This window comes from Heptranchias perlo, chromosome 13 (assembly GCF_035084215.1).
Source record: "Heptranchias perlo isolate sHepPer1 chromosome 13, sHepPer1.hap1, whole genome shotgun sequence".
NCBI classification, from domain to species: Eukaryota; Metazoa; Chordata; class Chondrichthyes; order Hexanchiformes; family Hexanchidae; genus Heptranchias; species Heptranchias perlo.
Genome location: NC_090337.1, coordinates 48,652,964 through 48,725,052, shown reverse-complemented (window position 1 = coordinate 48,725,052; position 72,089 = coordinate 48,652,964).

Here is a 72,089-nt window from a genome sequence, read left to right as displayed (position 1 = left end):
TAGGTCGTTTAGCCCCATGAGCCTGTTCCGCCATTCAGTGAGATCATGGCTGATCTGTGACCTGACTCCATAGACCCGCCATAGCCCTATATCCCTTAATACCTTTGGTTAACAAAAATCTATCAATCTCAGATTTAAAATTAACAATTGAGCTAGCATCAACTTCCGTTTGCGGAAGAAAGTTCCAAACTTTTACTACACTTTGCGTGTAGAGGTTTTTCCTAACTTCACAACTGAACGTCCTGGCTCTAATTTTTAGGCTATGTCCCCTAGTCCTAGACTCCCAACCAGCAAAAATAGTTTCTCTCTATCTATCCCATCAGTTCCCCTTAATATCTTGAAAACTTCGATCAAATCACCCCTTATCTTCTAAATTCCAGGGAATACAACACTAGTTTGTATAATCTCTTCTCATAATTTAACCCTTGGAGTCCAGGTGTCATTCTAGTAAATCTACGCTGCACTCCCTCCAAGGCCAATATATCCTTCCTAAGATGCAGTGCCCAGAACTGAACACAGTACTCCAGGTGTAGTCTAACCAAGGCTTTGTATAACTGTAGCATAACTTCTACCCCCTTGTATTCTGATTCTCTAGATATAAAGGCCAGCATTCCATTAACCTTTTTGATTATGTTCAATACCTGTCCATGACATTTTAATGATCTATGTTCATGGACCTCTAAGTCTCTTTGGACCTCCACGGTTTCGAGCTTTTCACCATTTAGGAAGTACTCTGATTTATCCTTTTTAGGGCCAAAGTGGATGACCTCACACTTGCCTACATTGAAATCAATTTGCCACAGTTTTGCCCATTCATTTAATCTATTAATATGCTTCCATCTACACGGCTCACAATGCTGCCTATATTTGTGTCATCGGCAGACTTGGATATGTGGCTTTCTATCCCATCATCTAAGTCATTAATAAATACTGTGAATAGTTGAGGCTCCATCACAGATCCCTGTGGGACACTACTAGTCACTTCCTGCCAATTTGAGTACCTGCCCATTATCCCTGCTCTCTGTCTCCTGCCGCTCAGTCACTTTCCTAACTAGGTCAATAAATTGCCCTCAATTCCAGGGGCTTCAACTTTAGCTAACAGTCTCTTATGAGGGACTTTATTAAATACCTTCTGGAAGTCCATATAGACAACATCCATGGACATTCCCCTGTTCACTACGTTAGTCATCTTTTCAAAGAGTTCAATCAGGTTTGTCAGGCAAGACCTACCCTTTACAAATCCATGCTGGCCATCTCTGATCAGCTGAAAATTTTCAAGGTGTTCGGTCACTCTATCCTTAATTATAGACTCAAGTAATTTCCCAACAATGGATGTAAGGCTAACCGGTCTATAATTCCCTAGTTTCCCTCTCTCACTTTTCTTAAATAGTGGAGTGATATGTGCAATTTTCCAATCTATAGGAATGGTTCCTGATTCGAGCTTTGGAAGGAGTGCTCCGCTGGGCTTCACAAAGAAAGTTTGGGCCACTGCCGCCCCACGCTACCCCCACCCTCCCCTCCTCCCGCAATGTCAACTTACCTCGCTAGGAGGCAGGGTGGCTTCTAGGCTGCCTGATATTGCTCCAGCCCAAATCCGGTGAACTGCCTCTCGATGCTTCTTTGAAGTGGGCAGCTGGTAGGCTCCATTCAAATGAGGCCCGGCCGTCAAAATGGACCGGGCCTCCTGCTGCACTTTCCAGAGGGTGTGCCCATGCTTCCCGACTGCCTGGGAGTTAAAATTCCCCCTATAGTTTCTAACTTCATCAGAATCACATGATTAAATTATTATTGACTTGCATTTTCCCGCCTACCACTTATTATAGTATTATGATTGTCCTAAATTTACTTTCTCAAGTAGAACGCCTATTAAGGCATGACATTTTTTATAGATACACATATTAAATGACATCCTCTGACATTGCACACAGCTAGTCAGAGGTTACACTGTTATGGGGGTTGCTGGAGTATGCACATTTTCTCGGAAAGAATTTGAAAAGAGGTTTGTGCGTATTCTAGTGAGAATCAAAGCAGTAAGCATATTTTAATTAGTTCACAGAAAATAAGTCGTATTTTCTATACTCACGACAAGGAATACACTAAATAAATTTGTTCCCCTCACACAACACAGTTATCTAAGTAAATAAATCTATACATGTGTCATGGTGTAGAGAAGGCAGTTCCATTTTACACTATGAAACTGAGCATTTGCTGTCCCACGTGGCTAGTCTGAATTGTGTTTCTTTAGGTTTTTTTAGTATACACCCATGTCTCACTCAGTAAAGTATGATTCAAACAACTCTTTTATTGGTCCAACTATAGTATCAAATCAGCAAACTGTTTAGAAAACAAACATATGAAAATCTACATTTGTATGACCTTTGTCACATAAACTAGAGCATACAAACCAGGCCATGGCTCCCCTCTTTAGCCAAAAGGTGCACACCTCCAAAAGAAGGTATTGTTTGAGACGTTTCAGAACACAAAATTGAACTGTGTAGGCCAGTTTAATCACTATTAAATTTTTAATGTCTATTGCGTTATAAATCCTGGCAGTGCAGGAGAAGTATATAGATTTTTATACCTTTCCTCTGCCAACTGTTTGGCAGAACTGATGTGAGTAAGAATGGGAAATGGATTGAGAACTTGTTTCTGGTCTCTGCTCATTTTTTCAGATGAATGATTTCTTCTGAAAATGTGGGAATGTACAATATATCCGCCCATATGAGTGGGCATATTGTAATAATGTGCGAACAATGGAAATACATCACCTGATGTAATTTGTGCTATAACAACACTGGGAACAAGCGACACCTGTTTGCACCTGCCATCCAGCATTGCCATGAGTGGCAAGGGACCATTTAAAATCTTAAGGGCCAAAATGCCTAGGCACAACTTAAAAAGAAAAATTCAATATTTCAACTCGCAGCACAGTTGGCAGTGGCCATGCTATTCTGTGGCACGTCTCCAAGACCTTTCGCATCCAATCTCCGTTACCCCCCACCCCATTCCAGTCAAACTCCTCAACAGAGGCTAGGGAGTCTGTCAAAATTGTTCAGATGACCCTGACCTCAAAAAATTGGCCCTGGTCTGCGGCACTTCCTGGCAGCAGGCAGATGTCCATTCCACTTGCATTATAGTTGAGTGGAAGATCTGGGTTCTAATTTCCAGTACCAGATTTTTCAGCTTCTAGGACAGTGGAGATGGAAGCCAAAAGGATTTTCAAAAGGTAGCGGGAACAATTTCATTGGATGCCCTTCTGCTCCTTGATATTGATTGCTGTTTGGTGATGGCCAATTTTTGATTGTAATTTTTATAAGATTGCTGATTGGTAGTTTTCATTCCTGCTTCTTAAGTGTTGATTGGTAAGATCCACACCTGTTCAGTTGTGATTTGTTGCTGTTTTATGAAAAAAGAAATTTCAGCCAATCAAGTGTGACACAGAAATTTACGGGTTACACAGCGTGCTGCTTAAGTGTGACGTAAGAAGTGCGCAGATGAAATGCTTGATGCAAGACTTGTGTACATGATTGTGATCATGCCTGTCCTGCCTGCTTTTATATAATGACAATTGAGCCTATTATATTTGTTGCTATGGAAGCGTTCAGTAGTGAGTGGAGAGGGAAGATTAGCTTTGGTGTCAGCCTTGAACTCATTTTCAATGCTCGATACACAGCGACTGCCTCATTCAATGGGTCTCATGATAGGTTACTACACTGCTGAAATAGGAATTTTTAATAAAGTTTGAAGCAAAAAAAAACAGTTAGAACTTATCATAGTTTATGACTGTGCTTGAGTGGTAATGTCAAGGTGAGGGGAAAAGTACATGCTAAATCTACAGATTCTGTGTGAGAGTTGGATCAGAGTAATTTAATTCAGTTTTTAATTCTACTACTTCTCTAAATGCTGTGAGTGGGTGAGAAGTGATTTATGTACCACTTCCATCTGTTTGTGAACATTAACTTGTTACATCAGTAACTTAAGGATTTTTCATCAGATTTTTTTGGTTAGGTTCTTACTCTTTTCCTCCTTCCACTCCCCAAGCCCTGACTTCACTTCAAATGTGGACACATTTGGTAATGACATAGTACACCAAATTTCAAACCTAAAGTGACTCATTCTAGTTTATTCACTGACCACCCAAACTTGGGTGCTGTCGCAGAAAGTGAAGCAGAAGAGAACTTTTTTTTCGGAACCGATCACCACAAGCCTCTAAGGGGAGCTGCTGATGGTAAGTCTAAGGAGAGGACAGTAAATGCCATCTCAACCACCCCACATATGGCTAGGCAGTGCAGGAGAAGTTTAATGACCTTATCAGGTCAGGCAAGGTAAAAAGAGTTAGCACACTCTCCAAGAATGCACTGTATTAAGCATTTCTGCCACTTACAAATGACCTCCTCCATGCACTGTGTTAAAGTACTTTAATTGCTGACCATCAATGCCTGTGAGGAGGTGTCCTTTACACTTCTAGTCTTCTTCTGGAATTTTTCCTACACTTATATCCTTGCATGCATTCACCCCACAAAAAACCTTGCATGGAATGTTGTTGCTTATTATTTATTGCATGTACTGTCATTTCCTCCCCCACCCTACCTATTATGCACTGCATGCTGACTCCTGGGCTTTACTGCCAAAATGGTAATAGTAGCAAAAGTTATCCTCAACTTTTCAAAGACATAACAGCCCATAACATCCAAGAGAGATTTGAGAAAGGTTGATGGTTCCACACATCTCCTACCTATTATCCCCTATAAGGAAGTAACGCTGCAAATGCTGGGGAGGAAGGCCATAGGGGGCACCAGAGATGGGAAAGTAGGAGGGCATGTGCTAGCTGTGGGTTTGTGATAAACTTCTGCTTTCTTCCTTCTCATCCTTTTGCACTCTACATTAACTGTCATCAAACCATATCATGAAACCTTCATAAGTCACTCCTTCTGCTTTTAAGTTATTTGTAAACTCTGCTCATCAGGAACCCATTGGACGCTCTCTTCCTCTTTTCTCCCTCTGCATGTTCATGAGGAAGTACACACAGGGCCCACCACATCTAACATTGGCAGCATGACAGGCAGTCACTCACAATCTGTCACAGGTACCAACTCAGACACGTGTGAATCAGAGAGTGAGCCAGAACGGATTTCAATGAGCGATACACAAAATACGAGTGAGCTGGAGCAGCCGTTGTTGGCGTTTGAGGAGGAAGAGGTTGCCAACCGGAAAGTCAAGTTGTGTAGCTCCTTGGCTGAAGAGCCTGGTGATGTGGATGTTACAGGTCTTGCTTTTGAAAGAAGGTTGCTTGCAGAGCATCAAGTATTAGTGCAAGCTCTGGGGACAATGTCAAACATTGTGCTGCAGATGGTGGCCTGGAGGGAAAGACTACTAGCCGCATGTGCAGTACATTGGAGGATAGATTTGCAACACTGCAATCTAGTGTATGGCAACTCTAATGACATTTGCCACAACGACCTCATGAAATATGCCTTACAGGCAGTCTTTGCTTCTTCCATGGCTACTCGGATTGTTGCCACAGAGGCCTGGGCTGTCATATTGGAGAAGGCTATCTCTTCTGGCCTTCAAAGAACTGTGTTGTAGACAGCATCACACAGAATTTCACTGGTCTCATTAGGACCACTGGGTCTGCTTTCCCACAGATCAGAGGCCATGCTAAGACAATGCCCATTATTAGTGACATGGCAGGAATGGACACATAATGGTGTTGTTTTTCAGGATGGCATCACATGTAGGTCCTCCTACCAGTTTTCAATGATGCCTGTACATGTGGCAGAGAGGTCGGAGATACATCCTGCAGCAGGTTCATCTCGAGACTTAGCTGCTATAAAATAAGGGCAACTGTAAACCTATAAGGCCCCAAATTCAACATAATAGTCAGCCACCTCTTGCTGCCCATGGAAGTCTTCTTCCTTTAGACTCTCCAAAGCAAACTTGTGTAGCATGTAGTACACTACCGTGATCTGTGTGGTCCTAGCTAGACTATAATGCAAGGGTGCCCCAGATCGATTAAGATGCCTGAAGTGTTGCTTCAACGTGACAGTGTTCTGTTCAGTAATTAGTCTGGTTGATCAATGCAGTTCATTACACTGATATTGAGCTTGTGTACTGGAATATTGCACAAGTGCTATTAGCTGTGGATGCAGAGGATAGCCTTCGTCTCATAAGATACTTGGTTTTTTGGGTCAAAGAGTGGTGACACCATGGACCGATTTGAAATTATGTTGTCATGACAGCTGCCGGGTAACAGAGCATTAATGTAATGCTGCAAGTGTGCTGTGCCCTTATTATGCTGCTGGTTGTCCTTGGAGATTAGCCCTGACTTGCTTGATGCATCTGTGCACTGCAGATCGTTTACTGTTAGTGATGTCTTCAAGGCAGCCTGCAATTACCCTGTTATGTAAAATTTAAGGATGTTTGTGATCTTCGCAACCACTGGCATTGTGATGCCTCTGGTGGAGGTGAGCTGTAGATCAGGTTGCAGCATGTGGCATTCGTGGCTTCCTATGTTTTGAACAAGCTCAAGGGGTTGAATGGCCTACTCCTGTTTCTATGTTCCTATGTGTGTAAAAAGAATTTTCTGCAGGCACAGCTACTCCGACAACTGAAGAAAAGTGTGCCACTCCCTGTATATTCTGGTGTTGAGGTGGATGTCATGTTCCTGACTAGCTTGGCATTTTTCTGTTGATCATCCTCTTCCTCCAAAAAGCTAAGATATTGGGGAATTCTCAATGTGGTGGGGGAAAACTGACACCACAGTAAATGGTACAAAGTTAGATGATAAAATACTTGATGGCAGAAAGAAAACCTCAAAAAATGGATCAGAAATTACTTATAAACTGTATTGTTGTTAAGCTCCGTCAATGTTCTTCCACCCTCCCCAGGAAGCCTGTCATCCCTGGATGTGGGTTTTATCGAGAGGAGAAGAGGAAATGGCGCAAACGAGGTGGAAATGATGGAAAATAGGGTCCATGAGATAATTTTCAACTCATTTGCATGGAACCACCAAAAAATGGGCAGGGGTTTTGTTCGGTTGCTGGAAATGCTGATGTAAAATGGGGTGTGCGTAAAAATTATTAGGTGATCCAGGTTGGAAAATCTAGGCTCGTAAGTCAATAGGTAATATGGTTTCCAGGTTCAAATCTTAGTTCTGACTGACATTCGGGATGCTGGATGGAGCACTGTGTAATACTGGAGTGTGACATCTCAATAGAAAGGAAAACTGGCCCAGACTAGTATACCCCCAGTCAGCTAATTATGGATCAGCATTGATGATGAATACGATGAGTCCTTGGTCCAGAACATCCCGCTGTCAATTAACACAATCTATCAATAGCTGATGGTGACGATGCCTATTTTAGCTGTAGTACAATAAACACTCCTTTCTGCACCCTGCACTCAGTTATTTCATTTCTCGCGTGCCAATTGCAGACAAAATTTGCCAAAAGTGACTATCAAAGGAAATATCCTTCTATCCCTTCTAAATTTACCTGTTCACTGTCAGAGAGCCGTAACGTATTGAGGAACATCACATTTCTTCCCATAGGTTCTGATTGTGTTTATGAGGGTGAAGTCTAAATCAACCAATTCATATTAATTTCATAGCCACAACTGAGAAGAGCAAGTTGACTTTCAGCAATAGAATCTCTTAATGTATTCTGCTCAAAGTATTTTTCCACAAAATCCTTGGCACTAATAATGATTTCTAATCCCACCCTAGTGAAATGAAGCAGACTCATTTGACTGTTACTTTAAAAAGCTCCGGTCATAGACCTCTTGCTCAAAATGTATTTTGCCTTCCTCTTTAGCCTTCCTAGGTTATATATGTATGACCATCTTCCTAGACATGCCAGAGGGTTGGAATCCAGACTAGGTCTTTTAGTTAAAGTGAACTATGTTTGAACTGTATCATCATCAACTGTAGACTTCACATCATTCCTGTCTCCTCCTACAGTTGGTTGATGTGAGCCCAACAAGGTTAAACTTGTTAATGGGGGACAAAGCCAACCCATTCTTGATTTCTATTGTAGCCAAGATATCCTGTATAATTTGATTTTTCTTCATCAAGTGATCTTTAAGGAATTCAAACAGTTTCAATAGTAGAACAGAGACTCCAAAGCAAGGATGGTTCAATGTGGCTAAAATACATTTTGTAGATTGGAGATTAAATTAAAACACTCTTCTGTTTCACTGAATTTATTTTTGTACCAGGATGTACTGCCTTAATAGGAATCTGGATATGCCTATGACATATTGGAATATAAATACCATCAACATGAGTTGGCTGAGAGAGGCCAAGTTGTTACTTAGCTCCTAAGTGGTTTGTCCAAATGGCCTGGTCAGACTGACAAGTTCATTCACTGGTTGCATGTTAAATTGGTCCAAATGTGCATTCAATTGCCTCGGAATGTAGGCTTCTTTTTTTTTCTTTACTTAACTGGGCACTTTATCACAAGAAAGGTAGAGCTCCATCTCATTCTAATTGCCCGTATCAGATGATCTGGCAGTTTGCATTCTCTTGGGAAGTGTTTGAGCTGCTCTGAGATTTTCATGGAGCAATTGAAATACCCACAGATGTTATGAATAATGGCAAGGATGTTGGCCACTGATTTTCTGGTTGCCCAGAGTATTGCACATAGTAAAATATAAAGAAGGTACTTCACTTGTAACAACCTTCTTTCTTTTATTATTTTGAACACGCTTGCATGTTGGTAAAAATGATTCCTAACTATTCACATATATGAGTCAATGTATTCACCCAACAAAGTACTGGATGTTTATATTGCCTGGTGTTTGCGAAGCAGACTGCATTAACATTCCTTATTTTACAGGAACAATATTCATACGGTATGCTTGAAAGCTTAGATTGGTCCACAGTCAACAACTATACAATTATTCAAGGTTTATTTAAATAATGTGAATGGCATAAGAGAAAATGGCTCATAATTTGGAACAAATTGGCACTAATCTCATTTGGAGAGCATATAAGGACGGTTGATATTGGAAATTTAAGTGACAAAATATAGGAACAATTTTTTTCCAGGTAAATATCCATTTATTTTATTCCAGTGATTTAATTTACAATAAGGTTGTTTTTCAAAGTGTCAGATGAACTTCGTCAGAAATGCCCAAAAAGGAAATACGTTTCAGGAAAGCGAGTTGAAGCCTTCGTCAATTGGAGAAATGCCCAACTCCTCATCAGTACAATGGGAGAGATTGGAATAAGGGAAATGACCAAAGACTACATCGGGGTCATGCCATAGGTGCAAGAGAATCCAGAACCACGTGAAACCACTAAGAAATGCAGGCTGCAGCACTTGACTCTTGGTCCGTCGTGGATGCTGTCGATATTGGAGCTCAATATGGACCCCACTACTGGCTCTCCTGATCAAATCCTGCTCCAGGCTCTGGCCCCGCGGTAGCCGGACTCCACTCTGCAACGCTACAACTGAGACTCCTCAACGAGGATGTGGTGTCCATTGTGAGGTTATGCTTAAGGCACGTAATCAGATTAGAGTACTCTGCATCTTTTGTTATTCTATCACCTGACCCAGCTACAGGAATTGGTAAAATGTTCACTTTTCCATTACCATCAGGACATACACAAACCTTTGAAGATGGCAGGACAAGTTGATAAGGCTGCTAAAAAAGCATATGGGTTCCTTGGCATTATAAATGGAGGCATAGAGTACAAAAGCAAAAAAGTTATGTTAAACCTTTAGAAATCCCTAGTTAGGCCTCAGCTGGAGTATTGTATCCAATTCTGGGCACCACACTTCAGGAAGGATGTCAAGGCTGAGTGAAGAGGAGATTTACAAGAGTGGTAACAGGGTTGAAGGACTTCAGTTATGTGGAGAGACTAGAGATGCTGGGAAGGTTAAGGGGAGATTTAATAGAGACGTTCAAAATTATGAGGGATTTTGACGGAGTAGATAGGGATACATTGTTTCCACTGGCAGGAGGGTCAGTAACCAGAGACACAGATTTAAGATAATTGGCAAAAAATCCAAGGGGGAAATGAGGAGAATTTTTTTTACGCTATGAGTTGTTATGATCTACTACTACCTGATAAGATGGTGGAAGTAGATTCAATAGTAACTTTCAAAAGGGAATTAGATATGTACTTGAAAAGGACAAATTTGCAAGGCTATGGTGAAAGAGCAGGATGTGGGTCTAATTGGATAGCTCTTTCAATGAGCCGGCACAGGTACCCCCATTGCAAATATTCAGGCCTCAATATAAACTGGCAAGTTATTAATTTCATCTGCAATACAAGCCACATATTGGGCTGCCAAATATATGAAGATATACACAGTTATGTTTAGCCTTTAAGTTATCCAGTCTAAGTGTAAATAAGACAAGATATATATACATATTTAAATTAATTGCTGAAAGGCTTGTCTCAAAATACATTGAAAATTCCTATGTCAGACCTTGTCAATGGGAAAACCCATTTTAAAAAGGTCAACATTTGCCTGCAATACTTGTTATACCTACGGGTGCTGCTATGGTTGACGTTTATAGTTGACATTAAAAGATATCTCATGTAACGTTAACTCCAAACCTAGCACTGGAACTGTGGCAGAATAAATATGTATAAAGAAAGGAATCTCTTCTTTGCCTCAGGATTGCAGGTTCTCAAAACTAACACCCATCCTAAAATGTAGGAAAGAGTTAGTTGCCAGACTGTAAAGCATTCCACACTCTCCCAGTCCGACACAATTTTTTCAGCACTATTTTCAGGCTGTAATCTTTATTGCATGCCTTAGCTTTTGCACATCCTCCCCTCCATTCCATTTTTTTTCTCGCCTGCGCCCCTCCCCCTCCTCCTCCCCCTCGCCCCTGTTTCCGGTGGGAGTCTCATTATCCAATGCAAATTAGGGTCCTATGATGTCAGTGCTATTTTGGTGCAGGACAACATGGTGTCCACTAAGTACTAGACCTGCTCGCTAGACATGGGCGGTACAGGCCAGAAACAACCATTTCCAGTGTCATTTAAAAGAGCACTCACCTGCCATTAGACAGATCATTGGAATCTTTTGGGAAACATCTTTGTTTGCATTATTCTGTCAATTTTGACTGGAAAATCACTACTTTTGTTTGAAGTTGCTGCAATACCTTCGAGAAACACAGGGAAGTATTGGTTACTGAAGAAGATGTGAATTATCTTGGGCACTCCATTCTAGCTGGAGGAAGAGGATCAGCAACAAGGGGAAGGACCTTATGGAATTGCAGTTGGAGCTACAGGGAGTCCACAGAGCAGGAGGGCAGCCTGGAGATATCCTTATCCTGTCCATAGAGTCTTTAGCCCTAGAGTCACCTACCTCCAGTCTTCTGAGGAGTAGTGCGTAAGGAGGCTGTGCTTATCTAAGGGGACTGTCACAAACCTGTTCAGCTTTTTACAGCAAGACCTGCAACCAACTGCCACAGCTGCCACTGCATTAGCTCTGTCAGTGAAAGTAATAGCCCCCTCAACATTTTGGGTTCGGTAATAGTCAGTCTGCAGTCCATGCCTGCATCAAGCAGGTGACTGACGCTCTGTTTGCAAAAGCCAACGAATATATAACTTTCCCCACTGACATCTGGACCCAGCAGGAAAGGGTTCTGGCCTTTGCGCAAATTGCAGGCTTGCCCTAATTACAGGGTGTCATTGACTGCACCCATTTAGCGATCAGCAGCCTTCATAAACCATAAGGGCTTTCGCTCCTTTAATATTCAGCTGCTGTGTGATTATTACCACCAGCAGATCATGCAAGTCTGTGCCCATTTTCCTGGCAGCTGTTATGATGCCATCACACTGCACTAGTCCTCCATTCCTTCCCTCCCCACCCCCCATGCAGGCTCTGTGCTCCACCATCTCCTCCGTTTTGGTTAGGCTGGTGGACCACGTAGGTAGGGGCTTCACTCACATCATAGATCTCATGCAGTCTGCTCTCCTGCAGATCAGTGGGAGCGCTGAGCCGCAGTCCCATGTTAGGGGCAGTGCAACAATAGAAGTGGCACATGTTGCCCTCTCTCAGGACGACAGCATGTCTGCTCCCATGCCACCCTCTCAACTAATGCCAGAAAACTAGCTGAACCAGACCGCTACAGTCAGACTGCATGTTGCAATGGCTATCAAACTAGTCCCAGTGCCAATTAAGGGGAAAATCAGCCTTTATTTTTGTGTTTCTGTAAAATATGAACTTAGTATATTAATCAGTCAAGTGGAAACATACTTATTAAAAGAAATCACAAAAGATTGCACTTTATCCATTCAGACACAGCAAATTACAGCGACTTTTTGTGATGGTAAATATCAAACAGATGTGTTCCAAAATTATTCCAGCTGGGCTATACACTATTGTTTTAATTATTTTTCCTCATAAAATACTATTTATTTCCCTAACTCACAAATTCATAGTTGATGATTCATTTCTCTGCTTTTTATTTAATCTTTTCATTGCCATGTTCAAAATTCATTACTGTCTTCATTCCCTAATACAACTGCACATTTGTTCCATAAATCATTTCAAATGGCTGTCCAGTTAGTCTATAATTATTCACTATTGATTGCTAGGAAAGTAGGTTATGACCTTGTATTAAGCTTTCCTGTTCCTACTCACTACTTGTGTAATTTGTTGCTTATTTATTGGAGATGTAAACCCTATGCATGACTTCAAGAATAATTTGATAATCATTATTGTGACCGTATGAAGCAGCAAAACCAATGCGCTCTCCGTCAAAGCTCAGCTAATGACAAATTTCCTCTTTTTTTACTAATGTCAGAAAAAAAAGTCAGCCTGAACAAAAAGCAAGGAAAGCAGCTTTATAATTACTCTGACTTTTTCACTTATCACAACTGAGTTCAAGTGAATTATAATAGTTTCAGTGTTTTCACTTGCGTCCTCACAAGGGAGAGTTAATTTCTCAGGAAGATAAAATGCACACTTTCCAACATTTTGAACAAAATATATTCATATCTGAACCAAGGAAAAATCCTTTCTGAGCTGACCTGTCCAAATTAGCCAAATTCAGAATATCTCCGATTTGTGGCTCATGTTTGCACTCAGCCCTAACAGTTTCGCTAGACTATCCCAAAATTCGATGTGCCACAGTAATATGCTGTTACTTTACAATGTAGCAACAGAGGGGTTTTACATCCATTTGTGATTATTGAATATGTTCCAAAGTTTACTAATTCCTTATCTATACATTTTCCTTCCAAGTTGGTCGTCCACATCCACAATGTCCTGGATAGAACTGCTGACCCACCAGGATGCACACTTGAGTACGAATGGACCACCCCACCCCACCCCCCTCCTCCAGCTTGCTTTTCCATCCATTTCCCAGATAGCTTTTCTGAGACTGATGGGCTCATAGCCAGATAGGACTGAGTATAAGTGTTGGTTGAGGCTCAGCTTTAACGTTATACCTCAGACACCACTCTTTAAACAATGGAGCTACTGCATCCCAAGAAATATTTCATATACCATCAATGCTTTGCATTCATTAATCATTGAAACACGGCAAGTATAAGCACACCCTCAGTTCAAACAAATTCAGTGCAATGTTTATAAAATTATGAACTTCAAAACTACAAAGAAAACACAAGGTCATAATTACAAAGCAACTGGTGACAGCAGATATAATTGCATGTTTTATATATGTATATGGGGGTACAGGTGGATATGTATAATGATTGTACTTTAAAGAATAATCCATTTCCTAAAGAACAAAGATACAGTATACTTTTTGCAATGCTTCTAAGGCTATAATTTTGAGATACCAGAAATTAAATCTACTGCAATATTTATTTTTAAATATTCCAGCCCTAGTCATCTGGGAGGAGGGGGTGCCTTTAAGTGGAACTCCCAGCATGTTGACCAAGAACAGGATAGACAACATCTGCAGTCTGTACTGTCCCGCCCTCCCAAACAAAGAGGAAATTATGAATGTGATGTTCTTACTTAGGAAAACATGAACCCAAAAATAAGTACATAAAGGAAAAAGGTTTTGACCTTCCACATTTTAAGTATCCCTTGTGCTTGGTGCGTGGCCAACAAAAATCATTGGCCACTTATAATCCAATTCGAATAGGTATATAACTATATCAAAATGCCCGGACCAGCACTTGGTGTATGATTTGATAGTTCTCATAAGACACTATGTTTTTATGTAATAAAAAGACAAGCAAGCTGGGCAATAGGTGACCATTTTCTGCTCACTTGTTTGGGACGCAGAGCCTCTTTTTACCTGGTATGAATTAGAGAAGGTATATTACTGTGTACCCGTGTTATCTGTATAAATTCTATTTCCTATGACATCATTTTCATTTCAGTAATGAAACCAGTGACACAGTTCACACAACATTACAAAAGAAACGATGATGGTAAAATTCAACTTCAACAAAATGGGCAGGAACGGATTGTCCACCTGCTGATTTTCCTTTCCGTTGATTTCAATTGAAAGGAAAATCGGGCGAGGTATATAACGGGTGGCCAATCTGTTTTGCACCCCTGTTTTAACAGGTGGCCTATTTTGCACCCCTGCCGAAGTTGCATTTGACCCCCTATAAGTCTACAATTGCATTATGGCTTCAATACAATTCTCTTAAAAAAGCCATAATTTTGGATACAATGCAATATTGTTGTGTCTCCTGATGTTGTCTTTTGTAAATCACAAAACTACCCACATCAGAACTTTAAAAACTTCTGTGCTGGCTAATGTCCTACTAGAAGGTAGCTGCCTGCTAATAGCTGGATGGTAGAGAGCACAGATGGCAGAAAAATGTAATATTCAATCTTACAAGACTGTAATGGAATGTGAATTTTTGACCCAATTATAAGAATTGAAGATGACTATTTCGTTAAAAAAAACCAAAAAATTTCTCCCCAAATTAATCTCTGCAGAAAAGATAGAAGATATTTACTCTAATTTCAGTGTTCCATATACTTGATTTATTTTTCCTAATATAACATTTTAAGCCCCATTGAATCACCTAGAAGAGAGTGATCCTTGTCAAAAGGTGCACACAGGAAAACTTAAACAGGCAATCAAAATTTCTAAGTATCGAATGAGACTGTCAAAGGATCCTAATTTCTCTAATGATTTCAATCTGGTGTTAAACTTTTTACTTTTCCCTGTCTAAAGCCTCTAATATTGGACCAGAAATTCAAGCCCCTATTACAGACCTGGCCATTAGTCCTCATACCTTACCCAAGCCAAATCTGCTTATTCTCATCTGATTCTCATCTGATCCCATTTAAACAGCAGGTTTATTGTAGTCAATGTTCCTTGCTTTTACTACTTCCCTCATTTATAATGTGTTTTATGGCTTTCTACCAAGTAGTCTGTTAAAATGAGAGCTTTCTATATATATATATATACATATATATATATATATATAAAATTATTTGTCCATTTTTCTTAGCAAAAAGATGTTATGGCAACACAAGTGGCCTAAATAAATTAGAGTAAAATATTCTAAGCAGAAGAATATGGAACTGCTAGAAAATGCACAATAATTAAATTGAGAGGAGTGAGTAATTTCACAAAATGGATGACTTCAGAACTGAAGCTTAGATCTCTTTTTTTGAATGCGTTACATTGATAACATGAATCTAAAATGCTCCTTGCTATCCTTCTACATGACAACATGAGTCATTTTATTTCAAGGCTTTCCCCACAGAGAGACGTCTGCTCACCTTGGCAGTTACTGTTTCTGTAGGTGTTCTCACGCATACCTGCATTGTTGAGAGAGAAATGTCACTGAACCACATCTTAAGGTGTTTTTTTCTACTCCCTGCCGATCTTATCGTACAATCTTATCACAGTTAGTCAGATCTTTCTTTATTTCCTGCTTTCCCATAATCAAACCATACATGTATTTGACTAACAAAATGGACTTCTTCAGAAAATTATTGAATAGAACACTAAAATTCTTACCGTAAAAAGTTTAATTTCAGTGATATTAGACAAAGAAATGTATTTAAGTGTAGATTAAGCGCAAATGTTCCCATTATTACTTTTCTCAAAATTGCTAAATTACAAGTTAAAACACTGTTCCGACTGAAACTGCCACTTTAAAATGGCAAATATTGAGAGAAATAATCATTTAAAGGTTACAACAGCCGCATTTGTTCTGCATCTGAAAGAAGATAGTTCCCATCAGTTGGCATTATGTCTGGCCCACATTATTCAGTGTCAGATTGTACAGATAATATTGGTGCAGATTTCAGTCACTAAAAATGATTTTCTGCACATTCTTTTTTTCTCATGGTCTCCAAGTTTCATATCCTCTTACACATTTTCATCGTCTTCTCTCTCTCTCTTAGCCTCTCTCTCTGTTATATATATTCTTGCTTTATTGTCACACATGTATTTCTGTCTAGTTTCTACAGATTTTTCCCTTTAAATCGTGTTCTTTTTCTCTCTCATGGGCTTTGGTCTTTGTTTCTCAAGATTCATATGTGGATTGCTGTTAGAATATGTGGAATCATTTGTGCTTTTTGTCTCTGTCTCTGTCTTTCTCTCTCCACCCCCCACCCCCTACCCCCTCCTCCTCCCAACGCACACCATCAGAAAACAACTTTTACACTGGAAAACTGTCAGAAAAATATCTAAACAAATGATCATCAATGAAATGGCAAAGATGCGCAATAAGTACTTTGCCTCGGTTTTTACAGGAGAAGGTAACCCGTACGGGTACTGTTTCCCAACCCATGACCAATAATCTTCCCTCCCCCTGACCAATAAAAACTCCATTCCACCTTCAACCAAAAAGCTAAACATTCCCCATAGCATCACACAAACAATGACGGACAGGAAAAGGCCCACTGGTCCCTACAATGCCCTGTGCATCACAATATATACATTTCCCATCCCTCTTGAAAGCCATGTAATCTCCTGAGAGAGACGAGAAACCAGATTAAAAACCCAGGCCAATTAGGGGGAAAAAAATCTGGAAACTTCCTCTTCGACCCCCTTAGGCGATCAAGCTAGTCCAGGAGACCACTCTGGCCCTGATTAATATCCTATCTGTCGTACGAGGTGATCTCCATCATTCTTCTGGGGTCCACATTTTCTACCTGCACCTGTACAATAAAAATCATCTGTTGCAAAATTATTGTTTCCCAATTTTAAAAAAAGTTTATATATAAAAGCATATTTGTCGCCACAATACTTCCCTTTCCCTATTTCTAAATAAGTTTTTGTGGTTAGCTGAAATAGAGTGGGAGGAGGCTCATTTGGAGCATAAACACCAGCATAGGCCAGTTGGCCGAATGGCCTGTTTCTGTGCTGTAAATTCTATGTAATTCTATGCAACCCAAAGACTATATAGCAGCTGTCTGGCATTCTTAAAAGCCTTTGTGATCAGCAGCTGCACTACAGATGATCCTGGAAATGCCATTCTTTTCAAGGCAGATTGTGTCCTCTGACTTTCAGCCCTCAGCACCCCAACCCGTGTCTTGCAAACTCCTCTACACTTGCTGCCTTTTGTCAGAAGCTTCTGGGCCGATTCCACCAATGACCCTAACTACCTCTCATGCTCAGAAAGCATCCTTCTATTCAAAGCGGGAGTTCTGGATTCTGGTCCTTACCAGCTGGGCGGGAGGCAAGCTCACCCTCCAACTAAGGACTTCCTGTTCCTCTTCCTCCACTTGCTCCTGTGCCTTCCACCCATACTCTTAGCTTCACCCTCTCTGCTGCCTTCCAGCTGACTATCTAAACTCTCCGGGGTGGATATCTCTGTGCTAATGAATGGATATGCGTGAATGGATGATGAATTTTTAAGAAATTAGCTGTCAATCTGTGAAATTTCCCCAAATGTGGTAGTGCTATTTTTAAGAATAAATCAAATGTACAAAGTTTTCTAATGTGGGTAAATTAAGGTCATTTTCTATGCGAGTTATGGATCTAACCATTTATACATGCCAGTATTATACACAGCTCCACTCATCAAAAGACTTGACTGTAATTAGGAATAATGCAAACTGTAAACAGCTGTTAATTTGCTAAAGATTTAATTAAAACTAATTACTTTTTTAGCAATAAGTAATTGAAAGCTTTTCAAGGTGGAAAGCTAAACAAGTCTGAGCAAATGATGTTTTTCTGATTTTTAGCTTGATAAAGTTCCACACAAAAGACTATTAATTACACTCAAAGCTGTGGGGATTCAAGGTAAACCCTGGGAATGGATAAGAAACTGGCTGAAGAGTAGGGAAGAATGGGTACTCATTAGAGAAGTTATATCAGAGTGGTAGTGGTGGGGGGTTGGGAGTATTGAGTTGGGTACCTTAGGACTTGGTGCTGGTCTGCTATTGGTACTAAATTACATAATTGACCTGGATTGAGAAAGTGGTCATATTTGCAGATACTATCAAACTAGGAGGAACAGTGGAATTGCAGGAGGCAGCTCAGAAATTAATTGGACAAGATATGTTAGTGGCCAAAACAATGGCATATGAAACTTAATTCAAACAAGTATAAAGTGCTACACATAGGAAGAAAAAAGAGGCCCAAACGAAGCCGCTTTCCTTGTATCCACCTCATGGAGCAGCTCCTTTCCCTTCACCATCTGTAAATGTGGAGATTCAGTTGCTGCATTTCTCCATTACTTTCCCAGGTACTCAACTTGCTGTCATTAAAGTTTTTATTCCCTTTCAAGACTATAGTAACGCCTATGAGCAGTTGCAGTAGCACTTAAAATCCTGCCTCCCTGCATGCAGCTAATAGAGGTAGTCCCTGCTATGTTGATGGCAGCTCACAAAGAATAATTAAAGAGGGCCAAATCCATACGTTCAGGTGAGATCGACCATGCACAGGATACCGGGTTGATGGCCCGCTGCGTACTGTTCCCGTCCCAGGAGCACACTTAACACAAATTTTACCTTTTAGTGTCTGCATCAAGAACTCACAGGAATCATAGTATGGCTTAAAAGTAAAACAGTCTGTGTATTCTGCCCCAAAATGTACCTTAGCCCCAATCTAAGAACTTGAACCAGTATGATGTATTTCTATTTCCCACAGTCTTACCTTTCCTGAGAGTAATTGCCAATTATGGGTTAAGTTAGGGACAGTTTTGTGCTGCAGGGTCATGTCCAGGAGGAACGGGGCAAAGACTGCTCTAACTCATTTGTTACAGCCAACAGACGGAGGAAACTTTTATCTCATCAGTCTGAGGTGGTTTTGAACCCAAGTCCCAGAGGTGAAAGGCCAATTTTTAATCTCTCTCTATCTCTCCTGCTGGGCCCAATAATAGCGCAGAGGTGGGTTCTGATCAGGGGGTGGGGGGCAATAGCGGGCACGAAACCCGGAGGATGTTTGGACTGTCGCAGGATGAAAGCATCATGGCAGGTCCCAGGGAATCTGGCGCAGACCTGCATGAACCTTTTCTTGTGGTTACACACCAGCTGAACATTGATAGAATGAAATCCCCTGTGGTTGACGAATACTCCTGGTTGATCTGGTGGTGCTCAGGTTGCCATGTGCGTGCAATTGATGGCACCCTGTACCTATGGGAAACCAGCCAGAAACGCGAATCTGAGTGCTGGCTCAATGTGGCTATTGTCATCGCAGGGGAAGTTTGCATAACTCGCAACCCTGGCAAACAATCCATCCATCACCTGCCTTATGCATTTATGTGCAGTTGACTGGGAGACCCTCGATATGTCTCCGGTAGTGCCCTGAAAGGAACCAGAGGCAAAGAAATTGAGGGCAGTGGTGCCTTTCACAGCCATGGGTAATCCATGGCCACCAGGTCCAGCAGGGAGCAGCTCTTCTTCTAGGAGACTGCACATTTTTGCGATCACCTGACGTGACAATCTGAGCCTCCGAAATCACTGCTCTTCAGAGAGGTCCAGGAAGCTGAGCCTCTGTCTGTACACCCTGTTAGGTGAGTAGTGACTCCTGCGAACTCGGCCCCTCTTTTGCTCCCCTCTCTGTTGTCCACCTTTCTGTTATCCACATGCAGCTCCCACCAAGGAACGACCTTGTTGGTGTTGATTATAGAATCATAGAAGAATCATAGAAAATTTACGGCACAGAAGGAGGCCATTCGGCCCATCGTGTCCATGCTGGCTGAGAAACGAGCCACCCAGCCTAATCCACTTTCCTACATTTGGTCCGTAGCCCTGCAGGTCACGGCTCTTCAGGTGCACATCCAGGTATTTTTTTTAAATGAGTTGAGGGTTTCTGCCTCTACCACCTTCTCAGGCAGAGAGTTCCAGACCCCCACCACCCTCTGGGTGAAAAAAATTACTCATTTCCACTCTAATCCTTCTACCAATCACTTTAAATCTATACCCCCTGGTTATTGACCCCTCTGTTAAGGGAAATAGGTCCTTCCTATCCATTCTATCTGGGCCCCTCATAATTTTGTACACCTCAATCAAATCACCCCTCAGCTTCCTCTGTTCCAAGGAAAACAACCCCAGCCTATTCAATCTGTCATCATAACTAATATTCTCCAGTCCTGGCAACATCCTTATAAATCTCCTCTGCACCCTCTCCTGTGCAATTACATCCTTCCTGTAATGTCGTGACCAGAACTGTGTACAGTACTCAAGCTGTGGTCTAACAAGTGTTTTATACAGTTCCAGCATAACATCCCTGCTTTTATATTCTATCCCTCAGCTTCTTAACTCCCTTATCTACCTGTCCTGCTGCCTTCAGGGATCTGTGGACATGCACACTAAGGTTCCTCACTTCTTCTACACCTCTCAGTATCCTCCCATTTATTGTATATTCCCTTGCCTTGTATGCTCTCCCCAAATGCATTACCTCACACTTCTCCAGATTGAACTCCATTTGCCACTTTTCTGCCCATCTGACCATTGATATCTTCTTGCAGTCTACAGCTCTCCTCCTCACTATCAACCACACGGCCTATCTTTGTGTCATCCGCAAATTTCTTAATCATGCCCCCTACGTTTAAGTCCAAATTGTTAATGTATACCACAAAAAGCAAAGGACCTAGTACCGAGCCCTGCGGCACCCCACTGGAAACAGCCTTCCCCTCGCAAAAACACCCATCGACCATCACCCTTTGCTTCCTGCCACTGAGCCAATTTTGGATATAATTTGCCACATTCCCTTGGATCCCATGGGCCTTTACTTTTTTCACCAAAAGCCTTGCTAAAATCCATGTAGACTACATCAATTGTGCTACCCTCATCGATCCTCCTTGTCACCTCCTCGAAAAGTTCAATCAAGTCAGTCAGACATGACCTCCCCTTAAGAAATCCGTGTTGACTGCCCGTGATCAGTCCGTGCCTTTCTAAGTGACAGTTTATCCTGTCCCTCAGAATTGATTCCAATAATTTGCCCACCATCGAGGTTAGGCTGACTGACCTGTAATTACTCGGTCTATCCTTCACTCCATTTTTAAACAACGGTACAACGTTAGCAGTCCTCCAATCCTCCGGCACTACGCCTGTATCCAGTGAAGTTTGGAAAATGATTGTTAAAGCCTCCGCTATTTCCTCCCTGGCTTCTTTTAAAAGCCTGGGATACATTTCATCTGGCCCTGGTGATTTATCCATGTTCAAAGCTGCTAATCCCCTTAATACTTCCTCTCTCACTATGTTTATCCCATCCAATATTTCACACTCCTCCTTAACTTCAATCCCTGTATCATCCCTCTCCTTTGTGAAGACAGATGCAAAGTATTCATTAAGAACCATACCCACATCTTCCGCCTCCACATATAGTTTACCTTTTTGTTCTCTAATAGGCCCTGCTTGTTTCTTAGTTATCCTCTTGCTTTTAAGGTGTTTATAAAACATCTGGGTTTTCTTCGATTTTACCTGCTAATATTTTTTCATGCCCTCTCTTTGCTTTCCTAATTTCCTTTTTAACTTCACCCCTGCACAGGGAGGGTTTAAACTAGCTTGGCAGGGAGATGGGAACCTGAGTGTGGATTCAGATGGGATAAAGTCGGAACTGGAAATGGAAAGCAGAAAATTAGTGAGTGAGTCTGGAAGGCAAAGGGAACGAAGGTTAGAAAATAAACAGAGGAGTTTGTCAGTCCTTACGTGTATTTACCTCAATGCAAGGAGTATAGGAAATAAGGCGGATGAGCTGAGGGCACAGATAGACACGTGGCAGTATGATATCTTAACTATTACAGAAACATGGCTTAGAGAGGGGCAGGACTGGCAGCTTAACGTCCCTGGTCACTGGGTTTTCAGACGCGATAGAGAGGAGGATATAAAAGGAGGGGGGGGGGGAAATTTTGGTTAAGGAAACAATTACAGTTGTAAGGAGGGATGATATTTTAGAAGGAGCATCAAATGAGGCCTTATGGGCTGAGCTAAAAAACAAAAAAGGGGCAGTCGCACTACTGGGAGTGTACAATAGGCCTCCAAACAGTCAGAGGGAGATAGAGGACCAAATATGTAGGCAAATTTCTGAGAAGTGCAAAAACAACAGGCCAGTAATAGAAGGGGATTTCAACTACCCTAATATTAACTGGGATGAAAACAGTGTGAATGATATAGAAGGCGCAGAATTCTTAAATTGCATACAGGAGAATTTTTTTAGCCAGTATATAGCAAGCCCAACGAGAAGGGGGGCAGTTCTGGATTTAGTTCTAGGAAATGAAGAGGGGCTGTTGGAAAAAGTAGCAGTGAGAGAGCATTTTGGTGGTCGTGATCATAATATCGTTAGTTTTAGCATAGTTATGGAAAAGGACAAAGACAGAGCAGGAGTTAAAGTTTTCAATTGGGGAAAGGCCAATTTTACTAAACTGAGAAGTGATTTAGCAAAAACTGGAAACAACTACTTAAAGGTAAATCAGTGTCAGAGCAGTGGGAGACATTCAAAGGGGTGATTCAAGGGTTCAGGGTAAACATGTTCCCAGAAAGAAAAAGGGAGGGGCTGCCAAATCTAGAGCCCCCTGGATATCAAGAAGCATTCAGGGTAAGATAAGGCAGAAAAAGAAAGCCTATGATAGACAATGGGAACTCAATACTATGGAAAGCTTGGAGGAGTATACAAAGTGCAGGGGTGAAGTTAAAAAGGAAATTAGGAAAGCAAAGAGAGGGCATGAGAAAATATTAGCAGGTAAAATCATGTTCATTGTCTTCTTCGTCCAAAGTCCAATCTAAAGCGCCAAGGCGCCACCCACCCTGATGTCCTCTGTGTGAACACCTCCAAACTGTACGTCTGTCACAACAGGTACTCTCACCAAACCCTTTCCCAGAGAGAACTGCGAAAGCAGCTGTGAGCACTGAGCCTTTATTCATATTGGGACACCTGCCCATGAATTGCCGTTCAATCTCGCCTCCGTTTTACTGCTAAGTTTCCCGAAACCCGTGCAGGAGGCGTTAATTTCAAATCACTGCCAAAATCTCATGAAAGGACCCTCATTAACATATTATAATAATGGACCTGCCTCTGCAGAGCGGGTTACTCAGCCGTACCCAAACCTACCTCCATTAAAACCGGAAGTGGGCACGTTGGCGGCAAGTAGGGGTCGGGTTACACATTTTTGAAATTTTAACCTGCAGCCCGCCACTGTCATGCCCATCGTGGGGGTTAAAATCCACCTCCCACCCCCCACCCCCCACCATGACTGTTGCATCTAATGGTGTTGTAATGAACTGATACAATTAGAGACCTAATGCATTTTATATATTGTTTTTATTTTTCCACAATGTATTTGAAACTCCAGTGTTCTTGTCCCTTAAGTTGATTTATCTTTTCTCCAGGTTTACCTGTATGGTTTATGTTACATATTCTCCAAGACATGACCATTGTAAATAATCAGAATCACTAACATTGGAATGCTGTGTTGAAGTATTACAAAATTAGACCAGTGTATAGTCGTGCTCATTTACATAGGTTAGTTGAATTCATTTTGTATTGATTCACTGCTAACAACACTTTTTAGAAATGTGAGAAAAGATAAATTGCCTATTTGTTTATCAGTAGAGATAGAAGTGATTGCAAAGTATTTTATTTACGGAGTAGTGGAGTTTGGTGTATGTAATTTCAAGTTCCACTTTTTTAATCATTGAACTGTAACTGTCATGATCATAGGATTCATTGCAATGTTAGTATGAGAAACAAGTTCACTCCAGGTAGTGTGGTTGGTTCCCCAAGAACTTTGATTTTCTGGCACAGGGGCAGGGAAAGTGGTAAAATGTTTATTAAATATATTGAACTAATGGCATCCTCCATTTGGAAAAAAGCTAGATTTCATTTAATATTTAAACACATGGGCCCCGATCTTAGTGGGGAGGCGGGATGGCAGTGGGCGGAGGGGATGATTGGGAACGTGGGTAATCCGCCCAATAAAAAATGTCCGTTTGCCACACGATCACAGGTCAATTGCAGCCACTTAACGTGGCTTCTGGGTTTGCCGTCCGAAAGCTGCACATGGGGTGGACTGTGCACCCGTATCACAGGCTGTCAGTTGGAGGAGCTCTATTTAAAGGGGCAGTTCTCCTATGGCTGCTCCTGGAGCAAACACCCACACACCACAATGGAGCAGCACAGGGGAATGGCTGCTCCAAGATTTAGCGATACCTTACTCCAGGTGCTACTGGATAGGGTGAGGAGGAGGAGGGATGTCTTCTACTAGCAGACGGGAGGAAGTGGCCTGCCTCTGCCACCAAGAAGACCTGGCTCGAGGGGGCAGAGGAGGTCACCAGCAGCAACAACATCTCCCGCACCTGGATCCAGTGCAGGAAGCGCTTCAATGACCTAACTAGGTCAACCAAAGTGAGTACATGTACTCATTCTCCTACAATCCGTCTTCCACATCACCGCCCCCACCCCCCAACTCAATCTGCACTGCCAACACTACTTTATCACATCACTCCCCACACCCACTCAAAGCTCATCCTCAACTTACCTGCACTTCCTCAGCACTTCCTCACCTCCCCATTAGTCACCCCACCACAACCACTCAACCCAATCCTCATACAATGTCATAGCTCTGTCTCATACTCACCCACTGATGCAACAATTTCACAGTCAGCCGCACCCAAGCTAATGCATTCATCGGTTGGCCACGTCACCATTATTCACTCACACATCTGTACGTTCTCCCCTTATAGGAGAAGAGAGCCCAGAATGCACTGGAGAGGGCGAGGACCGGAGTGGGGCCGCAACAGATCGTCATCCTCACAGAAGCGGAGCAGGAGGCGCTGGAGCTGAGCCGCACCCTCGAGTGCCTGTCCATCGGGGACGCCGAGACTGGCACCCGACAAACGTCTGGTGACAGAACTTTAACATTCAGCACACACAATATGAATTGATGTTAACATGCCTTGCCATCTTCAGCATCCCAGTATGCTCATTGCAACATGACACATCTGTGATCATGCTTAATATTGCTTTCTGTTCTCTTACAGGGCCTTCAGCGACCGCAGTGGCGGCAGAGGGCGATTTCTCAGAGGATCTGCCAGCCTCTGAGGGTGCACCGTCACATCTGAGCGAGCCATCCACAGCGCAGATACTCAACCTCGGTGGGTCCCAGTCCGCAGTTAGTTGGATCGCACATGGTGAGTTACCACACACATGTGAGCACGAGCAGACACTGGTGGCAGGGGCAGCTGTGGAGAGTCCACATTGGTGGGAGCACTCCTCTACAGCTCTGCTCAGCTGCACACAGATGCTGAAACCTGAGGGCCATCCTTTAAAAGGAGAATGATTGAGGGGCAGCAGCACATTTGCAAGGTGCTGGAACAGGTGCCACGCGCACTCTCCACAATAGCGCAGAGGATGGAAGAGTCCAACTCCTGCATGAGTGGAATGGTGGCACAGGTACGGGAGGGAATCTCTGAGATACTGTCACAGGGTCGTGAGGGCATCTCTGAGAAAGTGTCACAGGGATGTGAGGGCATCTCTAAGATACTGTTGTGGGTAAGTGCGGGAATGTCTGCAATGGAGAGAAGGCTAGCCTCCATTGAGCTTCATGCACGGCTCACAAATGAATCCATTCAGGCCCTGACAATGGCCGTTCGGACTCAGGGTGAACAACATTCTGCTGCCTTAAACAGGCAGGCAGATACACTAGTACTGGCCTTACAAGGCTTCACACATGTCCTCCAAACTGTCGTCCAGCAGAGTGGTAGGAGTGATGTGGGCCTGCCCGAGGGGAGGGATGATGGCGAAAGGGGATGTGGAAGTGGGGACGCCACACAAAGCGCTCCCACGTCTCACCCGTTGCCTCCCTCTCAACCAGTACCCGCAATGCTACCTTCGCTCCAGGTGGCCAAGTCTGCCCCTGCACAGGTACAGGTGGAGCAGCCTTTGGAGGGGCCCTCACAGGCACCAAAACCCAGAGGGCGTCGGCCCAAAGCATCTAATCGGTCAGGGCATGACCAAGAGCAACCTGCCACTACCTCTGCTGCAGCCACACGGGATGCATAGAAGTAGTCGGAAGAGAAAGGCAAAGGTTTTGTAAGCACAAAGAGTATGCACAAGGGTGTCTGATGGTTGGTCATGTTCTTTATTTATATTAGCTTTTTGTTAAACTCACATTAAATATTATTATTGTCACCACTACTGCCACATCTTGGCCATTCTTGACTGGCTTGTGTAATAAGGTCCTTTCATGAGATTCACCATGAACGGCGACACTTGATGCCACCCATTGGGTCACTTTATAGTAGGTGTATGTGTAGGTGCAGGACTATTTTGTGCAGGGAGGGGTGGGGGTCTGGTGTGGGCGCTGCCCTACCCAGGTGATGTGAGGACTGGACTCTTCACACTGTCTGATGTTAGGAGAACCGTTCACATATCAACGACTCCCTGGCCTCACGAGCAGCTAGGTGAGCCGCTGCTCTGCCCATGGATTGCTCCTGCTCCTCCTCCTCTGCCTCCTCAATGTGGGTGGCAGATGTGGGTGGGGCCTCCTCAAGCGACACCACTCTCTGTTGTGCCATGTTGTGCAGGGCACAACACACGACTATAATGCGTCCCACTCGGTCTGGTGCATATTGAAGCACTCCCCCAGATTGATCAAGGCACCTGAGGCGCATCTTGAGCAGCCCTATAGCATGCTCAATTGCAGACCTGGGGGCAATGTGGCTGTCGTTATATCGACGCTGTTGCTCGGCGATGGGGTTCCTCAGAGGTGTCGTGATCCATGTGCGCAGGGGGTATCCCTTGTCCCCGAGGTGCCAGCCCTTGCAGGTGTTCGGTGCGTGGAAGAGGGGCGGGATGTTGGATTCCTGGAGGATGAAGGAATCGTGGCAGCTGCCAGGGAATCTGGTGCACACGCGAAGGAATCTTTTGCGGTGGTCACAAATGAGCTGAGTGTTGATGGAGTGATAGACCTTCCTGTTGATGAACAGTCCTGGCTCGTGTGGAGGTGCTTGTATTGCTATATGGGTACAATCGATTACATCCTGCACCCGTGGGAAGCCAGCCACAGCCCTCTCCATCTGGCTGAGGTCGTCCATGGGGAAGTTGATGTAGTGCGAGGCCCTGCGAAACAAGCTGTCGGTGACCTGCCTTATGCACTTGTGTGCAGACGACTGAGAGACCCCGGTGGCACCCTGCAATGATGTGGAGATGAAGAAGTTGAGGACAGTGGTGACTTTGACAGCGACAGGTAAGGAGATGCTGCTCGGCCCAGCCAGGAGCAGCTCGGCCTGAAGAAGGCTGCAGATGTCTGCGACTACCTGGCGACTGACTGAGCTCGGTGTGCACTGCTCCAGAGAGAGGTCCAGGAAGCTGAGCCTCAGTTTGTGGACCCTGTGGCGAGCGTAGGGCCTCCTGCGACGTCGCCCTCTCTGTTGTTGCCCTCAGTGCTCCTGTGCAGGTGCCTGCGGCGCAGCACTGTGTTGTGGAGCTCCATGTGGCAGAGGTGGACGCTGTGCCTGGTGAAGCTGGTGATGTTGCTCGTCCTCGGATGAAGTGGTGAATGCAGCCATGGCCCCCCCACCATTCTGACGGTCAGAGTTTGAGGGGGTCCACAAAGTAGTTAAATATGTTTAGACAGCAGAGTTTTGGGTGGAAAGTAAGAATTTTGAGTGAAAACACAAAGATCTTGCAGCCAAAACTTTGTCTGAAGTGACAGAGTGCCCTGCTGCAATAAATGACGTTTTCTCCCCATCTGTCAAATAAGCATTTCCATCTCCCACTCGCTGCTGGCTGAAACATGTCTGCTGAAACAGGGAGTGTTTCCCACAGCACAAGAAACACGCTGAGGATGCTTCAAAATCGCACCCCTGCCAATATGTCGAGACAATTAAGTACTTCAACTAGCTGACAAACTATGCAAAGTATCATCCTGCCGGCTTTAATTGCCGGTGGGACTTCCACATTCGGGAGGCCTTGCGCACCCGGATGTGTCACTGGGGAACCCAGAAGTCGGCGGGTTGGAGCCGGGCTCTGAACCCGCTCGGGATTTCAGTGATTTTCGGAGCCCCCCTGCCCCCAACGCGCCCGCTCCTTCACCTGAAAATCGAGCCCATGGTATACAGGCCTGTCATTGACTTTACCAGATGTGCATTGTTTATGATTCCATATCTTAGCAATATCGGATATTTCTGAGCCTACAAGTGACGTTAAGAGGACTTAAAATATTGAAGTAAAAATACAACTGTTTCAACATAGCAAGAACCTGAGTGCTTTAAGGCAGATGATATGAATGAAGAAAGATGGAACCTGCATTTATATAACACCTTAACATGTCTCTCAACAACAACTTGCATTTATATAGCGCCTTTAATGTAGTAAAATTTCCTCTCAGGACATTCCAATGTGCCTCATTACACTAACAGATTAGTTTTGAATTGCAGAGGTTGTTATGTAGGCGAATGCAACAGCCAGTTTATGCATTTGAAGGTCCCACACACAGCAATGAAAGAAAGACTATAGTTAATCTATTTTTAACGATGTTGGTTGAGGGATAAAATGCAGAATTAGTTACACATGCCATAGTTAAGTTCAATTGGATATGTTTAAATGCTATGTATCTGTATTGTCAGGTTTACAAGGCAATAACAACTTCCACTGAGGTATGGATGTACACAACAAACGATTGTCCTTGCCCTGCCTGCACATATGCGTATATTCCTAGAGGGCCTGTGGGCATATTTCTACTGAAAAGTTTGAATTTTACATCAAAAATGCAATATTCTGATTAATTTTAGATCAAGTTTTTACTTCACAATTTAATATAAAAATGTGATAGGAAAAATAAATGACATTACCCAAATGTCACTTATTTTTCCTACATCATTTTTGTATTAAATTGTGAAATAAAAAGTTGTTCTAATATTAATCAGAATATTGCTGACCAAGCTGATCATTATTTTTCAAAAAGCAACCTGAACAGTTTGTCTTACCCCAGACCCCTTCACAGAGGCACCCTTTTGCCCTTCACTGCCTTGCTAGCCCCAGCTCCTAACTATTAATGTTGCTTCACTCCAGGAAAGGACTAACTGTTGTATATTGTGAGCCACAATTTTTGAAATTGCAAGAACTACCATTAGATCAGGAATTCCTCTTTGCACCACAATAGTTGATTTGATGCCCCAAGGGAGAAAATTTATACAACCATTATTTTGTTTGGCTTCTGACTTTAAAACATGTTTTTTGTGGTTTAAGATTAATTTTGAGTTTATTAATTGCAGTAATTAATCAAGACAGTACTTTGGGCTTCAAGAATTGTTGTTTACCTATATTGCAACTTCAGAAGTATTAAATGGCTGTGAAGTGCTTTGGGATGTCCCAAGGTTATAAAAGGCATAACATAGATACAAGTTCTTTCCTTCTTATCAATCCAAAGACCTGAGCACAACGAAATCTTAACACTCAAAGTACTGGATAATTATTTAAAAATCGAATAGGCCCACTTTTTAAATTTGTTGTATCCCATGAATAGTTGCTTTTCGTTTGACTGATAGATGTCAGGTCATACATTTTGAATTTTGATCTGTTCTATACTGTGTTAAAAGATCCATCTTAAACCATTTTTCTATAACTGTTTCTAAGTCAGTCAAGTTTGTAGCAATTAAGATTGGTCAAAATTGACTTCATGTAGCATAGATCAGGTCAATTCCCCAAAAGTAGTTGAGGTGATGGTTCCCTTGTGAATGTAGAAGAGCTTTAATCCATTTTCTGTGAAGAAAAGTTACTGTTCGTTACAATAAATGTTCTGCGTTAGATTTAGTGCTGATAGATGGCATGCAAGTAATGGAAAAATCTCCTCGAGTCGATGGTTCTTTCAAAATGACCTTGCAAGTGTTTTTTGTGATCATATGAAAGGCAAAACATAGCAGAGGTTCAAATTTGCAAAAGGAAAATTTAACAATAATGTCAATAAGTTCTTCATGTAGAGTGATCAGCACATGGAATGGGTAGGTAGTAGAGGCGAACACCCTGAGATCTTTAAAGAATTAGTTGAATTGAGTAATTGAATGATTGTGGATCAACTAATATAGGCATAATGGCCTTTGGCATCCGCATCTATCTAGTGAGTGTGTTTCAAGGTAGTGAAAGCAGAAACATATCTCAAGGATCATATCATTATAGGAGTTTGTCAATGTAATCTGAAGCCCAAGATGTGATCTAACCTATACAAAGTAAGTTATTTGCAACACTTAATGAAATAAAATCCATTTTACTCCATTATGCCAAAAAATGCATCATATGAACATAGGAAAGTGTGGACCAGAAAAAGTATTTGGCACTTTGAGCCAGTATCTATTATTTATAATATCCACTGTGTTTTTTTTATGAAGAAGCCAATATGAAGGGCCTTGGTCCATAGTGCAGGACACCACTGAGAGTAAAAGTAAAAATGTGATGAATTAGGAAGTAGTGATTAGATGATAAAAAGCCTAGGTTTTAAAAGCCTGAAGATTAAGGAGGGAACATAGACCAAAAGAGGTAAGAAATTTCACATAATTGAGGTCCTGAGAAAGAATGAGTTCAAGTAGGATACTGTGCAATACATATTGATTTCAACCAAGTCAGGACATAAGGGGAGAAAAAACATGTAGGATGTCTTATTTGGAGGTTAGAAGGAACAAGGGAGGCAGTTCAGCAGAGCACTGACCATATTAGTGTTAATAAAATAAACATAAGAACATAAGAACATAAGAAATAGGAGCAGGAGTAGGCCAATCAGCCCCTCGAGCCTGCTCCGCCATTCAATAAGATCATGGCTGATCTGATCCTAACCTCAAATCTAAATTCATGTCCAATTTCCTGCCCGCTCCCCGTAACCCCTAATTCCCTTTACTTCTAGGAAACTGTCTATTTCTGTTTTAAATTTATTTAATGATGTAGCTTCCACAGCTTCCTGGGGCAGCAAATTCCACAGACCTACTACCCTCTGAGTGAAGAAGTTTCTCCTCATCTCAGTTTTGAAAGAGCAGCCCCTTATTCTAAGATTATGCCCCCTAGTTCTAGTTTCACCCATCCTTGGGAACATCCTTACCGCATCCACCCGATCAAGCCCCTTCACAATCTTATATGTTTCAATAAGATTGCCTCTCATTCTTCTGAACTCCAATGAGTAGAGTCCTAATCTACTCAACCTCTCCTCATACGTCCGCCCCCTCATCCCCAGGATTAACCGAGTGAACCTTCTTTGTACTGCCTCGAGAGCAAGTATGTCTTTTCTTAAGTATGGAGACCAAAACTGTATGCAGTATTCCAGGTGCGGTCTCACCAATACCTTATATAACTGCAGCAATACCTCCCTGTTTTTATATTCTATCCCCCTAGCAATAAAAGCCAACATTCCGTTGGCCTTCTTGATCACCTGCTGCACCTGCATACTAACTTTTTGATTTTCTTGCACTCGGACTCCCAGATCCCTTTGTACTGCAGTACTTTCCAGTTTCTCGCCATTAAGATAATAACTTGCTCTCTGATTTTTCCTGCCAAAGTGCATAACCTCACATTTTCCAATATTGTATTGCATCTGTCAAATCTCCGCCCACTCACCCAGCCTGTCTATATCCCCTTGTAGGTTTTTTATGTCCTCCTCATTCTCTACTTTCCCTCCCATCTTTGTATCATCTGCAAACTTTGATATGTTACACTCGGTCCCCTCCTCCAAATCGTTAATATAGATTGTAAAGAGTTGGGGACCCAGCACCGACCCCTGCGGAACACCACTGGCTACTGGTTGCCAGTCCGAGAATGAACCATTTATCCCAACTCTCTGCTTCCTGTTAGATAACCAATCCTCCACCCATGCCAGAATATTACCCCCAATCCAGTGATTCTTTATCTTGAGCAATAATCTTTTATGTGGCACCTTGTCGAATGCCTTCTGGAAGTCTAAATACACTATGTCCACTGGTCCCCCTTTATCCACCCTGTACGTTATGTCCTCAAAGAACTCAAGCAAATTTGTCAGACATGACTTCCCCTTCGTAAAGCCACACTGACTTTGTCCAATTAAATTATGCTTATCCAAATGTTCCGCTACTGTCTCCTTAATAATGGACTCCAAAATTTTACCCACCACAGATTTTAGGCTAAAAAGTGGTGAAAGATTGTTTTTTTTATATATCTATATAAATATAAATATAAAAGAAAGAGAGATTGATTGATTGAGATTGGAAGCTAAAGGTGAAAGAGGAATTACTGACAAATGACCAGTTTTTCTTGTATTACATTCAGGAGTGTGAAAGAAATACTTGACGAGCCTCCCCTAAGTCTGAGAGACATTTTGAAGTCTTGGATAGACTTGGCTTTGAGAGTTAGGAGTTGATCAAGGCAAAAGAAATGTTTGGCATGAAAGAGGAAACCAAGCCTCTTGGAGGGAGCTATAGCAAAGGAGATGCTGAGGACTGCACCCAAATTCATCTCCTGGGGGAAGTGCATAACCATAGGTAAACCTTGTGAGAAAATAAAGCACTGTGAAATGTCGCCCTGACCCCAAATATGACCTGGCTGAACTTCAGGATAACAATTTAACATTACAGCCTACATTATTCAACTCTGACCACATGCATTCCACAGATGACATATCTGTGATTGCAGCAGTACAGGAGCCATCATGTCCTATGGCATAATTAATCATCTATGTCTATAGTTAGACATATAAACTTCAAACTCAGTACTATTCAGATATAATGCAACTTATTTTAAGTACTTAAACAACATAACATTAATTCTTCTGGCTTGTTAACTTAGATTTTATCCTCTACCAGTGGCCACTTCCTTTTGGATACATAACTTTAAATGCTTGCTGCAGCTCTTCAAATGTTAGCAGCAGTGGAGAAAATCCCAGCAAGCTCACAAAGACAGCCTTGTATGGGTGGGAGCTTGTGATGATTTAGGCAGGAACTGCTATGCATCGTGCATCAGGAGAATGCCCCACTGTGAACCGTTCCCATTCTTGGTGTGTAGAAATTAGAAAATCTACGCTATTATAAAACTCTTCTTGGCAGTAGTTTTTCTAACCTGTATGGACAGAATTGTAATTCTATACAAGAGATGCCATAAGCATCAAATGAATTTATGCATTTCAAATACTTCTTCAGCAATAATCAAATGGCTACTCATGTGTCCTATGAGGACAATTTTATTGTTACTATCTTTTAACACTTCCATTCAGCTGATGCTCCATGATGTACATATCATTCATTGAAGTGGTATTTACAAGAGTGTGAAAGATTTGTAACTCTCAAACACTGCAGGTGCAAGTGAATTATGTTACCATTGCAGTTCATAGCTCAGGTTGGCTTTCTTAACCTCTGACCTTAAGAGGATGTAGTGTTCAGCTAGGTGCTGTTTGTCGCAAGACAGGATTTCAACATTTTGATTTCATGGTTGGTAGTTGTGAGTCTAAAAATCACTTCTTGTGCCACTTAAGATTTTTAGTCCAAATAATGTATTCATTTTGAAGATTTTTTTTAAAGTGCTTGAATTGAAACCTTCCAAATCTGTAGACATGCCCGAACCCATGTATTGAACTTCTGGAGTTTTTGGTCCAGATCCTTTAATAACTATTTGAGTGTGAGCAGTGGGATTTATTTAACTTTCACTGCCCATGCAGTTTATTTTTTGCTAAGGTTAAAGCTTTCATTATAAAATGGAGACAACAACATTCTGTTGATAAACTCTGACACTTTTGTGACTTTTGTTGACTGAAATTGTCATACCTTGGAACCTATTTAAAATGGCAAAAATAATTTACACTCTATTATGAATTATATTAAATTTCCAGCACTTATTTAAAAATGTTAAAAAGTAGATCTGCTTACTTGGGTTTCCTTGCCTCAGATTATCAATTAATTTGAAACTCAAATCGGATACAAAAGACATTGGATGATGTACCCTGTGTTAGACTACTGAGCTAAACAGCCACAGAACATGAAATAGAGATTCCCAGCGCTTTTTATGTAGGAATTTTCAGCCAGCGCATGTAAAAATCAGAAGATGTGTCCCAAACACTGTCAAAAAATCGTAAGCCCCCAAGATCAAATCAAGATAGAAAGCTGGGTAAATAATAAATATAATGCATTCCAATTCAGAAGAATTTAGATCTTTTAGGTCATGGGGCCAATAAATGGCAGATGCAGTCCAATGTGGATAAGCACAAAATAGTTGCTGTGAGAGCAAAGATTGAAAGAGGGAATATGTTAAACAGAATGGTGATACAGTATACTGTGCAGGAAAGATACAGGGATTACAATGGATACATCTATGAAATTGGAAGCTCAGTGCTTAGGTGTAGTATAAAAGACAAATAAGGTTGCATTAGTAGAGGGCTGGAGTACATATCTAAAAAGGTCATATTGTGGCTGTGAGATATTGGTAAACTCTATCTCAAATATTGTGCCGTTTTAGTCACCTATTCATGAAAATAATTCTATTACCCATGAAAAGGTACAGAGGTGAGATGATTCTGGGTATCAGGAATTTAAGTTTTAGGAATTTGGGCTTGTTTTCTTTGAGGTGACTTAAGTGAAGTTTTCAAGATTGTGAAGGAAATTGATTCAGCAAATTTTGTATTATGGTGAAAGGTTCAAATACCAAAGGACACAGGTTGGGAATTAGGGATAAGAATTTAGGTTTGCACCCAAATGGCTAAAGAATTGTGGAATAACTTGCCAGAGAAGACAATATACATGGGTTAAGGAGACATGGGTTTTCTGTGAGAGAAGAGTTGGATGAATATGAAAAGAAGTAGGTAGATGGGATTGATCTATGAAAAAGGGATGGAATTTTTGGCTGTAATGGGCTTTTCCTGTTACTAAAAATTCTTGAATTAACAGGTCTATTCCTGACCAGTTACTGATCTGCAACAATCTGATTGTTGAATTGAATTTGAATTTGCCGTTGAATTTATCAAGAAGAATAGTGGGCATTGTAAAGAAAGTAAGTCACAAAAGTGCTTGTGTTCCAATTATTATTACTGTTCGAGGATTATTGACTGCTAGTCACTTGAAAGTGGTCGACTCAGTCCTGCCTGTGAAGGTCATTGCTAGTAGGAGGTTTTTTTTAGACCATTTGAGTACTGACCTCCCTTTGCAGCTTTCTGTGCGTTTTTCTTTCAGAATATCTGAAAAATAATTTTTTGTAAACTTTGAAATATCTATTTCAGAAACATAATGAATCATACTTCTTCATTGGAAGTGTTTTCCAAGTGAGAAAAATGTGATCTGTTTCTATTATTTTAACTTTAGAAAAATATAGTGCTGCAGAAGCAAGTATGTTCCTTTCAAACAGGGCTTTTGTTGTCGTAGAATTGTATCCTATAATGGCTATATTACAGTATGTAGTTAGAATGCTTAAAGATTTGAGAATGGAATCATGACAACAAAAGTGTAAGTATCTTCTGTTACTTCACTTAACTGTGCTGTTCTTTGAAACACCATTTATTCATTTTTTTTAAAATGTTTTGGCTGACATGGTAACACAGAGGAGTTTTTTTTTGCCAGATAGGTTTTTACATGTCTAACCATGGCAGCTATCATTTTTCTTTATCTTCAGACAGTACATGTCAGGGCCATATTGTTGACTGTCATGGTATGCATGTATTTACTGATAGCAGCTCAGACTTGACTGAGCATATCGCTGGCTTCTGAAATTGGCAGCAACAGCACAGTATTCATGTTACAGTAATTCAGAAATCATCTGACTCAAAGAGGAATGGAAGAAATGTTGTATCTATTTATTGTCATTTTAATCTGGTTTCCCATTTAACTGTTAAGTAATTCACATATAATAAATCACCTTCACCACTGCGGTTTCCCTTACACCAAGTCTTGGTCTGGTGTAGACTAATTGAGAGAGACTGATTACTATGATTAGTCAACAGCTCTATTATAGTTGTATCATGTGACCACCAGGATGGGGGTAGAAGGCGAACTAGATGGACTTTGGTCTTTTTTTCTTCTAGCAATTCCTATGTTCCTGTACTTAGCTTTTTAATGTTCATTTTTAGGGAAGGAACAGGAGAAAGGAATGAGGAAACCAAAAACAAACCAAAGAGGAAAAGGAACCCAATGGGTTGAAATTACACTGTTCAATATTAGTAATAAACATGCGAGTGCATTCTGTATGAAATTGCTTTAAGAAAGGCATTAACAAGGTTGGTGTGCAAAGCTGTTCAGTTTAAATGGGCCAATGTCTTTGTTGAAATATGGGGAAATTTAATAGAAATGAGTTAGCACATTCATCATTGATATTACACAGTATAAATTCAATCCCAAAGTGAAAAATCTTATTTATCAGGTTTACCAATGTAATTAAGACAAAATTGTGAGTTTAGTACGTAGACAGGTGAGTGTTTCACTAGAATAGGGAAAGTACAAGAATTTTTCTAAAATGTTTTTTTTAGATGTTATTTTAATTTAGAAAATGCAATCTAACATTTCATTCTACTTTAAGCGAATACTGCTTAACTTTAAAAAAAAAATCCCACAGAAAGCTTAGTACTAATGTCAGGAAAATATCAGTTCATTTGGTTTTAGAGACTTAGGCATATACTGCCTCTTTGTTGCTTTCATTGAGCACTGCAAAGGTTAAACAAACATCAGAAACTTGGTCCAGCTCACGTACTGCTAAATAGCCAAATGTTCCACTCTGAACCTGGCTTTTAAATATGGAGAGGTTCCATTGGATTTTATTACCAATGTTGAATGAAGTGGCTCTTTTCTCTTTCACATCTGAAAGAACCAACATCTGTTGGAATGTCTGCTTCAGAAATCTGGGGTTAACTGTGTCCTCACCTGTACTTTTAACCTTTTGACTTTGAACATTTTCCAAACAAACACAAATTACCACCTGTGCTTCACACATTACAAAAACTGGTGACTACACCTGAGGATCATCTTAAAACAATTAATGTGTATTTTAGAAGTGATGAAATCATTTAAAAATCATAGTGTACCTTTCTTTTCTTATAAATAAAACAGAATAGAAGAGCTAAAGTAAATGCCCCTGCCAGCATGTTTCTATATTTAATCCTCCTTAGTTAGGTATATCAGACTGCTGAAAGAACAGTTTGGTTTGTAAATATTGGCCGGATTTTCCTGTGAAAATAACGGTGAGGTAAACAACGCTCACCGTTATTTCTGTGCATTTGGTACAACAACTTCTGGCAACCGCACATGTGCGGTCACATGCAGAAATCCGGAAGTTGCTGTACCAGATGCCACCCTCCTCCATAAATTCCACAAGAACAACATCTCGCCGGCTGGCTCCCCATTCAAATGAATGGATCAGCGTGAAGTTCCTGCACTGACCTGATGGATACAAACTAATCTCGCCAAAAAAGGTTCGTCATGTCATTTCAAGTCTAAGCACACTTTTAACAGCGTGGTAAGTGTTAAAGACAGCTATACAACCTCTCTGACTCTGGAAATTAACTTCTACAAGTGTGGAGTCTTATTCCTACAGATTTTAATTGTTGACATTTTAAAAAAATGTAATTTAATTTTTTTTTACTTTTTCTTTCTGTCTCTTTTATCTCTGTCTCTTAATTCAAAATTTCTTACCCTCTCTTTATTTTGCTTTCTGTACCTGGTTTGACATTGAATTCACTATTCTAACTTACCCTTCCTGGTTCTGATAGTGTGCTGCTTATTAACATGCTTCAGTCTGATTGGTTATGGGGATATGCAGTTTCTTGCCCTGTTCACACTGGTCCCAGATGCCCTGTAAAGGGCGCCACATTGGATTGAGTTCCCAATGAGAGGAATTTGTCATGCAAAAGCCCATGAAAGTTTATGGGCAAGTGCAAGTCTAATGAACAGCAGGAGCTATTCGTTCACCGCTATGTTCTGAGACATACATGAGAAATCTAAAAGTTTCATTTAGGGGCGAGAATGAAACTGAAGTCAAAACTCAAAGTTCCCCAAACTGAGCCATTTGAAACTAGCTGACAAAAACTTTTCCAGTTCGAATGGTTTCAATTTAGGATTTGTCCTCTCCTTTAATAAATGGTGCAAATCAAAGGGTGAGGGCTTTTTCAAAAACACTGCACGTAAATTATGTATTTTATTTACTTTTTGTTAAATGAAGTTATTTTGCAGTCTGTTGGGAAGACGTCTAATCCTTGATGCTCTGCTGCAATTATAGTCTAGAGATTACTGTTGGCAAAGTTAGTGGATGAAAATCACATTCTTATGCCACTAGTCTGTCTGCATTTTAACAGAGGTGTTAACCTACTTAAAATAAATAGGTTCATGCTCATGTTAAAATCATTGGCTTCACATCTGCATTAAAGTAAATGGGTTCATGCCCACATTAAAAGAGCTGACTAAGGAAAGTCATGTGAATACATTAATTGGTCATCCGCCAATATTGGCAATAGTAATTTTTTTTACTTAATGAGTCAATTTAGAGTTATATATTGCATTTTCCCCCAGCCATGTTTGGTGGTTTTGTTTGTCTCCGTTTTTCTGGGACTGGCAAGATGATGAGTTGGAAAGAAGGCTGCTTGCTGCATCTGATTCATGGTGTGTCAAAGAAAAGACTCATCCTTTTGCTTAATGGTATAGTGTGGAAGGATGAGTCCATATTCATTGGCTAATCTTGCAACCAGCAGCAGGAATTGGATTAGTTCCCTAGCTTTAGCTATGTGATTACCTGAATTTTAGGTTCTCTGCATTTGAATTCTTCCCCTGCCCCCAGTCCTTCAGAAAAGAGAATGTCTTGTTCTGAGTTGCAATACTTTTTTCAAATTGTAATTTTTTAAAAATTGTTTTCAACTTGACATTAGATTTATCAAACAGATATTTACAATTTATTCTTTTGGCTCTTAAAAGTTCAGCATCAACTGTGAAAGTAATATATAGTATTTTTAAAAACATCAGGCCAACTTGGCCATGTTTAATCAGTTTTCAAAGGGTCATTGCTAGTACTATAATTCAAAGAAGTCAGAAATGAATTCACAAACTGACTTGCATGTTCTATCAGTGTTCTACGGTTCTGTAGCTGTCAGCATGGATTAGCTACACTTTACAGCAGCTACCATAAAACTAGAAATGATTCCATTTAACTAAAAGAAATCAGGCAGCAGGAAGTTCCAGCAGAGTTACACCATTCCTCAGTGTGCAATCTATTAGTGCTTTCAGTTTGTTCAATTACACAGTTCTGTAAAGGTAAAACTATGTGATTCAGGCCTGTTGGGGATGCTCGGACTGTACTGTGCTGTGCACTGGCCTCAATGCTGGGGATTGCAAAAGTACTACTGTTGAGGGGAAAATATCAGTCGCATTTTACCACTTTGGCATTTGTACATTGTGTACCATTTTAATTATATGTATTCTCTAAGTGAAATATGCACAGTAGTGTTGAGATTGCTATATTAACCCAGTTGGGCACAATATAGCATCCACTGCCATCGAGTACACTGTGTCCTTTGTATGCAGCTCTTCAATGGCACTGTTTTTGTGAAAAATATTTGCCTAATCTATTTTACTTTGTTTGCATGCAACCCAGGAACATAAATTATGATGAACTGTATCAACAGCCACTTTTGTGTAATGTCATTTGCAGCAAAGATAATGCACAGCTCTTCCGGATCCTCATTGTCCCCTAACAAGATTTACGAAATACTTTTGCATGAAGTTAGAGTCTCTTTAATATCAGGAAAATTTGTTATTTGTATTAGCACTAAGTTTGCCATGCTGGGCTTTATACATGTATTCTGCAATTGAAATATGCATGCATCCTGTCCCTATCCTTCCTCTTTAGAGGACAATGGCATATGCCGAAGTACAGGTGCTGGCAGCCCTCAGGTATTACTGCCAAAGTGATCATTCTTCATGTGCATGTCTGGATTATTCCTTTCTCCCCTGCAGCCAACAAATGCCAAGGCCAATTTTGTGCCCATACTTCTGCCCCCAGCTGAGATGAGTTAACTCAACACAGATCACAGACTGAACTTAAGACCTCCATGTCTGTACGGCTCAGTACCAGCAAATGATGCAAACACACTGAGTTTGAAGAGCCCCCTTTGTTAAGTACATGTGTCTCTTTCATGAAATCCAAAAAGATTACATTTGTCATTGTTGTATCTATGAATATGTTTAATTTCCTAATGCCTCTTCTGATGATTGCTGTTTAGAATTATACATACGAGCTCTATGTTCATCATGTGTGTAGCATTATTGTATTGGTGAAGATCTAGCAGCAAAAAGATTCTGAAAAAATATTTAGCCAAAAAATGTTTCCTCTAAATAGTGGGCTAGAATTTACTATAGCCGGCGAACAAATGATGCCTGCCCGTTTAATTTCCACGAGCTTTTGCATGGCAGGTTGCTGCAAGTGAGAGATCGAAACAGCGCAGTGCTCTCTACAGGGCATTTGGGAAGTGTGTGAACAGGGCAAGCAACTATGTGACTCCTTAACCAATCAGATTGAATAATTATTAATGACCAGTGGAGTGTCTGAACCACTAAGTTATAATAGTAAAATCAATGTTAAATCAGGTACTGAAAGCAAAATAAAGAGAGTGAAAAAAAGATTGGATTAAGAGAGAGAAAGAGACAGAAAGAAAAAGTTTTTAAAAAAAATGTAATTTAAATGTTTTTTTAAATCTCCAACAACAATTAAAAGTTGAAGGAATGAGACTCCATTCCTGTAAAAGTTAATTTTCAGTGCCAGAGAGGTTGTTTGGCCGTAATTAATAATTATCGCACCATTAAAAAGGGTATTTAGACTGAAATGGACAAGCCCTAACTTTCTGTGGCGAATTTAGTTCATATCAATCATCCAAGTATAGGAACTTCACGGCGTTCAATGCATTTGAATGGTGAGTCAGACAGTGCAATGCTATTTTCGCAAAGCTAACCGCGGCACGGCGCATCTCGGACAGCAACTTCTGGATTTTCGCATTTAACCACGCATCTGCCCTCGCGTCAAGTTGTTGTGCGATTTGCGCATAAATAACGGTGAGTGCCTTTAGCCACACCATTACTTTGACAATAAATCCTGGCCCTATGTTTCTCAGTGCATTTGACTGTCCATGATCATTCCACCCTAAAAATATCTGATCTGAGATAAGCAGTCTTTGTAAGGTCAGATTCTTTTACTGTGGAATGATTAATATTTGGTTAGGATCAGTTATATTAATTATAGTTATCATCAAATAGCTGTGAGTATTGAATAAGATGCTGGAATACTTTTATGCAGGATTATGGAGTACAACCTGTTATCCCAATTACTTTAAAGAAAACTATATCAGGTCATCGTAGTCTCTAAAATATTAATCTAAACAGATCGTTTTGAGACTGTAATATGTAGGTAACCGTACTGATGAGAGTCAAGATCTTAGCATCAGAAGAAGGATGGCTGTTTAATCTATCAAGAAATTCAGATGCCAAATTTTCATTCGGTGTATAATACCTTCCCAATATGCACAGGCTATTGCCTTTTCCCCACTTTACATGTATTCAGTGAATGCAGATGGTCACAGCTCTCCTAAATCTCATGCTCAATTTTGTAATGTACAAGACTATTTTGAGCGAATTATACTTCAGAAAACAATTCCGTCCATTAACATCAAAATATGGGCAAACCTGATGTGTAAATGAGACCCAGCTTCACCTAAACTGAGACATTCTACCATGTTGTGTATTCTGTTTTTCTCTGCACATTTGCAATGAAATTTGGGCCGTTGTATCTTTGCTTGTGTGTTTTTTTTGTAATAAATATAATAGGAATTTAATTACATTTAGAAATGGATTTGTCAACACAAATATTCATGTCTATGCCTTTTGATGTTGAAAATGTAATAGATTCTTATTTTCATTTAAGAAAATAATAATTTTCAGGTTATCTAGGACCAAGCCCTGATATCTAGCTAAAAATATTGTAGTACACCTGGGATTTCTTCAGCTACTAGTTCTATTCCATTCTTCCGCAGGAACATTCTTGTCTTTAAGGCGGCAGAAAAATAGTACCACAGACCTTATTTTAGACTTCAAATACCAAACAGGTTTCTTAAGAGTGAAGAGCTGAACCCCCATTCATTTAAATAAATGGAGAATCCAGATATCCACATATTTCCCAACCTGTGCTTTCTGCGAGCACCATCTCTCTCTGGAAGTGCCTGATTGGGAAATCAGCTGTTAAATGAACAAGCGAAGATAGCATCAATATAGAAAATAATAGTGCGCTCTACGCTAAAACAATGCTATAATTAATTTATGTCATGGTTCTTTTCCTCTTTTCTCATCAAATACCGGGGTTATCTAGATTAACTAACCAACTTCGGTCTGACTGAGGTAGATTTTCAATTTGTTGCCCAGGTGTAAAATTATAATTGCGGATCAGCCATCCGTTATAGAAAACATTGTGGACATGAAAATCTGGCGGTTTTCTATAATGGGTGACTGATCCGCATCACCAGATTTACACCCGACAGCAAGTTAGAAATCTATCCCATTAACTTCAAAGGCTCCAAAACAAACTCATTGATTTCAAAAGGGCAGGCTGTTTACTACCTCTGAAACAATTCAAAAGGGTACAAATCAGATATAATTTGAATAAATCACACAATATGTTTATATTGATTTGTGGCTTAACATCTTCCTTAAGCAAACTGCCCAGAGATCAATTGAACAATATTGCGTTAATGTGGGAAATGATTTATGTGAGTAAAGCTGGTTTTTAAAACCTTGTGTACCATGGCAGAATTAAGTTAGCCAGTATACCTAAATATTAGTTCACAGAGACCATGGGCTGGATTTTCGGACCTCCGAGCCGGCGGGTTCGTGGTGGGGGGCTCTGAAAATCGAGGATTTCCGGGGCAGGTCCGGAGCCCGGCTCCAACCCGCCCACTTCCAGGTTCCCCAGTGACGTGCTTAGATGCGCGCGCAGCCCCCGCATGCGGGACTCCCGCCGGCTTTAATTGCCACTTAAACTAATAAAGTAGATACTTCAGGTTGTTAAATGGACGTGTTGCAGCCATCAGCTGCAAAGGTCCATTTGACAGGTGTGGGGGGGGAGACCCTCACTCATTGCAGGAGGTCACTCTGTCACTTTGGACAAAGTTTGGCCTCCACCACCCTCCTCCTAGCAATAAAATTCACAAACTTGCAACCTCAACCCCGGTGTGCAGACACATTTAACTACCTTGCGGACCCCCTCAAACGTACATCTTCCAGATGGGGGCCGCCATAGCTGCAGTCATGACCTCCTCGGAGGACGAACAGCATCACCAGCCTCGCCGGCCACGCCGTCCACCCCTGACACGTGGAGCTCCACAACACAGTGCTGTGACACATCCACCTGCACAGCAGGAGGGAGGGCAACCGCAGAGAGAGATGCGTCGCAGAAGGTACTACCCTCGCCTCAGGGTCTACAGACTGAGGCTCAGCTTCCTGGACCTCTCTGAGTAGCAGTACACACGGAGGCTCAGAGTCACTCGACATGTAGTTGTGGACATCTGCAGCCTCCTTCATGCCGAGCTGCTCCCGGCTGGCCTGAGCACCATCTTCTTACCTGTCGCTGTCAAAGTCACCACTGCCCTCAACAACTTCTCCTCCGCATCCTTCCAGGGTGCCACTGGGGACATCGGCGACATCTCTCAGTCGTCTGTACAAAAGAGCCCTGCAAATACACCTACACCCACTCTGCAGTGACACAATGGGTGGCATCAGGAGTGGGTCTTCATGGTGATCCTCAGGAAAGGGCATTATTGCACAAACTAGACAAGATTTGCAAAGACGTGGCAGTAGTGGTGACAATATAATATGTAATGTGAGTTGATCAGAAATCAAATTTAAGTGAAAACCATGACAAACCCTCAAACACCCTTGTGCATCCCCTTCATGCTCACGACACATTTACCTTACACTTCCTACTGCACATATGTGATACATGCCCTGTGGCTGCAGCACAGGTAGTGGCAGGTTGAGTGAGGCTGACCGCGAAAGAGATGCGTGAGAGGATGAGTATGAGATAGAGCCATGAGATTGTATAAGGATTGGATTGAGTGGTAGTGGTGGGATGAGTACTGGCGAGGTGAGTAAGTGCAGGTAAGATGAGGTTGAGCTTTGAGTGGGTGTGAGGAGTGATGTGATAGAGTAGTGTTGGCAGTGCAGAAGGAGATGTGGGGTGGGGGCAGTGATGTGGCAGACAGAGTGTAGGGGAATGAGTAAGTGTACTCACTTCGGCTGACCTACTTAGGTCATTGAAGCCCCTCCTGCATTGTATGCAGGTGCGTGATATGTTGGTGGTGCTGGTGACCTCCTCTGCCACCTCGAGCCAGGCCTCCGTGGTGGCAGAGGCAGGCCACTTCCTCCCGTCCGCTGGGGAGAAGATCTCTATCCTCCTCCTCCTCCTCACCTGGTCCAGTAAGATCTGGAGTGAGGCATCATTAAACCTGGGAGCAACTCACACGCCCAGTCGAACCCCTGCTGCCAACCCGCCTCCCTCCTAAAATCGAGCCCCATAGATGTCTGTACATCTAGCTTCAGTTCTACTGGAAAAGACTTCAGAAATTTAAATTTGAGGCATTGGGGAACTGGGAGCCAATGTAGGTCAGCAAGGGATGATGGGCGAGGGGAACTTGATAGGATAGGATATAGGCTGCAAAGTTTTGGATGAACTGAATGTTACGGAGTGTGAAGGTTGGTAGCTGGCATTAAATTATTGGAACAGTCTGGAGGTGATAAAAGCATGGATGAAGCTTTCAGTGGCAGATGGGCTGAGGTAGGATGGTTGTGTGGGCAATATTACAGAGGAGGCAGTGGTCAGGGATGGTCTTATAGTTGATGGCAAGGGTACAGAGTTTTAGGCAGGTGCCAAAAATTATGACTTCTGTCTTCTCATTGATTAACTGGAGGAAATCATAGCTCATCTGAGACTGGATGTTGGATACCCAATGCAAAAGCATAAAAGCAGTGAAGGTGTCAGAAGAGATGTTAGAGAAGGTACTACTGGGTGTCATCAGGTTACATGTGGAAATTGACCCCATGTCTTTGGACGATGCTGCCGAGGGGTAGCATGAAGAGAAGGGAGCAAAGGCTAGATCCTTGGGGGATGCCAGAGGTGATGAGGCAGGCATGAGAAGAGAAACCATTGGTAGAAATGCTCAGCTACAATTGGATGGGTAAGTGTAGAACCAAGCAAGGGCATTCCCACCGAGCTGACAACAGAGGAGAGGCATTGAAGGAGGATTGTGTAGTCGACAGTATCATTTGCTGTAGAGAGGTCAAGAAGGGACAAATGCACCAGTCATGGTCAAGTCATGTAGTTCATGATTTTGATTAGGGTAATTTCAATGCTGTGAGAGGGGCGGAAACCTGATGAAGTGATTCAAACACGGAGCTGTGGGAAAAATGAGCATGGATCTGGAAGCAACAACACATCCAAGGACGTTCAAGAGAAAAGGGAGGTTGGAGATGGGGCAGTAGTTTGCAAGGATAAAGGGGTCAAGGGTTGCTTATTTTAGGAGGGCGGTGGTAATGGTGGTTTTGAAAGGGAGGAAGACAGTGCCTGAGGAGAGTCGGGTCGCATGGGGGCCAGGAATGAAAGAACAAGTGCTCCATTATTTCCAGTTCCTTACAGTTTGTTGTAGTAATGATCTTTCTGAGTGAAATTGGATAATGGTATTTCAAGGTTCAACTGCTCTGGACGATAATGAAAACCTATGCACAATAATGAATGGCCATACATTAATAATTATTTCCTTGATAGGTTGTACAAGAACAGCTCAAGCTAATTTGCAGAAGATGGAATTCTCACAATGTTAGGTAACTGCTTGCTGCTGTTTTCACTTGCCTGTTTGCTAGCTTTTACCACAGTATCAGTAGTTCCAGGACTGGTTTCACACTGCATTGATCTCCTTCCTTAGAAAATGTGACCTATTTTTTTTCTCCAGCTGCATATCAGGTTTTCACACACTTTTTTCTAACATCAAAAATCTTGGATTTAATGAGCAGCAGAGATGCTAGAAGCCAAGGTCAGGTTTGAAAAAAAAATTATGCTTCAGGGCCTTTGCCTTGAAAACACCAACAAGATGGGAGCCCAAACTGACTTCTTTCTTAAATTAAATACAGGGTGTTATTTTCAGATGAATGTTCAAAGTTAAAATCAATACAGGACCTTATGCTGCAGTGTGTTCCTTTTTAGGCATGTAGTTAAGACAAGAAAACAAAAACCATTCTCATATTCTTTTTGGCACTGTTTCTCATACTCACTGTTATCTCTTGATTTCTTACCTTCATTTCATCATACATTCTCCACTGTCTCATCTGTTCTCTCCCTTGTCCCTTGCGTTCACAACCAATCTTTGGCTCTTGCCCATTTCTCTTTCCATATCTCAGGTTTCTTTTGTAAATCTCTTAATGTCTAGGATTCCCATCTGTCAAATAACTAAAATTCTCACAGCAACCACCAACAGGACACCCAAGACTAGAACGTTACTAAACTGGTTTATGCAAAATCTGCCTGTTTTCTAGGTTACAGTCCAACATCCCTGGCTATTCTTAACATGCAATCTCTGAGAAATTCTATCAATAAATTTATTGTGAATCAGCATGCATGGAAAAATGATATGCATGATCAGAAGGTTTGCATTCTTTAGTTTGGACTTTAATCCCAGAACTGGTGATGTCAGTCACTGCAGTCTCCTGGAGCTTGCTTAATTGCCTTCAGAGGTCAAAGAGGGATTTCCCAGCATTTTTTCCTAAATTGTCCTAAGTTTTTAAATATTTTTTTTGGCTCTTCCAGCAGATTGCATGGCTGGGAGGTTGGGTTAGTGGGGGTATGTGTGGGTTGCATCATGTCGAGATGTTATAGACTTAATTGACCAGTTGGTCTTTTCCTGTCCATTTTTGTATGACCGTTTGTTACTAGGTTGACTATTTGAGGGAAACAAATGACAGAAATGGTTCACAAAGTCTCCATACAGAATGTGGTCTGTTAAAGTATTGTACTTAGTATGCCCTAGACATCAGATGTTTGTGAAAATAATACCAATTTAGGTATTCTGCCATTTAGACAAAATCTACTGTTGACTGGACGTGGAACACAGCAGGGAGGATAAACTTCTCTGTCGTCAGCAACTTAGGTCATTATGACAACCAGCAGAAGTTAAACTGGTCCAGACGCATAACTAAGCTGCAGAAGATATTTTTACCATCAAAAAATAATGTCCTCGACCTTCCTTTGAACTCAATAAAGTTGTCCCTGACAGTATCAAGTAAGGATTCAGTAGCAATATATATTGTTTTGTAAAACATAATTCAACATTATAGTTGTCAAGGTTGAACCTCTCCAAAAGCCGTACATGCTGTTTAAGTGTATGATTGAAGGGACAGTCTCTCTCCCCCTCCTCCTTTAGCCATAAGCTTTTCTGTGATAGAAAAAGTAGTGGGAAAAAGAGTTTCATAATTCAACTTTTTAAATTGGAGTACAAATATGAATTTTGATGCATATGAGATGAGAAGGAGTCATAACCCCTGCAGACCCCTATGATCACACTGTATATTTAAACCCACAAAAATTCACCACAATCTGTAGCCTCAGGAGGTGGGAAAGGCAGCAAGAGCAAGAAAACATTATTTAAAAGAAAAAAATGAACAAAATAGTTAGAAAATTATTGTGAAGAGTGAAAATACATTTTACTGTTTTATGCAAAAAATTAATAGGGAATGGGAGTCTACTGACTACTTTCTCTTGAAATTGTTGGGATTGAAAGAGTTCAATAAGAGAACATGTAACTATCAGCTAGGATAACTATAGATAAGAAAGTAGTACTGAGAAAATTGGTGGAACTAAAAGTGGAAAAGGCACCCAGCTCTAATGGCATGCATTATAGAATGCTGACAGAAGTCTTAAAGGAAATAGCAGAGGCATTCTTGGGTATGGATGTTTTGTCAATATAACACCTCTGTTTAAAAAGGGAGGAAGGGATAAACCAGGTAACTATTGACCAGTCAGCCTAATATCAGTGGTGGGTAAGCTTCTAAAGCCCATAATATGAGATAAAATTAATACTCCATTAGAAAGACATGAGTTAATTAAGATAGCCAGTTTGGATTCGTACAAAGCAAGTTGTGTCTGACAAATTTAGTAGTGTTCGTTGAGGAAATAATGCAGTATATAGATTTTAAAAAGCCATGAATGTTGTGCATACAGTTTTTGAAAAGTTGTTTGATAAGGTGCTACATAGGAGACCTGTGAAAAAATTAGTGCACATGATATTAAAGGGACGTTCGTTTAAAAGATAGAAAACTGAGTGATGCCTAAAGTATATATTTTGGACCGGAGGGAAGTAGACAGTGGTATTTCCTTTCTGGGGATACCACTCAATGTGACAGTAACTTTGTTTTCTTTTAATTAACGCTAATATTGTGTCATGCATACACATAGTGGTTCACCTGTGATCCTGGAGGTGGTCATGAAGACTGACTCTTTACAGTTCTTCAAGAACAAATTAATTTTTTGGAAAATGAGGTGAACATGACATGTGTACGGTAAACTAATTATGGGTTTGGTGAACATAACGTGTAAGGTAAACTAATTATGGGTTTGGTGAACATAACATGTGTATGGTAAACTAATTATGGGTTTGGTGAACATAACATGTGTAAGGTAAACTAATTATGGGTTTGGTGAACATGACACGTGTACGGTAAACTAATTATGGGTTTGGTGAACATAACATGTGTAAGGTAAACTAATTATGCTTTCGGGCCTCCTAGGGCTTAACTGATCGCTTGTGACTGGTTGGAAAGGAATCTTTTGACTCAGAACTCCTGAATTGGCTACAAGTATCTTTCTTTTTGCTTTTCTCAGGAAAAGGGAGGATTGGTACATGAGGATGAAATCAGACAAAGAATGGGGCAAGCACATATGGGTCTGACTACTTTTTCTCATCTTGGATACATAGCATAACATAGTATAATTCTTGCTGTAATGTTCTAAACAATCAATATATTATGTGTAACAAATAGCTTTATCATCTTACAAAATCAATTGCTCAGTTAGTCACAATTTAGTCTTTTAATCCCAACAACATTAATTACAGCCAGTTGGGAAATTACTTCATCTGCATTGACTCACAGCATTGATAGCTTAGATAGGCACGACTCGACTCTTTATCTTTTATCAATAAGTCAATTGGCACAGATGATTTTGGTGTTATTTTGTCTGGATAGATTGTGTTGAATCATTTTGAAGTGAATGTCACAATGTATGATATAAAGATAGATTAGTGACTAGTAATCCTCATTTCATCTGACTGATGTGCATATTTTCAAGATTATCCTTTCCTCAACTGTCTCAACAGTAGGAACTGCTCAACAGTTCAAAGAGCTTCGAAATACTTGCTCTTGCACTTGCATCGTGCAATTGTTGAAAAATTGTAAATGTTATTTTCACCAATCAATTGCGGTTCAATTTTTAAACTGAAGTAAATAATATCAAAGAAAATATATAAATGAAAAATTAAAAGGTTGGGGTTGAGGAACAAGAAGAACTTTTGTATCACAGAAGACATTTGGAAGTTTTGAGAATTTGTACTGTCACCCTTACTTCATTTCAGTTCTTTCCGCACATTTACATGGGACTATGAACCAAAGTAGTAGAAAACTACGAAAGAGGGTAAAGCAATGACAGTTTGGCCCAAAAATTGCTGGAAAAATAATGGCCATTATTAGTTCATAAATAATTCAGCAATTTGTGATGTAGAAGAGATATGCCATGTGTTGTGATTCTCCATAAATTGCTGGACGAATTGCTGTTAGCCTTCTAAAAAATGAAAAACTTGCAACCTTGTCATGAGCATCCCCATTGAAGTTCATTGCATGTTATGAACCTAGGAACAGGAGTAGGCCATTTAGCCCCTCGAGCCAGTTACGCCATTCAGTGAGATCATGGCTGATCTGTGACCTAACTCCACATACCCGCCTTAGCCCAATATTCATTAACACATTTGGTTAACAAAAATACATCAATCCCAGATTTAAAATTAACAATTGAGCTAGCATCAACTGCCATTTGCGGCAGAGAGTTCCAAACTTCTACCGCCCTTTGCATGTAGAAGCGTTTCCTAACTTCACTCCTGAAAGTCTTGGCTCTAATTTTTAGGTTATGTCCCCTAGTCCTGAGATTCCGTAACCAGCAGAAATAGTTTCTCTCTATCGACCCTATCAGTTCCCCTTAATATCTTGAAAACTTCGATCAAATCACCCCTTAATCTTCTAAATTCCAGGGAATACAACCCTTGTTTGTGTAATCTCTCCTCGTAATTTAACCCTTGGAGTCCAGGTATCATTCCAGTAAATCTGCGCTGCACCCCCTCCAAGGCCAACATATCCTTCCTAAGGTGCAGTGCCCAGAACTGAACACAGTAGTCCAGGTGTGGTCTAACCAGGGCTTTGTATAACTGTAGCATAACTTCTAACCCCTTTTATTCTAGTCCTCTAGGTATCAAGGCCAGTATTCCGTTAGCCTTTTTGATTATTTTCTGTACCTGTTCATGACATTTTAATGATCTATGGACTCTTAAGTCTCTTTGGACCTCCACAGTTTCAAGCTTTTCACCATTTAGAAAGTACTCTGATTTATCCTTTTTAGGTCCAAAGTGGATGACCTCACACTTGCCTACCTTGAAATGCATTTGCCATAGTTTTGCCCATTCCCTTAATCTATTACTATCTCTCTGCAATTTCATGCTTCCATCTGCACTGCTTGCAATGCTGCCTATCTTTGTGTCATCGGCAAACTTGGATATGTGGTTCTCTATTCCACCATCTAAGTCATTAATAAATACAGTGAATAGCTGAGACCCCAACACAGATGCCTGTGGGACACTACGAGTCACATCCTGCCAATTCGAATATCTGCCCATTATCCCTACTCTCTGTCTCCTGCCGCTCAGTCAATTTCCTAACCAGGTCAATAATTTGCCCTCAATTCCATGAGCTTCAACCTTAGCTAACAGTCTCTTATGAGGAACTTTATCGAATGCTTTCTGAAAGTCCATATAAACAACATCAATAGACATCCCGGCTGTAGTGCTGAAGACTTGTGCTCCAGAACTAGCTGCGCCTCTAGCCAAGCTGTTCCAGTACAGCTACAACACTGGCATCTACCCGATAATGTGGAAAAATGCCCAGGTATGTCCTGTCCACAAAAAGCAGGACAAATCCAATCCGGCCAATTACCGCCCCATCAGTCTACTCTCAATCATCAGCAAAGTGATGGAAGGTGTCGTCGACAGTGCTATCAAGCGGCACTTGCTCACCAATAACCTGCTCACCGATGCTCAGTTTGGGTTCCGCCAGGACCACTTGGCGCCAGACCTCATTACAGCCTTGGTCCAAACATGGACAAAAGAGCTGAATTCCAGAGGTGAGGTGAGAATGACTGCCCTTGACATCAAGCAGCATTTGACCGAGTGTGGCACGAAGGAGCCCTAGTAAAATTGAAGTCAATGGGAATCAGGGGGAAAACTCTCCAGTGGCTGGAGTCATACCTAGCACAAAGGAAGATGGTAGTGTTTGTTGGAGGCCAATCATCTCAGCCCCAGGGCATTGCTGCAGGAGTTCCTCAAGGCAGTGTCCTAGGCCCAACCATCTTCAGCTGCTTCATCAATGACCTTCCCTTCATCATAAGGTCAGAAATGGGGATGTTCGCTGATGATTGCACAGTGTTCAGTTCCATTCGCAACCCCTCAAATAATGAAGCAGTCCGAGCCCGCATGCAGCAAGACCTGGACAACATCCAGGCTTGGGCTGATAAGTGGCAGGTAACATTCGCACCAGACAAGTGCCAGGCAATGACCATCTCCAACAAGAGAGAGTCTAACCACCTCCCCTTAACATTCAACGGCATTACCATCACCGAATCCCCCACCATCAACATCCTGGGCGTCACCATTGACCAGAAACTTAACTGGGCCAGTCATATAAATACTGTGGCTACAAGAGTAGGTCAGAGGCTGGGTATTCTGCGGTGAGTGACTCACCTCCTGACTCCCCAAAGCCTTTCCACCATCTACAAGGCACAAGTCAGGAGTGTGATGGGATACTCTCCACTTGCCTGGATGAGTGCAGCTCCAACAACACTCAAGAAGCTCGACACCATCCAGGACAAAGCAGCCCGCTTGATTGGCACCCCATCCACCACCCTAAACATTCACTCCCTTCACCACCGGCGCACTGTGGCTGCAGTGTGTACCATCCACAGGATGCACTGCAGCAACATGCCAAGGCTTCTTCAACAGCACCTCCCAAACCCGTGACCTCTACCACCCAGAAGGACACGAGCAGCAGGCACATGGGAACAACACCACCTGCACGTTCCCCTCCAAGTCACACACCATCCCGACTTGGAAATATATCGTCGTTCCTTCATCGTCGCTGGGTCAAAATCCTGGAACTCCCTTCCTAACAGTATTGTGGGAGAACCGTCACCATACGGACTGCTGCGGTTCAAGAAGGCGGCTCACCACCACCTTCTCAAGGGTAATTAGGGATGGGCAATAAATGCCGGCCTTGCCAGCGATGCCCACGTCCCATGAATGAATAAAAAAAAATTCCCCTGTTCACTGCTTTAGTCACCTCTTCAAAAAATTCAATTAGGTTCGTCGGGCATGACCTCCCCTTTACAAATCCATGCTGGCTCTCTCTGATTCGCTGAAAATTTTCTTTAATTATAGACTGTAGTAGTAATTTCCCAACATCGGATGTTGGGCTAACTGGTCTATAATTCCCTGGTTTTCCCCTCTCACCTTTCTTAAATAGCGGAGTGACATGCAATTTTTCTAATCTAAAGGAATGGTTCCTGAATCGAGAGAACTTTGGGAGATTATAGTTAGGGCTTCTGCAATGTTCTCACCTACTTCCTTTAAAACCCTGGGATGGAAACCATCTGCTCCAGGGAATTTGTCACTCTTTAGGGCCATTATTTCCTTCATTACTGTTAATTTGTTTACATTAATTATGGTGAGTCCACGTCTCCGATTCAAAATTAGTTTCTTTGGGGTGTCTGGCATGTTGTCTTCTTCCTCTTCCTCTACTGTAAGTACTGATGCAAATGTCTGCCATTTCCTTATTCTCATTTACAGTATCACCATTATCAGTTTTTAAGGGGCCCACATTGCTCTTGACCATGAAATTGCTGGATTTACACTGTTGATGTAAATGAATCTCACTGCACCCATTTAGGGCTGGTAATTCATATCTGTTAAATGTGTGATTTGTGATCCTGACATGCCACTCAACCTTGAGGCCCGGAAAGGGAACAATGAAACTGTGAAGTCTCACTCCAGCAGGTAGTAAATTGTTCCTAGAGGTTTTTAAAATGTAAATTTTTAAATGTTTATATTTGTTTCTTACTTTTCCATTCTGTCTCTTTTCTCTCTCTCTTAATCCATTCTCTTTCTCTCTGTTTATTTCTCTTTTTATCTCTAATTTGACCCGAATTTATCCTATTTCCTTCTCTGTCCTTCGCTCAGTTTCTTTCTTTATCCCTTTCCTTCATTGGTTAAGGAGATAGACCATTGGGCATGACGTTGATGAGGTCCCAGTTGCGATGTTGTCATCGCTGCGCCATTATCAATTTGCATTTCCAGCAATTTGCGGCACAAATATCGTGCGATCTGAAGGGCGAGGAATAAAGTCCAATTAACATCACTTGTCATGAGATGCGCCATTCCAGCAATTTCTGGGCCAAAATTGAGTAAGTGATCAAGAATAATTTGTCAGAGAACCTAATGCAGAGACTGAAGACAATATTGCCTGATGAAAGATATACTTGTAAAAGTGACCCTGGTGATGCTCTATAACTCTATACCCATTACTCCAATATGTCAGACTGACAAGTATCTAAAATTGCAACTGATCTCATGTTGCTCTAAAGAAGAGACAAACAAAGGCTATTATTGCTAAAGTCCTGTTAATAGGATTAAATAGCACCTGCCATACATTTTTAATTTTGGAATCACTGGTCCTTTCAATTGGCATGAGGGAGTCACAAACTATTCTGAGTAATGTGAAACTTACAAAGGATCTATGAAGGAAAGAATTTGCATTTAAACAGCACTTCATCATATTTTTTCAAACATACGAACATATGAAAACGAAGTACAGGAAATGACCAGCTGATCTATCAAGCCTGTCCAGTACTGTCATGGTGTAACTTATGCACAGCATGATCCCGATCAGTCCCACCAGCCCCTGGGAGAGCAGAAAAAAGCCTTAAGTCAATTTGGGAAAAAACTCTAGGAAATTCCTCTCTTATGCCAAAAGTGATCAAACAAGTTCCAGGTGACCAAGATGACTGTGAGATACATCCCCTATTACCCATTTACTTTCTATACGTAGTTATACTGGCCACACCCAGGAACTCGCCAGCTCCCTTTTTGAATGCCTAAAGCAAATCTGCACTCGAAACGCATGCCAGCAACTTGGAACGATGACTCACTGTGAAAAGAAATACCTCCTGACATCTAACCTAGTTTCTTGCTTATATAATTTATACTCGTGTCCCCTCATCCTCAATAACCTATTTGGCTCAAAAAGCCTATCCATACAGACTGAATCTTATCCTTTCAGTATTTTAACAACATGATTCAAATCTCCTCTATGCTTTTCTTGGGTAAAAAGCCCCAGCTCTCTAAGCCTATCAGGGTAACTAAGGGCTTTTAAATTAGGTATCAATCTAGTGGGCCACCTTTTAATCTTTTACACGGCCTCCACATCACCTACCATGTAAAGGGACCAAAACTGGACAGGGTATTCTAAATGAGGCCTAACCAAAATTGCACAGAGATTTCTTGTTTTCTACTTACTTGTCCTGGCAATACATCCTAACACTCTATTTACTTTTGGAACAGTCTTGTGATGCTGGTAATGGACCTTCAACAATTTATGCACTATAGCACCCAGCTACTTTTCCAAGTCAAGGGTGCTAGGGTCAAGGATGTCACAGAGTGGCTGCATGGCATTCTGGAGGGGGAGGGTGAACAGCCAGTAGTCGTAGTCCATATCGGTACCAACGACATAGGTAAATAAAAAAGGGATGAGGTCCTGCAAGGTGAATTAAAGGAGTTAGGAGATGAATTAAAAAGCAGGACCTCAAAGGTAGTGATCTCAGGATTACTACCAGTGCCACATGCTAGTGAGTATAGGAACAGGAGAATAGACCAGATGAATGCGCGGCTGCAAGGATGGTGTAGGAGGGAAGGATTTAGATTCCTGGGACATTGGGACCGGTTCTGGGGAAGCTGGGACCTGTACAAGCAGGACTGGTTACACCCGAGCAGGACCGGGACCGATGTCCTCGCAGGGGTGTTTGCTTAGGGCTTTTGGGGAAGGTTTCAACGAGAATGGCAGGGGGATGGGAACCTGAGCAGGGAAACAGAGGAGGGGGAAACAAGGATAGAAACAAAAGAAAGAAAGAGAAGAAGCAATAGTGGAAGGCAGAGAAAACAAGGGCAAAAAACAAATAGGGCCATAGTGCAAAATAAAACTAAGGTGACTAGCAATCTTAAAAAGACAAGTCTAAAGGCATTGTGCCTTAATGCGCGGAGCATTCGCAATAAGGTAGATGAATTAACAGCGAATAGATATTAACGGCTATGATATAGTTGCGATTACGGAGACATGGCTGCAGGGTGACCAAGGATGGGATCTGAACATCCAGGGGTATTCAATATTTAGGAAGGAAAGGGAAAGGAGGTGGGGTATCGTTGTTAGTAAAGGAGGAAATCAATGCAATAGTGAGGAAGGATATTGGCTCGGAAAATCACGATGTGGAATCTGTATGGGTGGAGCTAAGGGGCAGAAAACGTTGGTGGGGGTGGTCCATAGGCCCCCAAACAGTAGTGGAGATGTAGGGGAGGGCATTAAACAGGAAATTAGAGACGCATGCAAGAAGGGTACAACTATAATCATGGGTGACTTTAATCTACACATAGATTGGTCAAACCAAATTGCAGGAATTACAAATTAGCAATAATACTGTGGGGAGGAATTCTTGGAGTGTGTACGTGATGGTTTTCTAGACCAATACGTTGAGGAACCAACTAGAGAACAGACGATCCTACACTGGGTATTGTGCAATGAGAAAGGATTAATTAACAATCTTGTTGTGCGGGGTCCCTTAGGGAAGAGCGACCATAACATTATAGAATTCCTCATTAAGATGGAGAGTGAAGTAGTTGAATCCGAAACTAGGATCCTGAATCTAAATAAAGGAAATTATGAAAGTATGAGGTGCGAGTTGGCTATGATAGATTGGGGAACTTTACTAAAAGGGATGACGGTGGATAGGCAATGGCTAATATTTAAAGAACATGTGCAAGAATTACAACAATTATTCATTCCTGTCTGGCGCAAAAATAAAACAGGAAAAGTGGCTCAACTGTGGCTTACAAAAGAAATTAGGGATAGTATTAGATCCAAAGAGGAGACATATAAAATTGCCAGAAAAAGTGGCAAGCCTGAGGATTGGGAACAGTTCAGAATTCAGCAAAGGAGAACAAAGAGATTGATTAAGAGGGGAAAAATAGAGTATGAGAGTAAACTAGCAGGGAACATAAAAACTGACTGTAAAAGCTTCTATAAATATGTCAAGAGAAAAAGATTAGTGAAGACAAATGTAGGTCCCCTTACAGTCAGAAATTAGGGAAATTATAATGGGGAACAAAGAAATGGCAGAACAATAAAACACATACTTTGGTTCTGTCTTCACAAAGGAGGACACAAATAACCTCCCAGAAATGTTAGGGAACCAAGGGTCTAGTGAGAGGGAGGAACTGAAGGAAACAGTTTTAGTAAAAAAAGTAGTGCTGGGGAAATTAATGGGGCTAAAGGTAGACAAATCCCCAGGGCCTGATAATCTACATCCCAGAGTACTGGAAATAGTGGATGCATTAGTGATCATCTTCCAAAATTCTATAGACTCTGGAACAGTTCCTACAGATTGGAGGGTGGCAAATGTAACCCCATTATTTAAAAAAGGAGGGAGAGAAAACACAGGGAATTACAGACCAGTTAGCCTAACATCAGTAGTGGGGAAAATGCTAGAGTCTATTGTAAAAGATGTGATAACAGAACACTTGGAGGGCATTAACAAGATTGGACAAAGTTAGCATGGGTTTATGAAAGGGAAATCATGCTTACCAAATCTACTGGAGTTTTTTGAGGCTGTAACTAGTAGAATAGATAGGGGAGAACCAGTGGATGTAGTGTATTTGGATTTTCAGAAGGCTTTTGATAAGGTCCCACACAAGAGGACACAAAATTAAAGCACATGGAATTGGGGGGAATATACTGGCATGGATTGAGAATTGGTTGACAGACAGGAAACAGAGAGTAGGAATAAACAGATCTTTTTCCGGGTGGCAGGCAGTGACGAGTGGGGTACCGCAGGGATCAGTGCTTGGGCCCCAGCTATTCACAATATATATCAATGATTTGGATGAGGGAACTAAATGTAACATTTCCACGTTTGCAGACGACACAAAGCTGGGGTGAAATGTGAGCTGTGAGGAGGATGCAAAGAAGCTCCAATGTGATTTAGACAAATTGGGTGAGTGGGCAAGAACATGGCAGATGCAGTATAACGTGGATAAATGTGAGGTTATCCACTTTAGTTGTAAAAACAGAAAAGCAGATTATTATCTGAATGGTGATAGATTGGGAAAAGGGGAGGTGCAACGAGACCTGGGTGTCCTTGTACACCAGTCGCTGAAAGCGAGCATTCAGGTGCAGCAAGCAGTTAGGAAGGCGAATGGTATGTTGGCCTTCATTGCAAGAGGATTTGAGTACAGGAGCGGGGCCTTGGTGAGTCCACATCTGGAGTATTATGTGCAGTTTTGGTCTCCTTATCTGAGGAAGGATGTTCTTGCCATGGAGGGAGTGCAACAAAGGTTTACCAAACTGATTGCTGGGATGGCAGGACTGACATATGAGGAGAGATTGGGTCGACTAGGCCTATATTCACGAGAGTTTAGAAGAATGAGAGGTGATCTTAACGAAACATATAAAATTCTAACAGGACTAGACAGACTAAATGCAGGGAGGATGTTCCCGATGGCTGGGGAGTCCAGAACCAGAGGTCACAGTCTCAGGATACGGGGTATGCCATTTAGAACCGAGATGAGGAGAAATTTCTTCACTCAGTGGGTGGTGAACCTGTGGAATTCTCTACTACAGAAGGCAGTGGAGGCCGAGTCATTGGATGTATTCAAGAAGGAGATAGATATATTTCTTAATGCTAAAGGGATCAAAGTATATGGGGAAAAAGCGGGAACAGGGTACTGAGTTAGACGATCAGCCATGATCATTTTGAATGGCAGAGCAGGCCCGAAGGGCCGAATGGCCTACTCTTGCTCCTATTTTCTATGTTTCTATGTTTCAATGTCAACAGCCTTGAGCATGCAACCCTGTGTGGTGTACTCATGCATGGTGTTGCCCTACCGACGTGCCTAACACTATATTTATCTCTTAAATGACATCTGTGAAATGAGGGCCCATTCCTCCATCTGGCATAAAAGATGGGAAATAAAAGTATTCTACAGAACATCAGCCGGCAGAGGTACATTAGTGGTATGAAAAGATGTCACCATGTGTGATTGCACCACTTGGCTCCACATTAAAACCCCAGATCACTGCCGGCCACCACTTGCCTCCCACCCCCGGGCTCTCCTGAGGGCCTCGGCCAGCGTCTGAGCCAGCTGATCTTTCCGCCCGCTCCCCAATAAGACTGGTGAGCTGCCTCTGGGGCCACGGCAGGCACCCGCAGCTTGCCAGTACAATCCTAAAGAAGTCGACCGGTCAGATTACTGTGGTCCTGCCACTGGCCTTATTAGACGCATGGGGGGTGATTTTAAACCCCAAGAACTGGTGGGTTGGGGGGCGGGTGGGAGTTGAAAATAGTTGTTTTTTTGGGTCGTGACTGATCCCGGCTTTATTTCTGGGTTTAACGTCAGCGTATAAAATTACAGACTTCCCACTGTGAATGCAAAGTCCGAAAATTTTGCGGTTGCGACCCAAAAAAAACAACTATTTTCAACTCCCACTCACCCCACAACCCACCTGTTCTTGGGGTTTAAAATCACCCCCATGGAACTTCACTGGGGATTGTGCCCAAATTCAGACGCAATCCAATTTTCAGACCATTAAGCCTTCATATAATGGTACCGAGTGTAATTTACAGGTAATAAATTTTGAAGTCATAGTGAACAAAAACAAAATACTGTTCAACGTACTGTGAGAAGCATTTTTAAAGTGAAAACTTTGGGTAGGGTGCAAAAATCTAAACTTTGAGGTTTATAATAGGAGAAGGATAAACTGAGCATGATTGGCGATGGCATTAATTAATAGGTTGAGCTGCCAGTGATAGCAGTGTTCAAGAACTGTGTGAACTTCCAAGCAGCTTCTCCTATTAAGCTTTGCTGGGGAGGACGTATGCCAAGATAAGATTGAGTGAATTTTTTTTAAACATCTCAACATTTGTGATAAATTAACAGCAAGTTTCAGAGAACATTTAATTGCATTATATGACCACATTGTGGTGAAATGCAAGTATATTGGTTATATAGTTATTTTACATTTCCTATACATTTAGAACCAAATTTAAGCATACAAATATAGTTTGAGTATTATGTGAGCAAGTTATGATTACCTTTATGGTTTGTGATGGACATTGGCCTTGAATAGAATTGCTCGATTTTCGTAACGTCTGAAAGAATAGGGCTACTTTCAGATAGCTGGACAATTTTTCCTTGGAAATCACATACTTTTACTACAGATACAAGCCATTAACACAGCTCACTTTGACCTACCACACCTCAATTTATTAGCAGTTCAATATTACTGCTTTAATGAGTGATAAGGATCTATGCAAATGAATGTTACTTCTTACACCAGGGGTAGTAAAGGGTGGGAAGTGGCAGTCAAATAAAAAAAACATGTTTCCCTGAAACACAATTATTTGTATTGATCAATTAGTACAAAAATGAATCATAAACTACATTACCAACTGCAAAGAACTGTCAAAATGTTTACTCCATCATTGTGAAAAAAATAGCAACTTATTTAAGGTTCAGATGATTCCAGAAGATGTGAACTGAGCTGTGTAACAAAACGTGCAACAGGATCCAAAATTACACCCATTTTAAAAAAAATGCACTGCAGGTAATGAATAGTACGGCAAAGCACCAAAAATTTTCTCCCAAGGACAAAAGAAGTGATTGCCAAACTTCTCAATCTCCTGCAAGAGACAGTCATAAGATAAATACAGATGAGGAAGGTCATTTGGCCCATCTTAGCTCTCGTCTCCAGAAGAACTGTTTCCCAATACCATCCAACTGTTCCTTAAACAATTTCAGAGTTTTTCGCTTTTACTAACCCGCCTGTAAATCCATCCCAAGTGTAGTCACTCTTTGTACGGAGAAGAACTTCCTGACACCAATCCTAAATTTACCAGTTTTTATTAGTTTGATCCCTTGTCTTACATTCACGGCTTAGTTTGGAGTGATTTAATGGATCCGTCTTTTAACACATTGGGCTCGATTTTCGCACCCCCGAGCGGGTGCAGGGGGACTGCGAAAATCGGGGATTCCCGGGGTGGGTCCGGAGCCCGGCTCCAACCCGCCCAATTCCGGGATCCCCAGTGACGCGCTGACGCCCCCACATGTGGGACTCCCGCCAGCAATTCAAGCCGGCGGGATGCCACTTGAACGAATTAACCAGGTACTTCAGGTCGTTTACAGACCTGATTGACCTGATATTTTAGGAGGGGTGGGATTTTCAGATCAACTGGGACTGTTTCCCGTACTGGGGGAAACACTCCCAGTTGAAATGGACGTGTTGCAGCCATCAGCCTGTGGCAGCTGCAAAGGTCCATTTGACAGGTGGTGGGGGGAGACCCTCACTTATATTGCAGGAGGCCACTCTGTCATTTTGGACAAAGTTTGGCCTCCACCACCCTCCACCTAACAATAAAATTCACAAACTTGCACACTTACCCCGGTGTCCAGACACATTTACCGACCTTGCGGACCCCCTCAGATGTACATCTTCTGGATGGGGGCCGCCGTAGCTGCAGTCATGACCTCCTCGGAGGACGAACAACATCACCAGCCTCGCCGGCCACGCCGTCCACCCCTGACACGTGGAGCTCCACAACACAGTGCTGTGACACATCCACCTGCACAGCAGGAGGGAGGGCAACCGCAGAGAGAGATGCGTTGCAGAGGGCACTACCCTCGCCTCAGGGTCTACAGACCGAGGCCCAGCTTCCTGGACCTCTCTGAGCAGCAGTGCACATGGAGGCTCAGAGTCACTCGACATGTAGTCGTGGACATCTGCAGCCTTCTTCAGGCTGAGCTGCTCCCGGCTGGCCCGAGCACCATCTTCTTACCTGTCGCTGTCAAAGTCACCACTGCCCTCAGCAACTTCTCCTTCGCATCCTTCCAGGGTGCAACCGGGGACATCGCCGACGTCTCTCAGTCGTCTGTACAAAAGAGCCCTGCAAATACACCGACACCCACTCTGCAGTGACACAATGGGTGGCATCAGGTGTGGGTCTTCATTGTGATCCTCAGGAAAGGGCATTATTGCATGAACCAGACAAGATTCGCAAAGACATGGCAGTAGTGATGACAATATAATATGTTATGTGAGTTGATCAGAAATTAAATATAAGTAAAAACCATGATAAACCCTCAAACACCCTTGTGCATCCCCTTCATGCGCACGACACGTTTGCCTTATGCTTCCTACTGCATATATGTGATGCATGCCCTGTGGCTGCAGTACAGGTAGTGGCAGGTTGGGTGAGGCTGACCATGAAAGAGATGCATGAGAGGGTGAGTATGAGATAGAGCCATGAGATTGTATGAGGATTGGGTTGAGTGGTAGTGGCGGGATGAGTACTGGCGAGGTGAGTAAGTGCAGGTAAGATGAGGATGAGCTTTGAGTGGGTGTGAGGAGTGATGTGACAGAGTAGTGTTGGCAGTGTAGAAGGAGATGTGGGGTGGGGGCGGTGATGTGGCAGACGGAGTGTAGGGGAATGAGTAAGTGTACTCACTTCGGCTGACCTACTTCGGTCATTGAAACGCCTCCTGCACTGTATGCAGGTGCGCGATATGTTGGTGGTGCAGGTGACCTCCTCTGCCACCTCGAGCCAGGCCTTCTTGGTGGCAGAGTCAGGCCACTTCTTCCCGCCTGCCGAGGGGAAGATCTCAGTCCTCCCCCTCCTCCTCATCCCATCCAATAAGACCTGGAGTGAGGCATCATTAAACCTGGGAGCAGTCTTCCCCCTGGGCTGCTCCATGCTGTAATTTTTCCTATTTTCTGCAGCATCAGTCAGTGGAGGACTGCCCCTTTAAATAGGGCTCCTCCAGCTGACAGCTTATGCTGCGCATGCGCAGTCCGCCCGCTGCGCAGCTTTCCAGCATGAAACCCGGAAGCAAAGGTAAGTACCTTCAATCAAGCTGCAATCGTGTGCGGAGCACCCCGATTTCACTGGGCATGTTACCCACGCGCCCAGTCGACCCCCTGCTGCCAAACCGCCGCCCTCCTCATATCGGGCCCATTGTCTTCTAATTCTATTTCTCATTCTGGTCAATAACATTTAATGGCTGATTTTAACTTTCAGCGGCAGCTGGTGGCGGGCGGCTGATCTGCTGCTGCCTTTATTCACCACCATCAAAAGGTAAAATTAGCCCTATAGTTTTTTTTTAAAGTTATTCATAAATATATCAATGCACTGTTTAACTGTTCATAAGGTCTTCTACACAAGCTACAACAGGCATACCAGTAATATTAAGTAAAGTTTTGTAAAATACATGCATTATTTACTGCAGATGAATTAAATAGTTATTGGTTTTCATTCTTGCAGCTCCAGGATGTAGGCATTCAGGTCTTCTCGGAGTCCTGTGAAGACCATTCTTCTGGGTTCTGCATCAAGTAGTTCTGTAGCTGATGCACCAGTGAATCTAATGTATTACTTTGCATAAATCCTTTGTGCAAGTAATCTTCCCAAAGATTGGCAGCCAGTCTGGCTAATTTTTAAGTCACCCCTGCAGCCCCTGTTGTCATTTCTTCTCTCAGGCTGTTTTTCAATCTCGACCTCATATACCAAAAGAAATCTGCAGTATATCCATTCACCTTCCTGTGCGGAAGACCTTAGTTTTGGATATCTCATTGTCGGAAGAATATAAAAGCAATGGGACAAGTGCCATGTACATTCATTGTGCTATTCAGAACAGATCTAGCAGCTCAAAAGTGGGCATCCATGAGGCGCTGTGGGCCAACAGCAGCAGCAGAATTGTTTTCCAGCACAATCTGTAACCTCACTCTACCATTACCAACAAGCCAGGGGATCAACCCTGGTTCAATGAGGAGTGTAGAAGAGCATGCCAGGAGCAGCACCAGGCGTACCTAAAAATGAGATGTCAACCTGGTGAAGCTACAACTCAGGACTACATGCATGCCAAACAGCGGAAGCAACATGCCATAGACAGAGCTAAGCAACCCCACAACCAACGGATTAGATCAAAGCTCTGCAGTCCTGCCACATCCAGTCGTGAATGGTGGTGGACAATTAAACAACTAAAGGGAGGAGGAGGCTCTGCAAACAGCTCCATCCTCAATGATGGCGGAGTCCAGCACGTGAGTACAAAAGACAAGGTTGAAGCGTTTGCAACCATCTTCAGCCAGAAGTGCCGAGTGGATGATCCATCTCAGCCTCCTGCCGATATCCCCACCATCACAGAAGCCAGTCTTCAGCCAGTTCGATTCACTCCATGTGATATCAAGACACGGCTGAGTGCACTGTATACAGCAAAGGCCCCGACAACATCCCGGCTGTAATGCTGAAGACTTGTGCTCCAGAACTAGCTGCGCCTCTAGCCAAGCTGTTCCAGTACAGCTACAACACTGGCATCGACCCGACAATGTGGAAAATTGCCCAGGTATGTCCTGTCCACAAAAAGCAGGACAAATCCAATCCGGCCAATTACCGCCCCATCAGTCTACTCTCAATCATCAGCAAAGTGATGGAAGGTGTCGTCGACAGTGCTATCAAGCGGCACTTGCTCACCAATAACCTGCTCACCGATGCTCAGTTTGGATTCCACGAGGACCACTCGGCTCCAGACCTCATTACAGCCTTGTTCCTTGGACAAAAGAGCTGAATTCCAGAGGTGAGGTGAGAGTGACTGCCCTTGACATCAAGGCAGCATTTGACCGAGTGTGGCACCAAGGAGCCCGAGTAAAATTGAAGTCAATGGGAATCAGGAGGAAAACTCTCCAGTGGCTGGAGTCCTACCTAGCACAAAGATGGTAGTGGTTGTTGGAGGCCAATCATCTCAGCCCCAGGGTATTGCTGCAGGAGTTCCTCAGGGCAGTGTCCTAGGCCCAACCAACTTCAGCTGCTTCATCAATGACCTTCCCTCCATCATAAGTTCAGAAATGGGGATGTTTGCTGATGATTGCACAATGTTCAGTTCCATTCGCAACCCCTCAAATAATGAAGCAGTCCGAGCCCGCATGCAGCAAGACCTGGACAACATCCAGGCTTGGGCTGATAAGTGGCAAGTAACATTCGCGCCAGACAAGTGCCAGGCAATGACCATCTCCAACAAGAGAGAGTCTAACCACCTCCCCTTGACATTCAACGGCATTACCATCGCCGAATCCCCCACCATCAACATCCTGGGGGTCACCATTGACCAGAAACTTAACTGGGCCAGTCATATAAATACTGTGGCTACAAGAGCAGGTCAGAGGCTGGGTATTCTGCAGCGAGTGACTCACCTCCTGACTCCCCGAAGCCTTTCCACCATCTACAAGGCACAAGTCAGGAGTGTGATGGAATACTCTCCACTTGCCTGGATGAGTGCAGCTCCAACAACACTCAAGAAGCTCGACACCATCCAGGACAAAGCAGCCCGCTTGATTGGCACTCCATCCACCAACCTAAATATTCACTCCCTTCACCACTGGTGCACTGTGGCTGCAGTGTGTACCATCCACAGGATGCACTGCAGCAACTCGCCAAGGCTTCTTCGACAGCACCTCCCAAATCCGTGACCTCTACCATCTAGAAGGACAAGAGCAGCAGGCACATGGGAACAACACCACCTGCACGTTCCCCTCCAAGTCACACACCATCCCGACTTGGAAATATATCGCCGTTCCTTCATCGTCGCTGGGTCAAAATCCTGGAACTCCCTTCCTAACAGCACTGTGGGAGAACCTTCACCACACGGACTGCAGCGGTTCAAGAAGGCGGCTCACCAACACCTTCTCAAGGGCAATTAGGGACGCCCACATCCCATGAATGAATTTTTAAAAAATTACCAGGGATAAGGTGTTGCAGTTATTAAGAAAGACTTGAGAACTTTCTTCACTGGAGCTGAGAAGGTCGATAGGTAACCTAAAAGAGTCCTTCAAGATTATGAAAGGTTATAATGGGGTAAATAATGACAGGGTGGAGGGAATTTTAACCCCCCCCCAGGCTAAATTCTTAAGAATCTGAAACCCAACCCCAACCCGCCACAAATGCTCCTACTTCCAGTTTAAATGGGGCGGGCTGGGGGCGGGCGAGTCGCCTGCTCTCATAGGCGGGTCAGTAATTTAAATATGCTAATGAGGCTGCATACCTCGGATTTTAGCAGCCTTTTAGATTTAATGGCAGCAGGCCGGATTTCCCAGGGCTCGGGAAACCCAGCAACTTAAGGGAGGCGAGAACGGCCGAATGCAGCAGTTAAGTACTATTTATAGCACTGCTTGCGGGGCAGGAGGAGCAGGAAAGCTTCCCCTACTGGCACCCCAAGCTAACCTGCCATGATCGGCCTCCCTCTGACACCCCCCCCCCCAACCACGATCTCCAGGCCGACCCGCAATCTCTTCTTGCCCCCCCTCCCCCCGATCTCTTCCCCCGCCTTATTTTGCCTATCTCCACAGATGCTGTCTGCCCTGCTGAGTGTTTCCAGCATTTTCTGTTTTTATTTCAGAGTCCATAAGTACTTTGTAGTTGCTTGAAAAAGATGAATAATAAGGGTTATTGGGAATGAGAATGGGACTGGACTAGGTGGTTTAATGGAGAAAATCACCAGCACAAACCTGATGGGCTGAATGACCTGCTTCTTTGCTGTAAAATTCTATCATGCTTGCAGTTTCTAAATTCTCACCACTCTTATGGGTTCTTTTCTGCGGCCAGGTGATGCCGTGGTGTCCATTAGTCACACTTCCTCTATCATTTGCTTTTTTCTAAATTTTTTCCACCTACCAGAATTTCAGAAGAGTCCCTTCAGTCCGATTTATCTTGTTTTGCTGCTTAACACATCAAATCAAATCCAAAGTATATTGGGACAACCTGTAAAATTCAAACACCATGGTGGAGTTTGAATAATGCAGCAATAAAACACCATTATCATTTAGGCTGCCAATGATATCCTCATATTGGTATTAGATTGTGAATATTCTGAAGCATATATCTAAGGTGCCTAGACTAAAATAATTTTAACCACCCTACCACTTAATCTCCAGTGCTAAGAATGCAGCTTTACTTTAGTTTTCAATAAAAACTGAGAAACAGTTCAGTAAATCCCATTGGTACTGTGCTTTGTTCTATGTTTGCACACTGCAAAGCACTTCCAGGCGACTGAGCTCAATCAGCACTTCTAGATACAGTTAAATCAGAGCTTTTTGAAAACTGAATGGAGAAATCTCTTAAAGCAACAAAATTAATTCTTTAAAACTACAGTATCCAGTAGATGCATCCTGTAGATTTTTGATGCACAGGTAAGTACTTGCAACTGTATAGGAAGGACTAATTAATAAATGATTGAGGTTTGCTATGATGGTTTTTTATATTTACATCAACTACCATTAACCTGAGACCCTTAAAAAAAATATGTACTACTGAAACCCCAGACCATTTTTTACAACATTCGTGGAACAAACTCAGAAAGATTCAATAGAATAAATTCTAATTGCCACAGGTTTTGTCACATTTCCATATTTCTAACTGGCCATAATTCCTTACAGATTTATTAGGATGAGTAAACCAACTGCTGAATTCATTATTTCTGATCATTTGGAAATTAGTGAGAAAAAAAGCAATCCAGTATGTCCAAGTGCTGCATTCCAAACAATAGGCCTTTATTTTGAATGCCTTCCTTATCTGCCATTCAAACTCCTCTGCCCTCATTGGCTTAGTTATATAGAGTCATTTTGTAACAGTAGAGCATTGCCTATCAATGTATAGAACCTTGGTTAGACCACAGTCTAAGGATGGATTATTGTGCACAGTTCTGATCTCCATACTATAGAAAGGATATTGAGTAATTGGAGAGGGTACAAAAAAGATTCACAAGGACGATACCAGAACTGAGAGGATATCCTTATCAGGAAAGGCTGAACAGACTGGGGCTTTTTCTCTCGAAAAGTGAAGGCTGAGAGGTGACCTGATAGAGGTCTTCAAGATAATGAAAGGGTTTGATCGGGTAGACGTAGAGAAAATATTTCCACTTGTGGGGGAGTCCAAAACTAGAGGTCATAAATATGAAATAGTCGCTAATGAATCCAAAAGGGAATTCAGGAGAAACGTCTTTACCCAAAGAGTGGTAAGAATGTGGAACACGCTACCACAATGAGTAGTTGAGGCAAATAGGATAGATACATTTCAGCGGAAGCTAGATAAGCACATGAGGGAGAAAGGAATAGAAGGGTTTGCTGATAGTGTTAGAAGAATTATGGAGAGAAGAGGCTCGTGTGGAACATTAACACCTGCATAGACCAGTTGGGTCGAATGGCCTGTTTCTGTGCTGTAGTGCTTGGTTTAATGATGTAAGAGTGATAAAAAAACTAGCACAAATACAGGTTTTCCTTCTCCAACAGACACTCTGGGAAAAACAGACTATTGGGGGAACTGGTGGAGCAGTAGATTTCACATGGGCCTTTCACTTCCCGTATCTGAATTTGGGGCTAGATTATTCACCTGCTCATAGTCAATGGGCAGAAATTCTAGCCTCCAGACTGATGAGACAAAAATTAAATCTGTCTGTTGGCAGTAAGTGTGCCATGTAAAATAAGTTTGAGTAGTCTCAACCCAAGTCTTAAAGGAAAATGAAATTCTAGTTGGAGTAGCAATACTTCCACATTGTCTATTGAGGAGGGATGTTAAAAAAAATTCTTTTGACTTTTTTTTTAAAAAAAGCTCATCTCCAGGCCTCTCCAATAAGGCACTGACAGGGATGTTTCCCAGAGCAGCTTATAGAATCATAGAATCATAGAAGTTTACAACATGGAAACAGGCCCTTCGGCCCAACATGTCCATGTCGCCCAGTTTATACCACTAAGCTAGTCCCAATTGCCTGCACTTGGCCCATATCCCTCTATACCCATCTTACCCATGTAACTGTCCAAATGCTTTTTAAAAGACAAAATTGTACCCGCCTCTACTACTGCCTCTGGCAGCTCGTTCCAGACACTCACCACCCTTTGTGTGAAAAAATTGCCCCTCTGGACCCTTTTGTATCTCTCTCCTCTCACCTTAAATCTATGTCCCCTCGTTATAGACTCCCCTACCTTTGGGAAAAGATTTTGACTATCTACCTTATCTATGCCCCTCATTATTTTATAGACTTCTATAAGATCACCCCTAAACCTCCTACTCTCCAGGGAAAAAAGTCTCAGTCTATCCAACCTCTCCCTATAAGTCAAACCATCAAGTCCCGGTAGCATCCTAGTAAATCTTTTCTGCACTCTTTCTAGTTTAATAATATCCTTTCTATAATAGGATGACCAGAACTGTACACAGTATTCCAAGTGTGGCCTAACTAATGTCTTGTACAACTTCAACAAGACATCCCAACTCCTGTATTCAATGTTCTGACCAATGAAACCAAGCATGCTGAATGCCTTCTTCACCACCCTATCCACCTGTGACTCCACTTTCAAGGAGCTATGAACCTGTATTCCTAGATCTCTTTGTTCTGTAACTCTCCCCAACTTCCTACCATTAACGGAATAGGTCCTGGCCCGATTCGATCTACCAAAATGCATCACCTCACATTTATCTAAATTAAATTCCATCTGCCATTCATCGGCCCACTGGCCCAATTTATCAAGATCCCGTTGCAATCCTAGATAACCTTCTTCACTGTCCACAATGCCACCAATCTTGGTGTCATCTGCAAACTTACTAACCATGCCTCCTAAATTCTCATCAAAATCATTAATATAAATAACAAATAACAGCGGACCCAGCACCGATCCCTGAGGCACACCGCTGGTCACAGGCCTCCAGTTTGAAAAACAACCCTCTGCAACCACCCTCTGTCTTCTGTCGTCAATCCAATTTTGTATCCAATTGGCTACCTCACCTTGGATCCCGTGAGATTTAACCTTATGTAACAATCAGCTTCACTGATTGTAATGGGAGCTACAACTTCAGCTCAACCTAGAAGATAATGCAGATCTGCCGGATCTTGAACAAACCACTGCTGGCTGGGTATGCAGTATTTCCAGCTGATAGCTGTTTGGGTTTGGGCAGCTCTGGATCAGTTCCCGAGCCAAAGTTATGACCTCCCCCTCGGCATCTTTGGAGCCTCACTGGGATGCACAATCCTTCCCATCAGTGACATCACTAGAGTAGCCTTAAGGCAAGAAGACTTGACATGGGAGTTGTCTACTCGGGTAAGATATTTAACTTATTTTTATAGCTCTACTTTTTTTTCCTATAGGGAGTGCTTTGAACAAAAGTCACTCCCCATTGACTTTTCTTTCTCTTTAATACACATGGACCCACAGCACAAACTGTATGTAAACAAAGCAACCCTGATCTCACCTCTAGTCTCCAAGCTCATTTACACTCTTGCTATCTCTCTATTGCAATCGTCTTCATCTCTCCTTATTGCATCGATACTGTAGACATTGCTGCTCTGACATTTTGGTGCTCCTAACCTCCATGCTTTTCCCCCCACCTGCATCCTCATTGTCTCATCACCATCTTCTATTTTAACTCATTCAAAAGTGTGGAACTTTTTAAGATCACAAATAGTTGTACTGTTTCTATTGTGTATTTTCAATTACAAGGATTGGATGGTGTGGGCTTATCTACAGTGGCAATTAATGCTGTTCTGTGACTTGCTATTCTGTTATGAAAAACAAATAGTGATTCCCTCCTCGCTACCCCATCAAACTGAGAAATATAAGCACAGGAAAATGAAACAGTTCCCTATTTTGGACATTCATGGCAACTCTCTATTCGTGCGAACCTTAATAGAGTACCTCCCTATTGCACTAGTATGACACACCATACGTTCTGCGGTCTCTCTGACTGAAATTGCTACTTTTTAAAATTGAGAAATCCAATTGATGAGCCAAAGTGCTAAGTATAACACACCTCTAAGTTTAAAAACATTAAGATAGAAGAGTAAATCAAGTAGTGGTGATTAGGTGATGTCAAGCTTGGATTTTAACTTTGGATCAATCTGGTAAATTCAGTAAATGACTGAGCTTCTGCAATTGTCTCTAAAATCCCTAGAAAATTCTTGGGTGAGAGATAGGTAATACCTGACTTGGTACATCAGGTAGCATAGAGCTGACTCAACATGCTGACCCAGACCAGGCTGTTGGAATCAAAAAATTCTAACAAAAGTTCAATGTAGAAATCTGCTAAAGGCCTAAATGAATGGTAGAAAATTAAATAACTCTGGCCTATTTTAAATGTTGTTGGTTAATATCCTGGACTGCCATGCTCCTGCCTTTGCTATAAATGCTCTTTCCTTATTGGAACTTGTCTCTTCATGTTTATGGACAGATTATATTACAAAGGAAAGGGACCTTGTCCAAGTAGCTAGATTATCCTAATGGGCTGGAAAAGTGGCTTTGAAAGCTTTCAGTGCCAGGGTCACAGGTTTACATCAAGGAAAGGAGAGATCATTTTATAACTGTTCCCATCAAGTCAACAAAGAAAAATTCCATATTTGTTCCCGAGTGCTTGAGGAAAAGCTGGAATTGGACGTTTTGTGTAATTTTTGTGGAAATAAAAATCTATTCCTAAATACCCAAGAAACATTTTTGGTAAGACATGTAAATGAAGAATGCTGATGGTTGAGGTAATTCTCTGCATCCCTACTATTTTGTTTAAACAAAAAGAAAAAATCGACTTAAGCACTAACCTAAACTTTCTCTTTCTGATACTGATTGACTTGCAGTACATTTCCAGCATTTTCTGTCCCAGTATTTTGCTCTTTGGCAACAACACTCTACTGTTTACAGAGTGCCCTGTGAGCTGAAGAGCCTGTCACTTGTGTATTATTTTGCTTGAAGTTCTTGGAAGAGCAATATGCAAATTTAAACAGGAATAACAGGTTTGTCTCTTTTCTGCACATATTAATTGCAGTTCATAACACTGTCAAAAGCAACTTGTAGTGAACCTAAAAATACAATCAGAAGCTTAATTTCTTAATCTATTTGTGGATCATCCCTTTTTTTAAAACAAGAGATATCTATCAACATAGTTGCTACAGAATCATTGCATTATTTTGATAAATTGAGTTCAAGGGGACTGGATACCACACTATATTTCTGGAACCGGGCTTTGAATCCAACCCAGAATGCTGGAATGAAAATCTCTGCTCTTGTTTGATTTTATTGGACCTTTACAAGTAATACAATGATTTTGAGCAGTCTGAGCTGAGCTCTTTGTGGGTGCAGGTCCACGCATAA